This window comes from Lycium ferocissimum, chromosome 9, assembly GCF_029784015.1.
Source record: "Lycium ferocissimum isolate CSIRO_LF1 chromosome 9, AGI_CSIRO_Lferr_CH_V1, whole genome shotgun sequence".
NCBI classification, from domain to species: Eukaryota; Viridiplantae; Streptophyta; class Magnoliopsida; order Solanales; family Solanaceae; genus Lycium; species Lycium ferocissimum.
Window position 1 is genome coordinate 42,536,762 of NC_081350.1, and position 72,089 is coordinate 42,608,850.

At 33.1% G+C, this 72,089-nt stretch overlaps 4 protein-coding genes and 1 non-coding gene across 6 annotated transcripts; 3 read left to right on the plus strand and 2 right to left on the minus strand.

Annotated features, from left to right (window-relative positions):
* Nucleotides 1–2,362: 2,362 nt before the first annotated feature.
* Nucleotides 2,363–7,163, plus strand: LOC132029236 (uncharacterized). The gene is made up of 4 exons (XM_059418552.1): nucleotides 2,363–2,459; nucleotides 2,567–2,673; nucleotides 6,717–6,795; nucleotides 6,871–7,163. Exons 1-4 carry the CDS (start codon nucleotides 2,457–2,459, stop codon nucleotides 6,916–6,918), a joined length of 237 nt encoding a protein of 78 aa, XP_059274535.1. The 5' UTR covers nucleotides 2,363–2,456; the 3' UTR covers nucleotides 6,919–7,163.
* A 1,261-nt stretch (nucleotides 7,164–8,424) lies between these two features.
* LOC132029237 (probable polyamine oxidase 5) lies at nucleotides 8,425–10,191 on the minus strand. Its single transcript, XM_059418553.1, has one exon. The coding sequence runs from the start codon at nucleotides 10,097–10,099 to the stop codon at nucleotides 8,477–8,479; it is 1,623 nt and encodes a 540-aa protein (XP_059274536.1). The 5' UTR covers nucleotides 10,100–10,191; the 3' UTR covers nucleotides 8,425–8,476.
* Nucleotides 10,192–13,339: 3,148 nt separating this feature from the next.
* LOC132030922 (beta-galactosidase-like) lies at nucleotides 13,340–21,381 on the minus strand. Its single transcript, XM_059420718.1, has 19 exons — nucleotides 20,994–21,381; nucleotides 20,294–20,389; nucleotides 20,066–20,178; nucleotides 19,886–19,952; nucleotides 19,148–19,240; nucleotides 18,865–19,008; nucleotides 17,857–17,945; nucleotides 17,500–17,605; nucleotides 17,316–17,403; nucleotides 17,067–17,185; nucleotides 16,806–16,970; nucleotides 16,342–16,517; nucleotides 16,129–16,238; nucleotides 15,649–15,758; nucleotides 15,435–15,545; nucleotides 15,112–15,222; nucleotides 14,608–14,813; nucleotides 14,055–14,176; nucleotides 13,340–13,706 (listed from the first exon to the last, which is right to left on the minus strand). Exons 1-18 carry the CDS (start codon nucleotides 21,156–21,158, stop codon nucleotides 14,068–14,070), a joined length of 2,178 nt encoding a protein of 725 aa, XP_059276701.1. The 5' UTR covers nucleotides 21,159–21,381; the 3' UTR covers nucleotides 13,340–13,706; nucleotides 14,055–14,067.
* Nucleotides 18,579–18,677, plus strand: LOC132032223 (U6 spliceosomal RNA). The gene has a single exon (XR_009408372.1). It is a non-coding gene; the product is annotated as a U6 spliceosomal RNA (small nuclear RNA).
* A 36,287-nt stretch (nucleotides 21,382–57,668) lies between the features above and the next one.
* On the plus strand, nucleotides 57,669–60,361 carry LOC132030923 (GATA transcription factor 21-like). Of its 2 annotated transcripts, none has more exons than XM_059420720.1 (3): nucleotides 57,669–58,073; nucleotides 58,561–58,837; nucleotides 59,579–60,361. In XM_059420720.1, the coding sequence occupies exons 1-3, from the start codon at nucleotides 57,814–57,816 to the stop codon at nucleotides 60,017–60,019; spliced, it is 978 nt and encodes a 325-aa protein (XP_059276703.1). In that variant the 5' UTR covers nucleotides 57,669–57,813; the 3' UTR covers nucleotides 60,020–60,361. The 2 variants fall into 2 exon arrangements, with proteins under 2 accessions (XP_059276703.1, XP_059276702.1); XM_059420719.1 differs by having other exon boundaries at nucleotides 57,671–58,056; nucleotides 58,538–58,837.
* Nucleotides 60,362–72,089: the final 11,728 nt, after the last annotated feature.

Consider the following 72,089-nt stretch of genomic DNA (forward strand, 5'->3'; position numbering starts at 1 on the left):
ATGTGGTATAACGTGGCGATCCACGTCAACTTTGTCGATGAACCAAGCCAAAAAAAAAAAAAAAAATTTGTATAACGTGGATCACCACGTTATACCATTAATGTATATATTTTTCTACCAACGTTTTACAAAATAGTTTGTAAGACGTTGCTCTATTTAAATCATATTCGTACTTGTTTTTTTTTAATTTTTAAAGCATATAGTTAATTTAGGATTAACACAAATAAATATTTTAACACATGCAATAATTAAATTTGTTTGAAAAAACTTAGTGTTTGATGAAGTTATTTTAGTCAACTTTATATGTCGAGAAAATTAGTCCAGATTTATTTTCAAAAATTGAAACCAAATTGACATTCACAACCTACATTACCCGATTTTTACGCCATATCATCATCTTATAAGTAAATACAACGAAAAATTCGTGCCAATTTGGGGGAAAATTGAAATCGAATGGGATAAAAGGTGTTTTTTTAAAATCGGCTTGGCCAAAATCCGCCTCGCTTGCTGCTTGTCCGCATAGATCTCGAAAAAATAACAAGTTCAAAAAAAACGCGTAAAACGGTGATTTTAAAGCTTTGACCACTTTATATTTTTCAGCTTTATTTACTTGATGGATTTCAACGTAAAAATCGTGAAATGTCAATTTCACTGGTTTCAATTTTTGAAAATAAAGTCGACTAATTTTCTCGACATATAAAGTTGACTAAAATAACCTTACACCAAACACTAAGTTTTTTCAAACAAATTTAATTATTACATGTGTTAAAATATTTATTTGATAATCACCGAAATTAACTATATGCTTTAAAAATTAAAAAAAAAATTTATGATTTATATCTTACAAACTATTTTGTAAAACGTAAGAAAAATATATATTAATGGTATAATGGACTCCACGTTATACAAATAATGTATAACGAACACATTTTACAAATATATTTTGTATAACGTAGATCCACGTTATATAAAATTATTTCTATAACGGTGCGTTATACAAATTTTTTTTTTTTTTTTTTTTTGATTCATCCGACAAAGTGAAAGAAAAAGTTTGAGAGCATAACGTGGATTGGTATATATATTTTTTTTACCCCTTTTGGTTTATACCGTGTATTTTTATACCCTTTAGGCTCGGACTCAAGTTTGGCTTGTCTAGATTAAACTTCCGAAATATGAGCTTGAAGTTTGGCTTGCCAGTTGCCAACTGGGGTGATTTTAGACACTATTTTTGGAGCACGTGAAAACATGGTCTCGCAGTAAAACTAGATATTTTATGTATATCTTTTCTAAAATTAGTATAATACTACCTAATGGAACACATACTACAAAAGATTAAAAAAAAAAAAAAAAAAGTTTGTCTTGGGACAGGGGAGGCCAAGTTTGTCTTGTCAAACTTTCGACACACGAGCTTGTCAAGGCCAAACTTTCGACACACGAGCCTGAAGTTTGGCTTGCGAAGGTCAAACTTCCGATATCTGAGCCTGAAGCTTAAACTAACAATTAATGATGCTTCAAACATATATGTTACAAACTCAGAGTAATTCCAATTTTCATCCCAACTAATATTTTCAAGATTTTCCAACAACAATCACTTGATTTAAACTTAATGTTCACGCACAAAATTCAAGACCCACTTTTTCAAGCGGGCAACAATACCGATTTTTCATATTTCCTAGCTTTCTCTACCATAACCACTTGATTTCAGTTTATCTTTTATATTCGAAATTCTAAACCCACTTCTTCAAGCATTATACTTCAATTGGTGTACAATAAAATTGAAACACATTTATTGTACAACAAGTAAGAAAAAGAGAAGGAGGAGGAGGAGGAGGAAGAGCAACAATTTTGTTTGAGGTTTTCTTGTTTTCTGATGATTAGACAGGACATAGACGCTTCAATTTACCGAGGACATGGCCTTAGATCGAGGCTGTGAAGACTCAGACAGGGATAGAAAGGCCGCGCTAATGAGGATCTCGCTTTTTCTTTCGCACTAGTAGTCGTAGTTTTGCTTTATCGTTTATTGCCCTTTAGATTCCTGCTTATATTTTTTGGGTCTTGTCTTTCTAGGCTGTTTTATCATGACTTCTTCGCTCTTCTTATTTCTCATTTTCGCATTGCTTTGATATACTTCTCCTTCCCTAACTCTTTTGCCTTGTTTTCCCTTGTTTTCTTGTGAGCCGAGGTTTTCGATTGTAGACGTACACTTTACCCTCCCCAGACCCCACATTGTGGATCCCACTGGGTATGTTGTTGTTGGTTGGGTTTATATTGGCTACTAATTAAATATTTGAAAACAATTTGACTACAATTTAAATGAGCCTCCAAATCGGCTACGTCATGAAATTTTTGCCCGACTACTTAAACAGATTCACACAGCCGTAGTAGAGACTTCCAAAACAGTTTTTAAGTCCATAAACTAAGATCATCTAATTTGCTCTCAAATTTCTTCAAAAAAAATGGTACACAATTTTTTCTTCCTTGTTTCAATTTATTTTTTAATATATAGTTTCAGTGAATTTTTGTAATAGTTTGATTTTGATTTTGATTTTGTTGTGTGTATTTTTAGGCTCAATCAGCAAAACCAATTTCGAGTCCAGTACCTGATGCGTGGTACCCAACCTTAGCTGTGTTTATGCTTGCAATTGGACTTGTTGTAACTGCTTCTTTCTTTATGTAAGCCCCAGATCTGTTCTTTATGCAATTTGATTTTATTTATTTTTTGCGATTGTTTATGCATTAGAAGGACATGTTATGTACCAATGTTGGAATGGAATTGGCCTGAATAGAGTGATATGGGTGTTTTATTTAGTGGATCCAACTAGTTTGAGATTAAGGGTGTGTTTGGTATGACGGAAAATAAGTGATTTTCCGACTCATTTTCTTGTGTTTGGTACACGAGTTCGAAAATGTTATTTTAAGAGCATTTGCATATATTCAAAGCAAAAAAACACTATGAGGTTTTTAAATTTGGAGTGTCAGGGGCATATCTAGCCTATTAAGTGGGGGTTCAACTGAACCCCTAACTTTCGACACGGAGCATAAATTTATGTGTAAGTAATTATTAAAATTGTAATATATAGTAGATATGAACCCATAACTTTTAAAATATAAAGGGTTCAATACTAAAAATCTTAAGATTGAACCCACAAGATTTAAATCCTGGATCCGCCTATGGCCAGGGTAGGGGTGGTAGGTAGGGGGAGTGGGTGGTAGGAGGGTGGGGGTAGGCAGGTGGGGCGTGGTTGGATAGTGCGTGGTACCCAACTCTAACAGTGTGTATGCTTGCCATTGATCTTGTTGTAACTGCTTCCTTCTTCATGTAAGCCATCGATCTGTTGTTATTTTAAATCTTGGAAATTACTGTGTTTTTATTCAAATGATACTGGATTTCGATGTATTGTGATTGTTTATGCCTTTAAAAGACATGTTATTTACCAGTATCGGAATGAAATTGACCCTGATGGAGAGATATAGAGGATTCATTTAGTCGATCCATCTAGTTTGAGATTAAGCTTTAAAGTACTAAACTTTTATATCCAACCAAAGAAAATGATCTATGAAATAATATTATTGGTAAATATTTCCACTGGGTTTGTTGTTGGTAAATATTTCCACTGTTTCGTGTAAGAAATTGTACTTGGTATCATACCAAATGCAGCCTTTGTTAGTCCTTTACTCCTTTTTTTGATAACCAAGAAATCCTTGAGAGCCAGTGGTACATGGTTTGAAACTCGATGGATTTTGGATCTGTCCCTCTACCCTCTCCATTAAGGTTCGAACTTGTGACGTGTGCCTAACGCGTTGCGCTCTTACCACTAGACCAAATCCCTAGGCTCCTTTGTATGTCCTCTTTCCACGATCCTATTGTTGGAGGGAAAGATTTCTAAATAATGTGATATCTAGTTACATTTGCCCGTCAGGCGCTTTTGATGCCTTTTAGTTCGGAAGAGTGTCTGAAAAGAGACTTATAACTATTCTATAGAAAGTGTTGTATATTAATAGGATTTGTATAGATTAATTATCACTTCTCCGTCATTCTTCAACTGTTAAACATGTTGAGAGTAACTTCGGTTCATATGTGAGATTTACCAAATTCATGTCATTACTGTTTACCCTTCAAGCACTTTACCCTATGATCTTGACTTGTAACGTGAAAAAAGTCAGAGCAACCCATTTATTCCTTTTTTGCGTGACTTGAAAAACTCTTAGAAACTTTGTAATTTAAAAAGGAATGCTTAAGAATCTGAGAGCAACTCATTTATTCCTTTTTTGCGTGACTTGAAAAACTCTTAGAAACTTTGTAATTTAAAAAGGAATGCTTATGTAGTAACGTGTAAGTTGCGAGGAGGTTTACCTTGGGCACCCTTTGGTACTAATGCAAGGGTTAATGTGCTAATATGCCTGCACAACCGTAGAATATGTTTACGTTAGATATTAATGTTTCTCCTGTGCCTTATCATATCCTATAACTATCTTTCAATAATTTGTTATGTTCTATAACATCTTTTGGTTGACGGAGTTAGACTTGAGTTTGGGCTTGGTCAACTTTATTTCCTGTTTACAAATGTCACGCTTATATTAGATGACCTCTTTAACCAGTCAGAGTGAGATATCCTTCTTTCTTTCCTTGAGGTGGAGAGAGGTTGGGAGTACGTATGAATAGATTAATCAAGTTGGAGAATTTATTTTCCCTTTTCCCCTTAAAATTTTTAGGCCCTTTCCGTTTCCTTTTAGCGAAACTCATGGAACTTATTCCAAAGAAAAATTTGAGCTTTCCACTTGAGTTTACCTTGAGAAGTTTTAAGGTGAAAAGTTGTGTCGTAATTACGCCTCAAGGGCTTGTAGTCTTAATTGTATGTTCTCCCAGTGTTATCAAAAGTGAAAAGCGCGAAAAAAGCTCTAAGGTCAGCTGGGGCTTTAAGCACGAAGCGCATATAAAGCGTGAGCTTTAATGAAAAAAAGCGCAATGGTGCAAAAATACAAATATATATATATGTTTAGTCCAAGATTAATAGTAATAAGCATGAATAACAAATATATGGACAAAGAAATTGTAAAAATATTAAGATAAAGTGAAATATCAATCATCTAGTGTCACCTCCTCAAGAGAGAGCTCATTGGCAAGGAAAAGTATGTCTTAGAGCCTTGATGACAACAAAGCGAGGCGAAACGCTCAACATGTTTTGAGCCTCGCTTTTAAGCGCGCCTTTGATAACACTGTGTTCTCCTACATACGGTTTCAATATTTTTCAGTGACGCTGTCTACCTTGTACATAATCACTCATGAGAAGTCCATACAAATTAGAGTTGTAACTCTTAAATATGACCTGTGGGAAAAAGTGGTAAGAGTCATCTTTTTTCCATTACCCTAGAGCAAACTAGCAAACGTTAAGAGCTTGCCCTCGAGCAGTTTGATATTTGGAGACATCTCTTTCAGAAATTATCTGCTTCGTCACTTACTTCTTAGTTTTTACGGAGTACATAGGAGAAAAGTACCAAAATAGTACATTATCTTTGGGTTTGGACCTAAAATCATACATATTCTTTCACATGGAGCACTAATAGTACATTATGTTTGCATAAGTGGTGCACTTTTAGTCAAACTCCCAAATATTTTTTTAGAAATTTAACGGAAAAGAACAAAAATGCCCCTGAACTTTTAGAAAAGGTATAAAAATACCCTTTATTCATCTATTTTGCTAAAACTACCCCTCAATTCAACTTTTTGGCTCATTTATTCCCTTTGACTAATGGACAACACTAATTTTTTTTTTTTAAAAAAAATATTTAAATTACACATGACATTTTATTACTGAAAAATTGATTTATTTTTTTAAAAAGAAATCTGAAAAATCGTTATTTGTAGAATAAGGAAAAATAATTTTTCAAAACCCGTTTTTTTTTAAAACAAATGTAGTAAGCCTTTTATATATATATAAAAACAGAATTGGATTTTCATTAAAACATGTGGAATTTTTTTAAATTTGTAAAACTTTTTTTTAACAGGTGGAAACCCCATTTTTTTTAGAAAATTCAATTTTTAAATCTGAAAAACTGATTGTTTTTTTAAGTAAAATGTGCAAAACTAATACTCCATAATTTTCTTCTTTAAAAAAAGACAGTTTTCTGGTTTTTTTTTTAAAACAAAGTTTTTCCATAAAAAAAATTAATTTTTTCATATTTTTATAAAAATCCAGTTTTTCAGATTTTTGAAAAAAAAAAAAATTAGTGTTGTCCAGCCAAAACGTTGAATTGAGGGGTAGTTTTAACAAAATAGATGAATAAAGAGTATTTTTATATCTTTTCTAAAAGTTCAGGGGCATTTTTGCCCTTTTCCGTTATATTTTAAAAAGATATTTGGGAGTTTGACTAAAAGTGTGACACTTATGCAAACATAATGTACTATTAGTGCTCTATGTGAAAGAACATGTAATTCAAACTCAAAGATAATGTACTATTTTGGTCATTTTCTCGAGTACATAGTCTATATAGTCTCTTATGGAACATGAATATCCAACTTTGCTGAGATATAATTTTCCGAAATTCTCTACTGAGATATAATTCATGAGTCATGGCAATTATAATACTTCATCAGAATTCTTTAAAAAATATTCTGGATTACTCATTAGAGTTGTAGATTACTGGTTTGCTTCATTCCGGATTCTGCAAGTCTTGCTGTCTTTTCTTCTTGTAACAAACCTATGAATGTGTGACAGCTATGAAGCTACTTCTCCAAGGAAATATCGCAGTCTTGCAAAGGAGCTTGCGACTGGGACAGTGGCATCTGTTTTCTTGGTATGTACACTATATTGATTTGATTTCTCGTTTTTGCTAGTTGCTTGCGCTGACTCCTCAATGCACGTCGTGCAGGGTTTTGGATCCTTGTTTTTGCTGCTTGCTTCAGGCGTATATGTTTGATGTATCCCCATGGATAAAGATGAAGTTTTTCACTAGTGTTTCTACATGAACAGTTTTTAGTATCGCAGGTGATTTTATATGATTTATGGTTGAAGACAGTATCTGTAGAACTGATCATTATCACCTAGTGTAGTCTGAGAATTTATAACTGAGTGGCAAGCATTGGAGAAATTATTGAAAATTTCTGAGGTACAAGAAAATATTACTTCTTATGACAGTTTATATTAGTGTTGCCATCAATTACTTTATAGAAAGGATCCCTTTGCTTGGGTTTACATAGCATTTCCGGCAAGTGATTATGTATTCATTAAATGAATACATAATGACATACTTTCGTGAAAATGGTTGGGAAAAAGATGGAGCTATAAGTTGATCTCATGGCGTTGTTTTTGACAAACAGAAAACATATACCGTCAAACCTCTCTATAACGGCGTTATTTGTCTGGATATTTTTTGGTTGCTATAGCGACCGGTTCGCAAAAAAAAAAATTAAAAAAATTGGTACTTGTAACGAAATGTTGTTATAGAGTATGACTCTTATAAAGGGGTTTAACTTGTATTTGATATGATATCCGACTATAGGTAAACTTTATTAGCGTACCAACTGCAACGTAAACTGCTCATGAACAGCACAAGAGCAAGTGCTGGAATAATAGTACATATATTTAATCCTCACAAAGTTGCTTGCGCAAAAGAAGAAGAAACAAAATGATGCTACACGTTTTTACTACATGTTGCGAACCTTTCAAGTAGTATAGACAGATTGAAAACTTTTAATCAGTGACTGTTGAGTATCATCAGTCTTTTTTTGTTCCTTAATTTTGTGACAAAGGGAGAAAGAGAGAAGTTAAAAAAAGTTATAATTAGTTTTAATTTTTTGGTCAGTGGACCTATGTACCCCAGGACCTAACATAATTTCGGATGACTAAGTTATATTCTGGTGGATGTGTAGAGAAGAAAATAATGGAAAAGTAAGAAGAAAAAAGATAAGAATAGTAAAAGGAAATTTTAAAAAGTGAAAAAATGCAGAGAGAAAAAGAAAATTTTAACCTTTTTTTTATTTTTTATCTCATATGTGTAACACACTCTTTCTAAGGGGGTGAATGATGTGTTAGGTAAGTGGGACTATTCAGGGAGATTTTATGTATTTTCCCAAATATATACTTATAGAAAACTTTCAACTATATCCCATTCTTATTGTCATCTGTCAATAAAAAGTTAAATGACGTGTTAGGTAAGTGGGACTATTCCGGGAGATTTTATGTATTTTCCCAAATATATACTTATAGAAAACTTTCAACTATATCCCATTCTTATTGTCATCTGTCAATAAAAAGTTAAGGAGATTAAAAGCAAGAATCATCAAATTAAAAGAAAGGGAAGAAAAGGAACAAGTCCTCATCACCAACAAATTGAAAACAATACAAAATGAAAAGCTTCTTTAATACCCTTTACTTTCTCAAGTTCCCATCAAACATAGAGGCTATAACAAACATATCATCATTCTAAATGAATGTGAAAAACAATAACAAGACAAACAAACAAAAACAATCTTTTTTCAGACATCAACACATTGATAGTGCTCAAGAAGCCTATTTGCTTCTCTAAGACCAGTAAGATATGCACCATGAGTTGTTGAATATTGAGTTCTACTTGTTGCTTCACCTGCAAACAAAACTTGAAGTTGAGGACAATTCTGTGAATTTCCCTTAGGCAATGGCTCAGCCAAAGCATCCAAATCATCTCCACTTGATCCAACAGCTATATAACTATATGATCCCAAAAACAATGGATCAGTACCCCATTTACACTTCAAAATCTTAGTAAACTTAATGCAACTTTCACTTTCATCAGCAAAATTTGACTTCTTGAAATGCTTTGAGTTTGCTAGAAACTGTGAAATTGTTGTCGAAACCCCGTCCATAATCTCTTCATCATCAAGAGTTTCCATTTCAATAGCTTCTTCACCTGCAAACCATGATAATAAAACACTTGACTTTGGATAAATTGGATGTAAAAGTGCAGTCTTCCTTATCCATGAGGGTATTTTCGGTTGACTAACTTTCGCGTCTGGCTTATGGAAAACCAATTGCATATGAGGGAAATTCATCCCATCATAGCCAACATTTTCATCATGATTTGGACTAAGCTGCAAAAACAACTTATCAACAACACCAAAACCAAGCCTTGAAATTGCTTCATTCTTGAATTCAGGAAGTGGAGGACTAAAAAGACCAAAATCGTCGTCGCGAATTCCTTGTTTTAAAACCCCTAATGAAACAGTAACAATAACATGATCAGCATACATAACTGATCCATCACCAAAATGCAATTTCACTGGCTTAGTACTGTCCTCATTTTTCAAATTTAAGCAACTATAACCAGATTGCCATTCAATTTTCGCGACTTTTCGGCCTAGTTGAATCAAACCAGCGGGTAAAACAGAAGCTAAAGATTCAATCACTTTTGAGTACCCTTTGGCTATAACTATTTCATCACCCGGAAAATCACAATACTCACTTTCTGCATTAAAATCCAAAGTACTCAAATCACCAGCTGCTGAATAATGCCTATGTTTATTCTCAAGCATACTAAACACCCCTTCTTCAAGTGATTTTTTACTCCAATTTTCAAAAACTTCAACATTTTCTTGATCTTTTCTTAAATAAAAATCAAGTCCCTCTCTAAGGAAAGAACCAATACTGAGATTTTTTTCAATGCCACCATTTTCAAGATTGAATTTTTCAAGAAAATCTCTACATACCTCATTTTCAAGATTCCTTTCTCCTGAAGCAAAATCTAACATTTTATTGAAAAAATTTGATATGGTGTTAACAAAAGATGAATTTATTTCATGACCATCTTCTGTTATGGTCACTTTTTTATCCATTAATTTACCTTCCATGCATTCCCATGGTTGATCAGATTCAAATGAGTTGGTTTCTTTGGCTATTTTGTAAATTGGATTTCCTTCAATACCATGAATCCAAGTAGCACCTATTTCAATTTTGTCACCACAAAATTCAGAAGTGAAAATTCTTCCACCAATTCTATTTCCACCTTCTACAACACAAAGCTCAAATAATTCATTTGAGTTTTGTGTTGTATAGAGTTTATTAGCTGCTGCTAGACCAGCAATTCCTGCACCAATTATAACAATTTTTGGCTTTTGAGACACCATTATTAGAGGCAAAAAATGAATTAGGACAAGGCAAAAAATAATGAGCAACTTGTGAGAACAAAGGATTTGTTTGTGAGTATGAACTACTTGAACAACAAACAAATATATATAGGTGTGTGTCATAGTGTCCTTTTACATAAGTTAGAAATTTTGGTCCCTCGGTTATTGATAGATTATGATTTTTAATCCTTATAAAGTATGAGACTCATCATATTTAACCTTCAGTTAATTAACATGTGTGATATTGGTGTCTTTTGTTCAATTTTTAGAAATATATTGCCATCAAATATGAAGTAACGGTACAAGCTTAATATAACGTATAGGTAATTAAGTGGTGGAACAACTAATAATTTTGATAAATTTTTGTATATTTACAAGCAAATGGATTAAAGGTGCACATTTCGATTAATTGAAGGTTAGATACGCTTAGTCAGATATCTCAAGGACTAAATTTTGAGGGACTAAAATTGACCCTTAAAATTTAAAGGACTAGACTGAAATAAGATATAAACATGATTTTCTAACCATAATTATGGGATTAGTTTTTGGACAAGTAGTATTCAACTTTGGTAAGATAATGATTGGATTACCTTCAAGATGAAACAAAATCACGTTTAAATTTCTAATTTTAGTAATAATTTTAAGTATACATTTTTGGAAAGAAAATAATTGAAATACTCCATGATAAATTAAAATCTTTTTTTAATTACTAGATTTCAGTAATAAGCCTCCAACTTTTTTAAGAAAATAACTGACCTGCCTACAAAATAAATTTAAATTTATAAATTTCAGTAATAATTTAAGGCTCCAATTTCGGTAAGAAAATAATTGACATACTGTACCTCCACGATAAATTAAAATCTTGTTGTAGATTTCTAAATTTAGGTAATAATTTAAGTCTCCAACTTCAGTAAGAAAATAAATAAAATACCTCTAAGATAAATTAAAATATTTTTTAAATTTCTAAATTGAATAATAATTTAAGTCTCCAACTTTGGTAAGATAATTGAAATACCTCTCCAAAGATAAATTAAGGACTTGTTTAAATTTCTAAATTCCAGTAATAAGTTATGTCCAACTTTGGTAAGAACATAATTGACATACCTCCAAAATAAATTAAATTCTTGTTTAAATTTCTAAATTTCAGTGATAATTTACAACTTTGGTAAGAAATTAATTTGAGCTCTTGCAAATAAAAATATTATTTCCAATATTAAATTTCCTTTTTTTTTTTTTTTGGGTAATGATATTAAATTTCAGTAATAATTTAAGTCAATCATACATTTTAATTTAATTATATTAAAACTATTTAAGCTTGTGATAAACAACAAGACGGTACAAAATTGAACACTCTAAATATCTAATTAGTTTGCAAATACAACAATGTTATCTGAAAACTCATCAACTCACAATTAACAACCCAATGAAGATTAGTTTATTTTAAAAAATTATGGTAAACCTTTTTTCTGGTTACACTTAACATGATTTTATTCCTATTTAACGCATTTTATTATTTTGATTTGGCTTAATAGGGTTTTAGAATGTGAAAGGAGAAATAACCCGAAACAAGTACATTGAATTATCTATATTTTCCATTCTGTTAGGATTTGAAGTTTGTCCATCCTTTAAGATTTGGCATTCTCTATATGCTTGTTATAGTGTATTACTTGCCATTTATTTTAAACTATGAATCAATGCTACTTATTTAATAGATTATTTGTCATTACGTTTTAAATAACCTGATTGTGATAATATCTTTTACATTGTCAGAGCACAGATCTTAAACTTGCAATGAATCGCATATTCCACATTTATGCTATAAAATGTGCACAAAAGTCGGTGTGAACACATTTACATACAAGATGTTTGGATTTATATTTGTACTGTAGTATGCTGCTATTTTAAATACAATATTTGTTATGAATATTATTCAAAATCTGTTAAATTGTATTGTCAAATTGTCATGTAACAGTAAAAAGTCTCATTTTGCTTAACAACCAAATTTTGTGTGGTAGAATTGACGTTATTTTTCTTTTCCATTTTGCCCTTACTATTATTTAACAATCTCATTTTACCACTTACCCTATTTGGCTCTTTAGCTTCACACCTTATATTATTTTGTCTTCATCATATATTTTAAACCACTCATTTCAATAAGTCTTGCTCAACACTCTATAGTTCTCTGCCAGTAGATGTTTCAAGGCTTTTGTTGGAATTTTGATTGTACGTGATTACGTTGTTGTATGAAAAAAATAGTAGCTTGGTCAAATTTTTAAATAAAAATATAAGACATGAATCCTAATTATGTATGGATAATTTGAGATCCGATTAACCATTAATCATCATAACTAGACCCTCTTTATAAATGAGGTCAACCTTTTAACACGTATTTTGTTACTTGATGGGCATGTGGGATAATGTTATAGAATTTCCCATTTCCTAGAGTTTTCTAAGCATTGAAGACGCGATATCACGATGGTTAAAGGTACTCTCAAGTTACCATCAAGGATGTATGCAGGCGTATGAAACAACACTTCTTCCTTTATTAAAATCGCAGCTAGGGAGCGCTTCCCCCCGAATAGGGTCCTACGCTATGCGAATCCGGATATAGCAGGGCTCCAATGCGGGTACCGGACACTGAGTGAGAAATCAAAAAAAAAGTTACTCTCAAGTTTAAATGCCGATTGCTAAGAGTTGTTGCTATGTCATAGAATTGAACATGATGTGTGTGTCAATCTCAATAATGTATGGTGTAAGGTTTTGCATAATCTCTTATCTGAGGACTTAAATTTGATCTTACAGTTGTATCCATGTCAACCAAGTAAACATGGAGCATCGTGGATGTCCTTCAAATTACTAACATAAGTGATATTGATGGGCTACAAATCTAAAATAGAATTCAAAACATTAAATGCAAAAACCAAAAGATGCAAAGCTCTATAGCTATTACTCTTTCCGTTCACTTTTACTTGTTAACTATTCTAAAAATAGATGTCGATTTTTACTTGTCTGGTTTGAAAACCCAAGAGATAATTATCATTTTATACCTGTTATACCCTTTTTATGAAATACTTCAACATTGATGACTTATAATAAATAGCGGTGATATAGTAAAACAACCATTTTATTTATTGTTTCTTAAGGGGTTTAAAACATGGACAAGTAAACATGGACGGAGGGAAAGACAACAAAAGTTAATAGTTGCATCATAACAAAAATTAATAGTTGCATCATTACAAAGAAAAAGTGAAAATTGGCTTCCTTGATATAAACTTGTATTATTATTTTACAACAATGTGATCCACAAATTGTAGTTGTTGTATATATAAATGAAACTTATTTGTATTCTAAATTTCAAAATCATACTTGCCAATGATATTTGGAAGCTGTACAATTTCTTCAATGCCATAATCCAATCAGCAGAGTTCTGTATAACTTCCTAAACCAGAGTTTACAGAGAATCAATAAAATTCTCTGTAAATTATATTCCTCTAATCAAGCATTTCTATATTTCACATGATTTATTTAGCTGCAAATACAGCCTCCATTGTTAGCTTCTTTTATGTATTCGGCCGAATTCAGGCACCATATTTACTGAACAAGCTTACTGCCATAGGAGAAAATAACAAGCAAGTATCAGTAAAACATGGTAACAATTAGTATAATGAAGAATGTATTAAAGATAAATTTATGATTTTAGACGCGAAGTAAAATTGCAGAATTTTGAATCAAGAACAGTGTTGTCAAAATCGAAAAGCGTTAAAAAGCACTCCAGGCCTATCAGGGCTTTAAGCGCAAAACACAATTAAAGTGTAAGCTTTAGTTTAAAAAGGTGGAACAAAGAAAAAAATAAAAATATATATATATAATGCAAGGGAAAAACCTTAAAGAGTTAAATTTTTGGTCTTTGTAAACTCTGACTTGCTAATGTAATGCAAAAAGAATTGTAACATACCTTTTCGACCTCTTTATCTTGATCTTTTGACTAAAGAAATTCCTGTTGGATTACCACCCCATTCTTCAAATACTACCAACAGGTTTCCACTTGGTTTCAGCCACGATCGTGGAACATGGTACCTAATATTAACAATTTCACAAAGTTTGTCAAAACAAGTCGAAGTGAGTGAGTAACATATTTCTTCAAGCTTCTTGCACTACAAAAAACTGGAATTCGCTACGAAATTCATTGCTAATCCATCGCTAAATTGCTTGTAGCTAACAGAATTTTATGATAATCCATCGCTAATCCATCACCAGATAGGATTAGTGATGGATTTTGCTGTTTAGCTATGAAATTTGTCCGTCGCTAATTACTGTTATTTAGTAGTGTTGTGTTTAGTTGATTTGTGTGATCCTATGGAATATGATGTCTCCTGAATCTCTTTGTGGTTTTGCAACTTTTTGCTATAAACAAGTAGGATTAAGGATTGTCATGCTAAATTTTCCACAAAAAGTTGATCTAGTCCACAACTCCGCTAAAGGTTGTAGGAATTATGGAAATCGCTTACCATCTTTGAGAAGGCTGTCCGCAGTTAGTCTGGCATTTCTTCTCGTTGAACGTTCCAGCATAATTGCATTTGCTGCAGTCTCCTTGTGCTCTGTATCCAGGCCAGTGGCGCCCTACGCCTTCACCATTTATCCATATCTGACCTTTTCCCATACTTGCCATATCTAAAGCTAGCGGCTCATTTCCTCCAGGGGCGTTAAATGTAGCCTGGAAAAGGAATTTGTCTATTAACTACACGCTATAACAAGTTATTCAAGATCATAAAATTGATAAAAAAAACATGTCCGCATTTTGATGTCTGCATTAGAACAATACAGATAGCCGTGGTGACAAAGCCAGTAATTTCGCTAAGGTGTTCAGTTTAATATATATGTAAAAAGTAAATTCTGACATAGACAAAGTATAATTTTCTATATACTCAATAGTATAATTATTTTCGATGAAGAATGTTCGACTGAACACGCTTCACTCTATGTGGCTACGCCACCACAAATAGGAACTTTACCTTGTACCAAGTTAGGGGTTGCTTTTGAGCCACTAGTGAACCTTGAACCCATTCAACAGAAGAACTCCCACTTAAGGAGTGAAGACTTAGCGATTCGCCTTTTAGACCAACCTGCAAACAAGCAAATTATAAATTATTCAGGTGCCAGACGCTCTATATATCGTTTTAATGGTTAATCTCACATTTGAGTAGCTCTTGAATGAAAAATAAATGTTTTGGGGCTAGGAGGAGCTGATCATAATAGCTTCATTCGTCTCCTCAACAAAAATATACTATGAAAGATCCAGATTCAGGGAGAGAACAGAAGCAATTAGTGAACAAACCTTATAAGACCATCTCTGTTTTGTCAAGTCTCTTTTTCCCTCATTGAGACCGCTCAACGTGACCGGACCCAAAACTCCTGCATTCCATGTATCATAATGCACGCCAACGTTCTGAAATGGATTTTAAAACCATGGGTTATATAAAATTTTACAATAATGGTTCAGTTACCACTGCTAATCAAAAGAGCGGAGAAACAGGAAATGGAAAACTAACCGGGAGACCAACGGAAACACTGAGCAGAGAAATCTTGTTAATACCAGGTCTTAATTTCACACTGCCACTATATGTAAGTTTTGGATTATCCAATGTCCCATAAACAGTTCCTACCAAAACTCAGGGACACAGAGAAATTAGGATATACGGATAAACTTAAAAAGTAGCATGTTTGGCCAAGCTTTTGGGGAAAAATAAGTGTTTTTTGAGTCTTAGCAAAAGCTGTTTTTCAGAAGCTAAAAAAAATAGATTCCGAGAAGCACTTTTGGAGCATTGATCAAGTACAAAGTACTACTCTAATATCGGCAAAAGTGCTTTTACAATTAATTAGCCAAACAAAAACTGCTGCTCTCCAAAAGGTACTTTTCCGAAAAACACTTCTGACAAAAATCAGATTTTAAGAGCTTTGCCAAACAGGTTAGTAGTTTGTTAGGAAAAAACGCTTTGCCATAATCCCAAGTAGAGTGTTGTTTCCGCTACCTGATAGTTTTCCATTGACAAAAACATGCAAGACATGACCAGCCGACATAACAGTAAGATAAGGATCCTTTCTGTTCTTTAGAAATCCTTCACCAGACGCTATGTTTACACTGGAGAGAGTAACGAAAATATTATCATGATATTAAATCTGACATGTAAAGGTGGAACTAGATAAAATCATTTGAGGAAAGTAAGAAAATGGAAGTTACTCACTCTGTCATGTACCACAAATAGTCTGAGGAATCTCTGGTGACATTTTTCTGTTCCCATAATCCGTTGGCTGCAAGTTTATCGCTGTTATCAGCAGTCGGCGTTTCTTCATTGTATGACTGCCAAGACAATCCACCACCTGTCGGTGTCATCTTTATGCTCGAGCTTCGGGAGCTAACCTGCAGCATTACATAGAGTACATTAAAACCTGGGACAATTACCTTTCTGGACTGTCCAAAAAAATAATAGCCGGAAAATGCATATCCCTTGTATATTAAGTAAACTATACATATAATATACATAAATATACATGTAATATACATTATCAGTGTATATTTTTGTATATTTTGGCTAGCGCCCGTAATTAATTTCAGCTGACGGGCCAAAAATGAAAAAATTCCTTAAAATTCTTCCCCTAAATGTTTTATATGTATTTATTTGAACAGAAAAAGGATCAGTTGTATTACCCTTGCAGTGTTATAAACAGCAGTTTTACAGTCAGGAAGAATGCTGATGGACCAAGGAGGCAGATCATATGGCCTATTCTGAAAGGTGACTTTAACTGAATATTTAGAGTCATAGTTGGACAAGAATGCAGCACAACTTCCAGATTTTGATCTATAGACATGAGCCTATGTTGGTCACAGAAAATGTAAACAGCGTTAAGAACAAAAAAAATCAAGACTATTGATCAAACAGAAACCAACTATTATCTAAATCAGACTAACCTCTTGATTACTTCCAAGCTTAGTCACCGTAGGATACGATGAAACTAAAGCTGGTTCAGATAGCTTAATCGCTTTATGCAAGTCTCTCAAGTGTCCATATTTTGGTTCATTCAGCAACCCTTTTACACCATAAAGCAAAAAAATCAAGACAAGCATGAACAATTTACAGGAAAATTTTCCATTATTTTCATTTTTTTGTTTGTTGTGCAGATGTGTAAATGTGAGAAGATTTCTGGTTATTTTTCGTACCATATTCATCGAGAGGAGCATCATAATCATAGCTAGTAGCAATGAAAAGCCCTGAAGATGTCCGGCCAAAATTTGTTCCCCCATGATACTGAAGCAAAATAGAAGAAAATATATCAATAAAGTAAATGGTTATGTATGCTAAGTAACAGCAAAAACATTAACACGAAATCAAAGGTCAACTTACCATGTAGTAATTGAAGAATGAACCATTGTTCTGAACAAACCTTGCAACTGAAAATGCAACATCTTCTGCTGGCCTTTGAGGAATGGGACCACCAAATTTTGTATACCTGAGCATGGTAGAGTATATAGCAAATGAACATTCAGCAAATGGCGAAGCCAAAAATTTCCCTAAGTGTTCAAGATTGTATATACAAAGTATAATTTTCCAATACAGGGTGTTCAACTGACCTCCCTACAGTCTATGTGGCTTTGCCACTGCATTCAACTAGATAGAGTAGTTGAATTAAACAACTATGGTTCATAAGAACATAAGTTGTTATAAATTATAGTGTCATAAGTTTGCATTCTTGAAACTTACCAGCCAGTCCAAACTTCTGTCCACATTTTGGGTTTGTAAGGCTTATTAGGACGAAACCCTTCGCAGTAGAAGCCATTGCAAGTATCAATCTATAGCAGAATAAAGAAAATATGAGTTCTAGAGAGATATCCAAAAGAATCTTGAAAACAAGTCACAGTAGTTATTTGCTTCAAGAACTAACAAGTTCCTCCTATACCAATCCACACCTAAAAAAAGTTATATACAGTAACAAGTACTGTCATGAAGTCACTAAAACCCAGTCCAACAAAAACTGGAGCCAGATGATGCCACCCGGGGCGGAGCTAGGGGGCCGCAAAGCTCAGTGGCAGAACTAGGATTTTCACTAAAGGAAGTCAAATCGTATAAAAAAGTAGATACAGGAAGAAGTCAAGGGGATTCAACATATAATATATGTACATAACATATAAATTTCACCTATCTACACAAAGTAATTTCCGGCGAAGGGGCGTCACTTGACACTACTTGGACGAATCCTCTTCGCTGCAACATTATAGTCTATATAAAAGGTCAATATTTTTTTTTTTTTTACGTATATAGTAGATGTCGAATCCCTTTTGGCTTCTTCATGTGGTTACTTCTTTATATTTTGAATTTCCTTTGTGAAAATCTTGGCTCCGCTACTTACCACCATACTTTCACCACATATTTAAACAACTTAAAGACGCTCAAATAGTGCTTAGAAAACATCCTGTGCAGGTAGGTCCTTTGGGGATATTGATAAAATCAGAACTATACACAAAAGATTAACATAGTCACTGCGTAAGGATGACACAAAAAAAAAAAAATCAAGAAATAGTCCAAAAAATGTTACGTTGCTCGAACACTTCAAAAATGTCATCAGGTGTGTCTCGGATCCTCCAAAAGTAGTGCATTTTTGGAGGATCCGACACAGGTGCAACAACATTGTTGTAGAGTCCCCGCAACATAGCAAAAATGAAATATTCTATGCAGTAATTGGAAACTTGGAGGAGATTGAAAATTGCTTACCACTGGATCAGGAGCATCCTCTTGTTTACACATAATCCATGGGACACCAGTTTTTAGACCCACAGCCATTTGAGCTGTCCATTTTGTATAAGCTTTACCAGGAGCACCAATTTCCCACTCTACTGGTCCATACTCATTTTCTATCTGCAGCATTTAATTACCAAAGTATACTTAACATAATCAAGAATTAGGGGGGACAAAACAACAATTAAGGGGAGACAAAAACATCCCAAATTTCATTTCTATAAATAGTGTAAAGACAAGGCATGAGCATAATCCGGACCTGGGACATTATTATTGGTCCTCCTTGAGGTTCAAACAATTTTTCTGACTTCATCATGTTGACTATTTTCTGAACAAATCCTTGCATAGCCACCTGCATCATAGTCAACCAAATACAGGATCCGAACAAATACATAGGGGTTCCTGGGAACCCCCATATACTAAGCTAAATCCGCCCCTGACCAGAAAACATGACAGTTCAGACATAATATTAATAGAAATGTGGTTTTCTCTAATAATTTAAATTTTAAACATGATATCACACATTTCAACATGATATCAAGAGAATTAATTAGAAGTGTGTTCAAACATAATATTAAATGAAAGTGTATTTTATTTAACATTTTGAAATTTTAGATAAGATGGTCAAACGTTTCAACATAAAGACAAATGGACCCAGGCAAAACTATCACAGCCCCTCGAAAATTCAAAAACATTTTAGTGTTTTTTTTAAAAAAAAAAAATTAAGCCCGCACGTTGAAGATCGTTGAGACATGATATAATTACGATAGTAATTGAAAAGAGTGTTTTATTTACAATAGTTTAAGATTTTAGATGTAATTGTTACACGTTTCAATATGGTATAAAATCATACAAGTGGTCGCAAGTAAACTTCTCACTGTCACTCGAAAAACAAAAAATATTTCCACGTGTTTAGCTCATAAAAAATAATTAAGCCCACACGTGAAAAGACGTAGCCACTCAAGCTTTAAAATGATTGGAAAGTAAAAAAACAGACCTTGAAAGGCTGATTGTCTGTTCTGAATTCCATACCAGGCACATATTTTAGCCAAACAGGGAATCCCCTGCATACAAATAAAACATAAAAACAGAGTATAAAACAGGGGAAGCTGCTTAAAAAAAAAAAAAAGAAGAAGCAAAGTTCTTCATGTATCTAACATATTTTGCGTATATTTACCCAAAGTTCCATTCAGCACAGACGTAAGGGCCAATACGTAGATTGACATAAAGTCCTGCTCTTTGTACCAATTTGATGAACTTAACCAGATCATATCTCCCTTCAAAATTGTACTGAAAATTGAAAAAAATAAAATGAAAAGCTTAAATTTTTATCAGTTTTGGATATTAATTACAGAATCAAGATTTATAATAATAAAAGTAAATTAAGTTGAGTTAAAGCGATTACTTTTCCAGGAGAAGGTTCGTGCGCATTCCAAAAAACATAAGTCTCAATAACATCCAAGCCTCCATCTTTAGCCTTTTGTATAAGATCAGGCCACATCTAAAATCACCAATACAAAAAAAAAAAAAAAAAAAAAAAAAAGTGACATTATTGCAGAAGAAAAAATGAATAATATTAGAGGCAATATACACAAGGGAATAAAAATTACAGAAGAACAAGACTGACCCATTTTTCAGAAGCCATAATAAAGTGTCAAGAAATGATTTTAGAACAAAAACTATAGAAAAACAAGACATACCCACTTTTCAGAATTACAGAAATACAAAACATACCCATTTTTCATCAGCCACAAAAATTTGTAAAGTTGAGATTTTTAGAACCAAAAAACACAAAAGAACCAAAAATTACAGAAGAACAAGACAGACCCATTTTTCATAAGCTATAAAAATGTGTAAAGTTAAGATTTTCTCAGCAAAAAAATAAAAAAATAAAAAATTTAGAACCATAATGCTTAAGGGGACAATAATTACAGAATTACAAAACAGACCAATTTCAAAGAAGCCATAAAAACATATAAAGAAAAGATTTTAGAACCAAATACCATTAAAAAAACAAAAAAAAAAACCAAAGTACAAGTCATATCCATTTATCAAAAAAACAAGAAAATAATTAAATGATGCAATTAAATTGGTTTATAATTTACCTGTGGAGTACTTCTTGGATAATGAATAGAACCAGAAATAAGAATTTTTCTTTTCCCATTAATGATTATAGCTCTATCATCATAAGTAACACTAGCTTTCACTGAAGAAAAAAACAATGAACAAATGACTAACAACACAACCAGCAACACATTAATCCTCATCATTTTTTTTTTCTCACATTCAAAAAAAAAAAAGGGTTCTTGATTTTATTTCTTTCAACAAAAAAAGTGAAGAAAGAAACAAAAGCAGCGTTAAAACCAACAAAGATAGAGAAAAATGACACTTTTGTCTTGTCTCTAACTCTCTATTCTTTTCTTCTCTTTTGATTCTTTTGAGAATGAAATATGTAAAGATATTTATACAAATATTTTCACTGTGTGTGTGTGTGTGTGTGTGTTTTAACAGTCTGTGCATGTTTTTAAGGTGTTTTGGTTACGAGGGAGAAGCTACAACTGCTATTATACAGTGCTTACGTGGGGGTCACAATTTGACTCAGCACTTAGATTATCTGATTTACGGATTATCTTTAATGCTTTAATTTCTTTTTAAAATTTTGAAGTAAAATAATGGCAGGGCAAAGTTAGAAAGTTATATGCGGGTTCAATCGAACTCAGAAATTTGATTTCAACTTTGTATTTTTATTGACTAGTTCAAAAGGGTCAGGAAAGATGAGTTCGCTTTTTTTCTAATAAATTCACTAAATATAAAGAATAATTTTAAAATCTAATTATTTTTAAAATGTAATTATTAACACCTAATATTCCATCATTATTCTAAAATTTAGATACTATAAAGTTCAAATTCTGACTTGTCTTTAATCAATAGTGTTATCTATTTATTTGGAACGACTTTGTCTTTGAAAGAAAATACTTCACTTGGGATAACGGGAAGGCACTTTCTCTCTTCTTCTTTTTTGAGTGGGCATGCTTTGATTCTCTTTGTACCAAAAAAAAAAAAAAAAAAAAAATCCTTTTTCATAATAAAGAAAAGAAAAGTATAGAATTTATAGAGGAAAAAGATAAGAAAATTGTTTCTTTATTAAAAGAAAGGGATAGTCCTAATAGTCAGGGGGGATTTATTAGATGAAGGGGCACTGAGATAAATATTTCTCATGTTTAAACATATGATATTCAGATGCGGAGTTAGGATTTTGAGGTTATGCATTTATTGCGTTTTAAATTTTGAGGTGATGCATTTATTGCGTTTTAAATAATTAGTTATACATATTAAGTAAAAATTTAATATAAATATATGATATGGACCAAAGTTATTAAAGTATGCCAAACACTTAAACAAATATAGCTCTCTTGCTGGAAAATATTACTCCTGTAACCAATTGCAAAACTTTTGGGCTAAAGTTGAAATGCTATTGTAGATATAGCAACAGCAGGTAGTTAATCTGTTGAAATTTACGCCTTTTTTTCCTCCAAACTGAAATCTGATCAAGTGTCACGTACTGAACTAATTGTATTTTTGAACGTTTTATTGATTATTCAACAATACATGGCATGGAAAGTGGTATTAATTTTACAAAGACAACAATTTATCACAGGATATCGAAGCATACACCTCCAAAGGATGTAGTACAACGGATGAGGCTGCTCCTCCTTTAATTAGAGTGCTTGGGTTTGAATCTTGGGTAGGGGTGTACAAAGTAAACCGACAAACCGCACTTTAAACCGAGTCAAACCGCAGAAAAAACCCGTGGTTTGGTTTGACTTGTTTTGGTATTGAAAAAAAACCCGATCATAATTGGTTTGGTTTGGTTTTAACTAAAAAAAGTCAAAGAACCAAACCAACCCGACATTACATGTATTCAATTTTTAAAATATTTTATACATAAAAATATTTATTTGTAATGGAATTTATAGATATTTCTTTTATTTTTTCATAGTTTTTTTTTTATCTATTATCATATTATTCAAGCTTGAACTTAGAATTTTGAATGTCAATAAGTTTTACATCCTATGGATATTTGTAACTCAAATAAAGTTCAAACAAAACCAATTTCCAACACTAACCGTATCCACTGAGGAAAAAATATCTATTCTTTAGTTTTGCATAATTAGAAAAATACATAACTTAAGTTTTTTTCTTTTCATGTAACTAATACTTGCATTTTAGCAATATATTTTTAGATTATGGTCATTTTCTTTATGGCTTGTTAATTAGCAATATTTATTTTAACCGATTTTATTAGTTTTTGTTGAATATTTTAATACAATGTTATCACTCTTCTCACATTTTGTGTTATTTTTTTAAAGAAACATCTTAATTATATAGTTGTATCTTACTGTGAATAATTATATGTAATATTACCAAAATCCGAGAAAACCGATTAACAATTATTTGAAAAACCGAATTTTATTGGTTTGGTTTGGTGTATAAATATAAAAACCATGCATTATGTAAAAAATCTTGTACCCCTAATCTTGTTAAAAATATTTAATAATAGTATAATTCTAACAATATTCCATGTGGAAAAAAAGAAAGGAAAAAAAAAAACGTATCTTTTCAATATATATGCATGTTTGATTAAATAATTAAAACATGCAATTTTGCTTGTGAATATTCACAAGTACCATGATAACAATTATATATGCATTATGTAAAACTTGTACTGTTAATCATATTTAATAATAGTATAATTCTAACAATATTTCAAAATATAATATCTTTTCAACATATAAGGATTAATAACATAAATTTTAAATAATTAAAAATTATATATGCTTCTTCGAATATGACAACAACAACATCCTGCGGTGTGTTATCTTTCTACGCAGACCTTACCTTTACCTTGGAAGGTAGAGAGGCTGTCGAATATGAGAAGGATTAAAAGCATGATTTACTACTAATAAAGGGACCAAACGTACTACTATCCCTTTTAAAAGTTGTTAGGTATAACATAACTTGGAAGAAACAAAGAGTAACGCCATTCCAATTATTTCACCATGCCTTTTCTACCTTCCTCTCTTATCTTTTTTATTTTTTTCCTCCTCCTTTGTTCTTTCCTTTTAGGTCCATTCCTATAAGCTCTCTAGAAACAAAAAAGCAAAAGAAGAAAGAACAAGCAAACATAATGGTCCTTATCTGAATCTTTAAGAATGTAAGACGTACAAGGGATGAAATTTATCATTTTAATCTACATAAAAAGCCACCACTAGGGATCGTGGTACCTTTGACGCACGTTTTAAGTTCAAATCCGATCAAAATAGAAAATGAAGGAATTTTCGATAAAACGAAGTTCACTTTTAATTAACTCAGCACAATGTGAATTTAGATTAATCATACATTTATTCTAAAACTGAATAAGTAAATAAATTATCACGAAAACCAAAAACAAACTCAAGAACTTGAATTAATGAGTGTGAAACACCATTACGCTATTATTATACAAAAAAATCTTAATTATATATATATGCTTCAAGCAGAAAATAACTTTTATCCCAGGAATCATGCATAGACTAAATAGCCACTGTGTGAAAGAAGATACATAAAACTAAAAGGATAAATAAATCAACCCGATAAACTATCGAGCTATAGATTCTATGATACAAGAGCGGAATTCTCTAAAAAAAGTCAATGTTGTGGGTGGCCAAGAGAGGAGATGTGATTGTACTTATAGTAATAAACAAGGTACGACGTGCATCAATTTCTCCACGAACTAGGGATACAATATTAGGTAGTGATTCGAACCTTTTACTTAGACCCTAGCTATATTTATATTAGAAAATTTATTAAATATGTATAAACATTTAATTAATTATGAACCCAATAATCAAAGGAGCTATGCGTTGGGTAGTAAACTCAAATTCCATAAACTTTAGTTCTGGATTTGCCTCTAATTTTCCCGTGCAACGCCCTACCATCCATTATCCAAAGGTAGCTCAAACAAGCAAATTGAAGAAGAAAGAGAGAAAAGAAGAAAAAAAATCCAATGAAAAGTTTTGTTTTTTTGTTTTTTTGTTTTTTTTTTTTTATAAAGGAAGAAGACAACTCCAACAAGCAAAGCAATGGTCTTTTTGTCAACAGTGTGAGTCATTATTCAAAACAAGTCCATCAACGATATCCACCTTATTAATTTTTCAAGTTGAATACTGTACCTACCTTTCAATTTATGTATTGTTTTCGTTATTCGTCCACCATGCTTATAGCATAGTTATTTTTTTTTCTTTTTTTAGTTGGACCACATTGCGTAATTTCTAACTAATATTGAAAGTTGAATTGAATACTTTTCAAAATAGGTAAACACTGAAGAAGCATTAATGGCTTATATACACTAAAATATTGTAAATGTAAATTTTACACTATCTGCATTTTGAGTCTGTGACTTCCTCTTCTCTAGATTACAAATTTCAAATTATTACTTGTATTAATCTTTTATAATGTGATTTGATATTGTAAAATTCTTTTTTACAAATGTCAATGTATAAAAAAGTTAACTTTAATAAAGTACTTTTTGTGTTTAAATTCAAGGAAGCTGACAGTGATAGGCAATTTATTTAGCTGGCTCAAAGTGGAAAATAAAAATTATTGCAAGGCGGCCAACAAGCTAACAACATTTAACCACTTGTTTACCCTATCCTAGTATTTGTTTCTTGTCCCATTCACTTAGACCCATAACCAAAAAAAATTCCTATCATCTTTATAGAAAGTCTTTCCTCACGCGTAGCTCTTAAAAAAAATAATTAATTTTGTGCTTGATTCATACAATGCTAAATGATTTTCAACCCTAGACAAAGGACTGCTCTTGCATTTTTGTCAACAAGGTATTAATTTTCTTCTTTTATTAATCTATTTTATTTAAAAACATGGTCTATGTAAAGGCTATATGTGTAGGTGTCAATATCTCCATCCACTTGCTTTCACATTACTATAGTAAGAGTATTAAGTGTCTGATAATGCTGAAAGATATAATACGTGATAGATATTCTTATCCTCCGGCAAGAGATAATAATTGAAGCGCAAACTATAGTTTTAGTGAGAGCAATCCATATTATTTTGATAATATAATTAAACCTGCTTTCATTTTTCTGTTGAATAATATTACAATCTCTACTTTGAGGATTAGGCAAATTACGAATATTTTCTTTTCGTTAAACTTGGTATAGGCGCTGCATACTCACTTGCACAATGCTCTAAATATGAAAAAATTGTTGTTCCATCCTACTCCAAAGTTAAATCACGAACAACATCTCGAAAATTAAAATACGATATGAAAAAACTTGCTATGACACTCTATTAAGTGTACAATATCACTCATGTAAATTATATAGAAAATTCAGATAACATTATGTAACACGTTAAACATGTGCATTTCTTATATAGGTGGGGATAAATGATTATGTCCACCTCCTTCATATATTAATGTACAAGGTAGAAGTCTATATCATTTATGTAAGATTAAACACATAAAAAGATCAAGATGACCATATGTAAGGCTTTAAACATGTGCTAGTCTCATTTGGGTTGATATAAATGATTATGTCCTCCTCTTTTCATGTATTAATATACAAGGTCGAAGTCAACGTCAAACTCCCATCACCACAAATTCGATATGTATTTAAAATAATAAATCAACTCCAATCACTCCAACTTCTTTTTTGTTTTTCCCTTTCTTTTGGGACTTAACTCTTAAAAAATAAATCATCTAAAGATGAACTCAATAAAAAAAAATCTAATTTTTGGTTTTATCATTAATGACTAAAAGCAGATTCGTGGCTTTATAAAGTGTCATTAGCACAAATATAAATTATTATCATTATAATCTTCCTATGAAAGTGACTCTCTCAATAATGCTAAACCTGATTAGCTTTCCTTGGGAAAATCAAATAGGCAAAATCAATATACTATATGCCACGTAATTTGCTTTCATGCAACGTAACCTTAACAGATATTTTTCTTCCCATATTAATGATTATAGTATCATTTTCATCCCTTCATTCAAAACATTGTGGGGTGTGTTTGGAAAGTTGCATGGCCAAATTTTCTTGTTATGGATTAGAATGCCACATATTAAACATGGATCTTCAATTGGTTCCAACTTATCCATATTGTTGGTTTGGGGCCCATTAAATAGGCCCACTTTCATGGTGAGGGCTTCTTTTAAGGAGATCTTATAATAATATATTTATGGCATAATTAAAAGGAGAATAAAGAATATCTAATAGAACACAATAAAGTCCGAACTCGCTATACTGCTAACTTTATTGTGATTTAATGGAAGGAAAATGGCTGAAAATATCAATCAGATTTTTTATGAAATTGCTCAAATTATCATGTGTTAATACTTTGGATCAATTCATATTCACGCCTTTAGTAAATTATCTTGTTTTTACCCTTGATTTTTAACGAAGCTCCAACTTGAATCTAGACTCTTTTTAGAAGTATCTAATTTTGATATGTGGAGTCCAACCAATCCCTGCGGGAGCTCCATTAAGTAATAGTAAGAACAAATACGAAATAATTGGCGACAACAAAGGCATGACTAAATCCAAAGTACAACGAAAAGAAGTAAATTTAAACCTTTTCCTTCTACTAAATACGGAGTTGCTTTGATAATTTTTTTAAAAAAAAATTGCTTAACAAGTGATTAGACACCATAATGTAACCCTTAAGCAAGGAATTAAAGAAATGATGACAACTAATATTGTGTAATTTGTCAATACAACTCATCATAATAACACTTTGTTTCTTTCCAAACACTTCAATGCGTAAAATCCATCGTCTTTCCTTAACTTTTCAATATTCAGTTGGAACATCACGTTATAATCATAACCAAACATTCAATCAATCATTTTCCGGATTTAATTGCTTCTTTCAAATAATAATCAGAAAAAACATGTAACGGTTTATCTATAATTGAAAATTTATTTAAGAATATTGTATTACTTATACAATAGACATTATGATTATAAAAATTGAGTGGATATTATCAAATTGTCTATTCAAGGGGTCGATTACCACGTTTCAACGTTTTGTCAGTCTCAAAGTCCAAATGACGTCAGATTTGAAGACAAAAGGATGTCAACTTTGGTATATCATTCAGCAAGTTAACAATCTCATCTATGTGATCCTTTAAGACTCAATTTCCTGATCTACACCTCCCCAACTCTTGGCGAGAAAAATGTGATAATGGTGGAGAAGCTGAAATCAGTCGTTCGGTCTTGTGCAATTTTTTAATTTAAAGCTTCTCAGTACTGGTGAAACTCAATGTGGATAGTTACAGTAAGGGCAATTCAGGATTAGCAGGTGGTGGTGGTATAATCAGGGATCACTTAGGATCTATGATTCAGGCCTTTGCATACTTTATAGGCAGTATAGTAACAACATTGTTGAAGCCAAGGCAATGTTGAAAGGTGTGAACATGTGATTGGATGTTGGCTTACTTAATGTGATAGTTGAGTCTGATTTTCTTCTGGTTATCAATATTCTCAATGAGAAGCTCCCACCCTGGCAAATCAAACAGATCGAGATATTTAATGTGGCTAGAGCTGAAAATTTTATTTTTAAACACATTTTTAGAGAAGGCAACTGTACTACTGACCTCCTTGCCAACATGGAGAGAAGAATGCAAAACTTTTTCTATCTTTACTGAAGCTACTTTCCTACCTCTAAAGGTTAGAGCGTCATCGAATCTTGAATTTGATGGAATCCCAAAATTTCAGATTGAAGAAGATGAAGAGCAAATTCATTTATGATGATGGCTGACTGCTTTGATCCTTTTTGGGTGTTAAGTAATATGTATTTTGTATTTTGCTGAGGAGAGTTAACTTTAGGGATCATAGCAATGCAGGTGTGAGTTAGTCATTTAGGTAAACTAGCACCACAAAAAAATGCATGTAATGCTCTGGTGATATCAGTACCAATGATATCCCAGCAAACCTGGAAGAACTTAGCTGTGAATCCATCTGGCCCAGGGGCACTTTTAGGATCCATTGTCATTAGATTGCACCTAATTTCCTCTTCTGCAGGAAATTCAATCAAGGATTTGTTGGTGTCGTCAGATATTATATTGTCTATGCTGCTCAAATCTGAGAAGTTATTATACTCAGAAATCTGACTGAAAATTCCTTTGAAATATCTCACTCCTGCCTCTGCCACTTCATTATTTCCTTCTACCCACTGTTGATTCTCATCCATGATTTTGTTAATGCATATTCATCTCCTTCTGTCTTTGATCACCTTGTGGAAGTATGTTGTATTTGCATCTCCATCCTCCAACCATCTTACTCTAGCTTTTTGTCTCAAAATAGCTTCTTGAATCTTGAGGTAATGAACGTATTCAGCATGAGCCTTAGCCAGGCTTTCCCTGTTATTTGGAGTATAATCATCCAGGAGCATTTTTTTCCAAAATGATGATATCCTTTTCTAAATCTCTTAGGTTCATTATAAATGTCCTCATATGTTTCCTTAGACCATTTGCTTAAGTGAGAAGCAGTCTTCTTCAGTTTTTAGTGAAGTACCCACATGGGATTCCCTGTAACTTCTTCTTCCCATACCGTCTTATCGACCTCTTGAAATTGAGGATGGTCAGTCCGGATGTTCAGAAATTTGAAGTATTTGATATATTCCTCCTCTCTGTTAGAAAACTGCACAAATAAAACAGGGGAAAATTGAGCAAGTCTATGTAATGTTGTTAGTAAAATCTTTTCTAAAGTATTGAACTCCAGATTGAGCAAAATTTTGCCATCTCTTATCAGTCGTAACCAAAGTGGTTTCATAAAAGGCAGATCTATCACTGAAAATGTTCTTTTAGCATAAGAAATCATCCAAGACATAGGAAAACCAAATGTGGAAGGCAATGTTGTCCTTAAGTTAGACATGGCCAAAGCATATGATAGGGTATCCTGGTCTTATTTATGTATACTGATGCGAAGGTTGGGATTTTGTGAAATTTGGATAGACATGATCTATAGGCATATTTCAAGTAATTGGTACTCTCTCCTTGTTAATGGTAATAGACATGATTTCTTTAAATCTGAAAGAGGCCTGAGACAAGGAGATCCCATTTCTCCTTCTTTATTTGTCATCTGTGGTGAATTCCTTTCTATGAAACTAAACTCTTCAAACACCAAACCTGAATTCACTGGTTTTAGTATGAATAAAAAAAGGTCCTAATATCAATCACTTAGCTTTTGCTGATGATATAATATTATTTTCCAGTGGATACAGGAAATCAATTACTATGTTGATGGAGACACTCAATACTTATGAAAAAGTCTCAGGACAGATGGTGAATAAGCACAAATACAGTGTATCTTTGTCTAATAAGGAGCAACATCAAGCTATAATAAGGATTAAGAAGATTACAGGGATAGTGCACAAGAATTTTCCTATCAAATACCTTGGTTGTCCACTTTATGAGGGAAAAAAAATCTACTGCCATTTTCTCAGATATGATGAGTAAAATACTAAGCAGAATATGGGGATGGCAATCAAAATTTCTATCAGTAGGAGGGAGAGCAGTGTTGATCAGACATGTCTTACTTTCAACGCCTGTACACATGCTTGCAGCAATCTAACGTTCAGTAGGAGTTTTAAATCAGTTGGAGAAAACGTTAAACAAATTCTTGTGGGGAAGAACAGATGAAGTAAAGAAGCGTCACTGGGCTTCTTGGGAAAACTTATGCTATCCATATGATAAAAGAGGAGCAGCTTTTAGAAGACTTAAAGATACTTGTGCTTCTTTCACTGTGAAGCAATGGTGGAACATAAGGACTAATAGATCTTTATGGAGTGAGTTTGTGTTGGCAAAATATTGTCAAAGAATCCACCCCATGAAAAAGAGATGGTATTCTGGGAACTCTCACTCTTGGAATGCCATGTACAAAGTTAAAAATTTAATGGATCATCATATCCAGTGGAAGATTGGCAAAGGAGAGCTTTCCCTATGGTATGACAACTGGACAAGCATTGGGGCTCTGTGGAACTTTCTACCAGAAGATAAAATTCCAAGGGATGTCAAGTTATCAGAGGTGCTGATTAATGGACAATGGCATTGGGGGTTGGGATGTTCATTTACCTAACCATATAATGAGTCACATTTATGCAAAGAAAATAATTCTTCAATTTGACAAGGATGATAGGGCTATTTGGTCACCTGAACAGAGAGGTCAATTCTCAGTAGCCTCTGCCTGGCATCTATTGAGATAGAAAAGACTCAAATGTTGGGTTGACACTATGACTTGGAACAAGAAGGTACCTTTTAAAATGAATTTCATTTTGTGGAGAGCTATAAGGGACAAAATCCCTACGGATGCTAGGCTTGCCAGGATGAGAATTTATGCACCTTCTAGATGCTGCTGCTGCAAGAATCCAAAGGAAGAAGATATTGAACACCTGATGTGTTCTGGAGATTTTGCCAAGAATATATGGGCAGTTCTATGTGGTCCAGTTGGTATACCTTATTGCAACATACCACTGAGGCTATTACTTAAATATTGGTGGACTTGGAAAACTAAAAATCCTGTCTTAGCATTCCTTATGAAATGTTTACCAACTGTGGCAGTGTGGGAGTTATGGAAAGCAAGATGTGGAGCAAGTATGGAAAAGAATCTCATAACATCAGAAGGTGTATTAGTCACATTGCCGAGACATTAACTCACCTAGTTGGGACTCAATTTGTCAATGTTAAATTGAATCCCTAAGCGGGAGAATATTGTCCGACTTATGGGAAGCAACATCATCAGTAAGAGAAATATAATGGTTAGGAGGCTCAAACCATCCATTAGTTTTGTGAAGATCAACTCAGATGGTAGCTGTAAAAATGATATATGTGGAGGAGGAGAGGTGATAAGGGACAATGAAGGCCAACTAATCTTTGCTTATTCACTAAGCCTAGGAGCTGGTACCAGTAATTGGGCAGAGGCTAAAGCTTTGTTGTATGGGAACAAATGTTGCATAACTAATGGCTATGAGATGATACTTGCCGAAAGTGACTCCAAAATTCTTGTGGACTGTGTGAATGACCTAAATCATACACTATGGAAAATCTAGGATGAGGTGGAAGAACTGAAAAAGCATATGGAATCCACTGGTTTTATCTTGCAATACGTATAGGGAAGCAAATAAAGTAGCGGAGACAAGCTTGCCTCACTCGAACTCTAGACTCTCGAGAACAAGGTTTTTGAGGTTTTTGTTGATCTTCCTTGAAGTTAAGGGGCTTATGACAATGGACGGATGGAATCTAGCCTCGCTTTAGAACAATCACAAAGAAGAAGAAGGAGATAACTTGGGATCCACCTTGATAGATAGGATCATAATTGTCTATATATAGGAGTAGACATAGTTAGTAATCTTGATACTTGGTTTCATGTATGTATGACCAAGTACTCAAGCTCTTCTTTTGCATTTACATCACCTCAAAGTAGGAGGTTAACCTCAAGGTGAAAAGGGAGGAGTAAATCACTTTTTGTAAGCTCCCTCAGATCATTGTGTAATTTGCTGGAAGATGAATAAAATGCAGAAAACTTATATAAAAAAAAAAAAAATTGTATTATGCTAGTTGATAAGTTTCATTCCATCGACAGCAGCGATACTTAGCAGCTAGCTTTCCATTATTTTGTACAAATGTCTCCTATGGTGGATATATCCAACCTTCACAGTGTTTATGAGGTAAGGTCTATGTCCTCCTCCGTCTACTTATAATTTTTAATGAATATATTGGTTAGAGTTCATGCCTAAATTCCTCCATCGTATGGATGGACCTTCTGGAAAAAAGTCCAAATTATGTATTTTTGAAACAAATTCCATGTGGTGCCTGCTTTTGGGGTCTGATCAATCCAAATTTATGCCAGAATTTTCATTTTGGAAGTAAAACACTATCTATCAAAGACGACTTCATCTTCCGAGCTCGAATCTGAGATCTCTAGTTAAGAATGAAGAAATACTTAATACTTCACCACAACCTATAATGATAAATGTCATATTCAAAGTTACCACACTTTATTCCATGCCTTATCGTAAAGTTGATACTGCAAATTTTGAATTTCTTCATATTTTGAAAGAAATGGAATTGTTAATTTTCAATCATGTTAAGTTCCACACCTTCCAAGCCTTATCTTAAATGTCACACTGCAAATTTTGATTCTTTTTTTTCCTTCAAAGAAACGTTATTAAATGAACTTTTATCAACAACTTATCTATAATTCTGGCTTGCTTAATTAAGATACCCATTAGTCTCTTTCAAGAAGTTAATCAAGTTGGCTTGCTTAATTAAGATACTCATTAGTCTCTTTCAAGCAGTTAATCAAGTTGCCACCTATCAAGTCACAAAAAATAATGCTGCGGTTGGATAATATAATTTGCATCTGGTTGGATAATATAATTTGCATCAATAATTGGTTGTGATGTTTAGGTTTGTTACATAAATCAAACTCATTAATTGAAAATGACGTACGTGTTCTTCTTAACTCTAATAAATATAGTTTTAGGTCTAACAAATCTAAGCTCAACAAAAATTAATTGCTTAGCAAGCAAATTATAATAAAGGGCTAATAATATTTTTGGTCCCTTAGCTATTGGTAAATTATGTTTTTAGTCCTTTTGATATAATGAGATAGCACAATTAATCTTCAATTAATTGAAATATACATTTTTGATTCCTTTGTTTGTAAATATTAACCATAATTACTAACTGTTCCACCACTTACTTTCCCATGCAATATGTTACACTTGTACTTTTAATCCATATTTGACGGTAATATAGTTACAAACGTGGTTAAAAATATAACACATTTCTATATTGAAGAATACATTTTTGATTCCTTTATTTGTAAATATTAACCATAGTTACTAACTGCTCCACCACTTACTTTCCCATGCAATATGTTACACTTGTACTTTTAATTCATATTTGACGGTAATATAGTTATAAACGTGGTTAAAATATAACACATTTCTATGTAAAGGAATAAAAGATACATATATTTTAATTAATTGAGAGTTAAATGTATTATATATATATATACGTGGTTAAAAATATAACACATTTCTATATTGAAGAATACATTTTTGATTCCTTTATTTGTAAATATTAACCATAGTTACTAACTGTTCACCACTTACTTTCCCATGCAATATGTTACACTTGTACTTTTAATTCATATTTGACGGTAACATAGTTATAAATGTAGTTAAAATATAACACATTTCTATGTAAAGGAATAAAAGATACATATATTTTAATTAATTGAAAGTTAAATGTATTATATATATATCCCAAGACTAAAATCAGAATTTACCTACATATATATCCCAAGACTAAAATCAGAATTTACCTATAATTGATCGACAACCAGCAGTGCTATTATCCTTATTTAAAAAGGAAAAATTAATAAAGAAGAAAAAAACTAAAGGAGTGGTCTATATGTATGTGGTGTAGCTAAACTTATACATATCTTGGTGGGGATTTATAGTACATAATTAAAAGGTAATTATTAGGCATCTTGATCGATCAGTATTTGTTCAACCACTACCAACTCTTTGAATTTTGCCTTTTGTTTTGAAGTTTCACACAGATTTTCTTCATATTTGTCAACTGCGTTTTATTATATTTCTCTCTTAACTAACTCATTTTGTGTCACCAGAATTTGAGATTTCTTAAGGGAGAAGTTGGCCAGAACTAACAACCCCACAGACCTGTTCATTACGATGTTGGCCAAGCCCATATTCTAGTTAAACTAGATGATGAAAGCCCGTGCCAACACAAAAAATAGTACCACACTTTTTTTTTTATTCTGTCTTAAAAAAATGATATATTTTTATGCTTAGAAATCATTTAACTTGAAACTTCCCCTTTTACTTTTAATGAAATGATTTAAATCTACACAAATATTTATGACTTGTTTTAGACCGCAAGTTTCGAAAATCTTTCCTTTCTTGTTTAAATTTTGTGCCTAGTCAAACTATGTCACATAAATTAGGACAGAGAGAGTACCTTTTAATAATATAATTATGAAATTTTTATTATAGAAAGTATTATAATTTAATTAATTGAAAATATCAATAAATTATTTTACTTAGTCCGCTTCTCCCATATATGACTTTCCTGGTTTGGTTCTCCAATTGAAAGATTTGAAATATACCTTCTCCTACCGAGTTTCATTCCATCACCTCTTTCTACTCAACAACACTGAAAAGCGCTTTCATGTGTTAACATCTGTTGTAGTCTTAAATTTTTAAGTATAGACCAACTTCATCATTTTTAGGAAATATGTGTATAAATTCTTGACCGTTTATATTTCGTCTTCTTGATGTTATTCCTCATTATTTGTGTGAGATGTATGTGTCTAAACTTATACTCAAAGGTATAAGTTTCTTTTGGTTTTATGACTTCTTTAGCGGTTTTTTGTGTTCAATTTAAATCGTTATTTCTTTTTTCATGAATTTCTCTTTTTTAAAATTTCTCCAAGCGAACCTTTACCATTTTCCGAAGTTATTATCATTATTTAAATGTCCTTTTTTTTTTTTTGCAATTGTCTCCTACTTCTTCACGTGGACCCCACCTTAATATATATATATTTTTTTAATTTCTGCTATTGTAGAAGAGTGGATGGACAACGATCCAACCCACTCTTCTAATATAGTAGAAATTTAAGTTAATATACATCGTTAGTCTTAGAATTTTTTTGTGTTATCAGGTCATAAATAAGCTTACTTAAAATGTGAAATTTATAATCTTAAAAATAAGACATGTTACATGCTCAACAAGTAAGATAACTTATTAGGTTAAAAAAAAAAAAAAATTCATAGACAACCGATATATACAAGACAACTACAAAGAAACAATCAAACATTATCGCAAAGAATGGCAAGAATAAAAATGGATCTGTTACATAAACAACAAACTACTAGTGGGTAATTATATTTAGTAGTTGTAGTTTAGATTAATTATGTAACACCTCGTAGCTTCTCAAGGTTTGACTCATAAGATGATAATATAATGGAACCAATATGAGGGTTAGAAGTGTTTTGAAAAACTAATCAAGTCATAAGAAATTTCTTTGGGCAAAGCAAAGTTGGAAGCCACTCTACACGGGCATGTTTTGCCAGAGTTTGTAGAAGGTCTTACTTCCAATGACCATAACCCCTTTATTAATTAGGAATTTAGGAAAACTTCCTAAATGAAAGTTGTAGCCCTTTAAAATACCTTTTCAACGGTATATTATGGGGGTCAAGGGGACATCTGTACGAAAATTTATGGCCATTTTACTGAAGGATTACAATGCAGTCCGTTCACTGATCATGTTTTACGAACTTGTTATACGGCCCATATAATTTTATACGGACCGTATAACTCGTCCGTACTTCATGAATCTTCAAATCGACGTTCGTTTTCAACAGATAAAATATGGTCATATTATACGGACCGTATAACTTTATACGGACCGTATAATATGTCCATATAACTTCCGCATCACTTTTGTATAAATTCAAGCCTTGAGTTCTTTTATTTCATTATTCACAATTCCAAGCTCTAGCAACAATCCAAAACATCAAGGTAAGTCAATCCAAACCCTTCCAACTCAATTTTAACATATACTCTAATAATCTAAGCAAGAAATCATTGTTCATAAACTAAGGTTCAAGAATTCAAGATTTTGGAAATCTTCTTCAAAGTTAAAATCTTTAATTCAAGGTTGGAGCATTACCAGGTATGTAGAGTTACTATCTACGTGTGGGAACATCATTGTTCTTCCCCACGCCTCAAAATCCATAAATTATGATTCTCTACTACCATGCTCATGATAACCCTAGGCCCATGTCCATGATTATATTATGTATGAATTGCTATTATTCTATCATTGTGTTCTTAATAACTCCATATGATTATTGAGAATCAGTCCGTAATCCATGAAAACCCATATCTTGTATTCCATGGGTTCTTACGCATGTTTTTAGCTAAAATGATTATTTCATGATATCCCAAGCATGTTCATAAGTTTTCATGCAACTATATTATATAATTACTTTCATGCTATGATACAAGATACATAAATGCTAAATACAAGTTATTTCATGAAACCACGTTTACAAGTTATTTTATGATATCCATGTACAAGGTTATATTCACGAAAACCATAGGCGACGAAGTGCCCCTTATTTTACATGTTCATGTTTTTGGGAGTTGCATTAATTACCAAGAAGGCTTCAAATGTACTCGAAACTACGTAGCCACCGTAGGATGAGGATTGCTCCACCAATGCTTAGGACGATCTCTCATAATGACTGGATCCTTTCATAATATTATTAAATCTCATGTCCCAGGCAAGGTATGAGTGTTTTGCTGGTAGGACGCAAGTACCAGACCATGTTGTCGGTTATACTTACTACTCTCCCTACTCATAATACTTTACACATGTTATACATGTATATGTACTCATGTTCATGATCATTTTTCAGCTCAGTCTTTATTATGTTATATTCATGTCCCATGTTAATTCTTTCAGTTGCTTTACATACCAAAGACATTGATAACGTGTCGACGTCCCCTTTCATCGCCGGGGAACGCATTTCACGACGCGAGTACGGATGACAGACGACGCCTCGCTCATTAGGATCCGTACGTACCGCCTTATTGCAGCCCTATCTCATTCGGATTTAGGCATCAGTTTCTTTCTTATTTAGTTTTGCATCTAAAGGTATGATGGGGCCTTGTCCCAGGAAGTATGTTACGTGTTTCAGACTCATGTTAGAGGTTTCATTGACAAGACAAGTGTCATGTTAGACTTCCAGAGTTGGTTAGCCGATTTGGCTCATTTATGATATTGTCGGCATTCATGACTTAATCAAGTACTTATGTTTAATATTATTACTTACTATGTTTTTATAAAAGCTCATCATGCACTTCACGTTATATTTCCGCTCATGTATGCTCCACATGATTGCCAGTTTTTACGTGATTCACTCGGTCACATGCGCAATGTGCACCGAGTGCCGTGTTACGCCCAGGCCATGGTTCGGGGCGTGACAAATTACATCCTATAGCTAAAAGTAATATGTTAAATACAATTAATAGCTACCTATATTGTTAAAGTAGAATACCCATCCTCACATTATTCACTTCCAACCCAACCCTCCTATCTCTCTCTCTCTCCCCTCTTCCCCTACTGCTCCGGCGAGGAGCTCTAGCTCCGGTGAACCGGAGCAGCCGTGCCCCTTCACCACCACACCACCGCCACTACCAGCCCCTTCCCATTTTCCCTTTATTCTCCCTCATCGTCACCACTGCTTCTTTTGTGTTCCTTCCAAGTATTCTCATCAGTAATAGCAGCACTAACCCATGTATTCTCATAAGTAAATTGCTTCCAAAATGATGCAATTTCTTCTTGGATATGATCACTGTACTTGCATCATTTTATTCACAACAAAAAGAAAACAACGGTGACAGCGGCTTTCTCTTTCCCGTAGCCGCTCCGCCTCCCTGCGTTGTACACATTCCGGTCAAATCTGGCCGGAAACAGTCAGATCTGGCCGGAAGCGGTTTTTTTTTTCAATACAATCTAGTGTTGATGATGATGACAGCCGACGACGGTCGGATATCCGGGATGAAACAAATTGATCGTATCCGATCGGAATTTGACCTAATTTTATTTCTTGTATTATGTATTTGAGTGTATTTGTTAATTTTATTTCTTATATACAAATGAATACATTGAATTTTGAAGTGTATACAAATGAATAGAGTGAATTTTATTTCTTTGTATTCAGTTTTTGAGTGTATTCGTTAACTTTTTAGTGCAAAATTCTGTTTTGTATACAACCGATTAAATATAATAAAGTGAATACAATGTAAAAGTAGCTACAATGAATACACTTGAGTTGAATACATTTAAATTGAATACAAAATTCAGAAAATTTTAATGACTGTATTCATGAATACAGCGACGCGAATACAATAAGAAACAAGTGTTGAGTTTTGCTATATGTTTGTTACGTGATGTAAATAGGTAAAATGTAACTAAGAAGCAAAAATACGACTTCCAAGTTAGTCATTTATGAAATTTTCCTATAAAAAATTTCTTATAAGGTGATTCAAAAGATTACTAGAATGTCACACTTGAAGATTCAAACCTACAACCTAATAAAGCAATTTTAGGTAATCTATGTCATTACACGAGAAACTTCTCTAATGTAATGAAACTCAACAATTTACCTATATAAACAAAAATTTGCTACCTATATGTTTAATATAATTTTTCGATGTGAAATTGGACCTCGTCGAACGATGTAAAAATGTCCAATTGCTTATTAGAGTCATGCTTTAGGAAAATTCAATGGCTTTTTCTCTCTCTTCTTTTTTTTTTTTTTTTTCCTAAAATGGAAAATTCAATGTTAGCAAGACTTGAAATTTCCCAAAAAAAAATAAAAAAATCGAAGAACGTGTAGAAAAGAAAAACATAAATCCAAATAGGCCCAAACTAAATAGATGAAATTAAAGTTTAAAGGGAATTTGGCACCGTATGATAACTTGGCATAAAATAACCCTACTTTAAGAAATTGGCGACGTGTAGCCAATCCTCATTTTTTAGGCTATAAATTTTTGTATTTAATAACCAAAAAGACTTCCCCTAAAATAGGTTAAATTACCTTTTCTCTCTTAAAGATTTTTTCCAATTACTTTCCCCAAATCTCCAAATCTTTTCCAAAAAACTCTCTATCATTAAAGCCCTCTCTTTCTTTGAGTACTTCCGTTCCTGGGTTGGAACTTGGACTACATCAACCAAAGACAAATAAACAATCTAGCCAGTTCCTAAATAAACAAAAGCTCCTTATCTTGAATGCAAAAACGTGCTTCATCTCCAATTTCCGACAATCACGAATAATGGAGTCCTTTCTCGTTTCTTCTGTTTTGCTCTTTATTTTTCTACTAGGTTGACCATGCACGGGCCAACAAGATCAGTGCGAATTACTATAGAAAAAATTATATGAAAATTATCTTTAGAATCCTCAATGAATAGCGGTACATTTGTGATTTCGCACTCATGAAGTTATTAGTAGTCATAAGCAATGTTGTATACATATCATTCTATTCCTAGACAGTAGACCAGTAGTACTAATAATATGTATATATATTATTCTAGAATGATATGTATACATATTATTAGTATACATACTGGTCTAAAACCTCCGCGAATTGCAACTATATAAAATGTATATAGTTATACAGTAGACCAGTATGTATACTAATAATATGTATACATATCATTCTAGTTATACAATATACAATTATGTATACTAATAACATGTTTAAATATCATTCTAGCTATATATACTAATAATAATATTGGAATAATATTATTAATATACATATTGATCTACTGTATCATTGGAATAATATGTATACATATTATTAGTATACATACTGAATATGTATACATACAATGTATTATACATACTGCTTGGGAACCATAGCAGGTATATCAACAGGCATACCATGTTATACATGGTGAATTCGTTTTTGAATATGTTACTGGTAGGTTAGTATATTTTATGTAGTTACTAAACTTTTTCTAGTTGTGCAAAAGTCTTTTCCAACCTATATATAATGTAATAAAAGAACACGGATATGGCACAGTACAAATATTTTGAAAACCAAATTACCAAAGTTAAGAAAAGAATGCCCATGATGTTTTCCATTGTAAATGTGGGGAAATGGGAAATGAATTGTGAATGTAAAAAGAAAAAAAGAAAAAGAAAAAAAAGACAAGCGAGTAAACATCTCGTGGTGCAGAAATGATAAATTATGAGCGAAGATCAAGTGACTAGTTGGCTACCTAGAATTCCGTATGCATGTTGTGCTAAATAAGGGGAAAAGAATTTTGGATCCCTAGAATTGTGCAGGCTTAATACATATTTGGCTACCTAGTGCCATTATTTTTAGGCCTGTGTTTGCTAAATACAATTTGGGTAAAAAAGATGCAATTTTATTTAACACTTGTATATACATGTCAATTCCCCAAGTTTAAACGGAAAAGGGCCAAAACTTAACTTATTAGAATGACTCAAAAATGCCCTCGTTCGACCTATCGAATAAAATATGTCTTTTCATCCACCTATTTGGATAAAAAATGCATTAACGTTAAATTTAAGTTTAGAATTGTCCCTCCTTTTAAAAAAAGATGGCGTGGAATATATGAATTTTTTAATTAAATATGTGACATTATTTTTATGGGAAACCTACGTATATATATATATGTTAAGGAGAAATATTTACGAAACGTGACGATAGTTTTTCTTATTTACAAAACATAACGATATTTTATGAAACACGACGGATTTTCATATATTTTTATTTTATTTTTAGAAAATAATTTTTAAAAAAAAATATTATTTAAAAAAACAATTTTATATATTATTTTTTTTGCTCGAAGGCTTAAAAATTTACCTCAATTTTTTGTGTGTGAAAAATGTATGAAATGTGTATGTGTAAGCGAAATTTTTAATATAGTTTTTCATACACAAAATGTGAATGAAATTCTAAGTCTTGAGCGAGATATACACAAATACTATACCATTCTCATACATAAAATTTTGAGCGTAATGTTTAAGCCTTGATCGAGATATACACATTTCATACGTTTTTCATACACAAAATTTGAGCGAATTTTTTAAGCCTTGAGCAAGATATACACATTTCATACACAAAAATTTAAGCGATTATTTTAAGTCTTGAATGTTGTATCAAAGTTGTATAAAATGTTGTTGTAGTTGTATTAATTTTAGAGAAATCTAACATGAACTTTATACACGAAAATGTGAGCGAAATTCTAAGCCTTGAGCGAGATACAAATTTCATACCGTTTTCATACATACAATTTTGAGGTGATTTTTTAAGTCGAACGATATACACATTTCATACAGTTTTCATACACTAAATTTCGAGCGAACTTTTGAGCCTTGAGCGAGATATACACATTTCATACAACTTTCATACATAAATTTTTGAGCAAAAAAAAAAATATATATATATATATATATATATATATATATATATATTTTTTTTAAAAAGTATGTTTGTTATAGGGTTTGTAATGTTATGTTTTGTAAATAGAAAACTATCGTTACGTTTCGTAAATATTTCTCCTTAATATGTCTATATATATATATATATATATGTAATTCACTCTATATTAGTCCACATGTAATTAGACCCAAATCTATTCACAATCCAACTCATTAACCCAAACTCATTTTTAAAAAACCAACACTTCATCCTCTTCCTCCAACATATTAAACCACTGTATGGAAAGTCTCGTACATAATTTATCCTCAAGGGACAGAAATTTAAGCATATGGAAAAAGTCACCTTCAGCCAATTCATATTTCCAATATTACTATAATGTGTCACAACAAACTCCAGCTGAGAGCAGACGAAAGAATAAGACATAACCTGGTTTTGCTGTTGGAAGTAGTCCATGGTTGAGTGAAATATAAATATTTGTGCTGCAAGTGATTTCTGTACATTTGTATTTTCTCGATCCTGAAATTCACTGCAAGAAAGTATAGAAATCGCAATAACTCTTTTTAAGAACAAAAATAATATACTGGCAAAAGTAATATTTAATGACATACGTAGCTTTTATCGTTAAGATATATGATTTAATCTTTTAAAAATGAACTTTTTTTTGTTGCCAAAATTTTTTGTTGCCGTATAATATTGACTATTATTACAAAAAGTACTTTTGGTAACGAAAAAAAGTTGTTGCACGTCGTTCAAATAACAGCCATTGGGAAAATTTTATGCAACAATAAAAAAAATATTGTTGACAAAAATACTTTTTGCTACAATAACCTATCTATGGCAACAAAAAAAAATATTGCCAAATATCTTCTTTTTGGTAGTGATTGTTAAAATTTGGTTGTCGACCTCCATTAATTGGTTGAAGCAAGTGTTGATATATTCTTTGCTAAAGGCAAATCCTTTTCAGCCAGGATTGTGCCAGTGACATTGGCCGTTGAATAGTTTTTGCATAAGTTTTTTTATGGCAACAATTACAGGGATGCCATCTAATCAAACGCGATAAATCAAGAACGACAAATAAGATTATTTTGCATAAAATTACAATTATAACTAACGCGATATCAATGATTTACAACAATTATAGGGACAAACGGTGGTTTAATATGTTGGATGAAGGAGAAGAAGTGTTGGGTCTTTTAAAAATGGGTTTGGGCTAATGGGTTAGATTATGAATGGATTTGGGTCTAATTACACGTGGACCAATAAAAATAATGCCACATATTTAATTAAAAAATACATATATTTTATGTCATCTTCTGTTAAAAGTAAATATAATTTTAGATTTTAATTTAACGTTAAGGATATTTTCTGAAGTTTAAATGTTTTGTAGGGAAAGTATAGCTGTTGAATGTCGATATGACAACTCAGAAGATGGTTTAGAAGTGATAGAGCTTTGATTATCATAAAAAAAATTCTCTCCATATAATTGAACTCATATTAGTTGCTTGAAAAGGTTATAAACTCTATTGACTATAAGTATATAACTATGCCAATTAAAAATATTCGATTAATAATAACATATTGATAAGACCGGTTATTACTTTACTTATTGAATATAAAAATCTCTAAAATTGGTCATAAGTTAAATGAATCTGGTTATAAACATATTCAATTAATAATATGATAATATTGTGCCTGTCAACATCTTTCTCATTTCACGTTCCCAAAAGATCAATGAAAGTTGTGCATAGTCATCAAAAATTAAACTTTAGCCACATTTTTAGGATAAGAAATTCCAAAAAGCAGTTCTATAATTTTGTAACCATGACGTTGCAAAATATGAGTCGCTAAATTGGGATTAATAGTTCTCTGTGTAACAAAGCCAAAAACTACAGCCTTCTCAAAATTTATTAATAAGATTTGATATAATAATTGTAAAGAGAAAATGACATTTTGTTTTTCATTCTTCAATTATTTGCATGGCCTTCCCCGAAAAACCAGAAAAGCCTATCCAAAAACCTATGTTTTTCATTCTTCAATTATTTTTCATTATCCTTTTCAACAGTTGCGTCAACCTTTACATGTCTTTTTCTATCTAATTAATGCCGTGCATCAAACTAAATCGAAAGTTTAATTCGAAAAACTATATGCTAATGACTTTCATGGAAAACATTTTACTAGAAATAACTTACCATTATACCAGACATACCCTAATGAATACAAATATACTGTTCATTAACTTGTGCCTACGCGTAAATATGCATGGTGCGTGTCATATGCGTGTATTAATATACATACACATGTTGGATTTTGACAGTAAAAATTTAGTCGTACTCAATGTTTTTTCCAAAATCAGCTAACATGACAGGTATTTTTCGCTTACTCTTCTATTACCTACTAATTAATGTGAATTTTCAACTCATTCATTATTTAATCATGGTAAAGTACGTTGATTTGGTATAAACACTGGGTGAACGTAAATTTTTACCGGACTTTGGACATTATGTGTGCTTGACCCTGTAATTCTAAGAGAAATTTTCATAAATAGCTATAGTTTAGAGCGTAATTATCAAATGTAGCTACAGTTTGTGTATTTACGAAACGTAGTTATAGTTGTTGTATCAGGCGGATATCAGTTGTATCAGGCGAATATCAGCTGTCTCACCGCATACTGTATCAACTCTTCCTAAATACAATAGCTACGTGACATAATTTTTTAAAACTATAACTACGTTTCGTAAATACAATCTAAATGTTTTCTACGTCGCGTTATTTTTCCTAATTCTAAATAATATGGGCTTTCATCCCGCCTTCTACATGAGCCCAACTTTTTGATAGGCTGAGAGTTGCTCTCCTACAAGGACATGGGCCACAATGAACCAATCCATCAGTCTTGCATAACGAAGGCCCAATTCTTCTTTTTTTAGCCTAATGCAACATTGGGCATTGATCATGTATCATGTGCACTTTTGTCCCTGTTTTGTGCTGGTCTTTAAGTTTTGCTCTTCAGATAGGCTGGTCTTTAATTCTTTCCCTTTAAAATCGAACATATACCTACACGGGTATAAGTTAAGCATCATAATATCGGTTCATTTGCACGATTGACCTTCAAAGGCATTGGTCTTTAATTTTGGTCTCTCAAATTGTTGGTCTTTAATTTTTGTCATTCGCCTAATACCCGAGGTTCTGGGTTCGAACCTCGGCTCAGTCAAAAAAAAAAAAATCGCAACGTAGAGGTTTGTAGCAAAATTAGGCCTATTAATGAAGAGGTTTGCCTTAAGGCAAATAGGCCTAACTTTGCCCGAATAGGGCTAATTTTGCCTGAAGAGGCCTAATTTTCTACAAACCTCTGCCTTGCGATTTTTTTTTTTTTAAATATTTGACTGAGCGGGAATTCGAACCTGGAACCCTTGGATTTTTAGGTGAAGGACAAAAATTAAAGATTTCAAATTTGAGGGCCAAAAATTAAAGACCAGTGCCTTTGAAGGCCATTCCGCACAAAAAACGCATAATATCTATAAGTTATGCATGCACCCTTAAGGAACTTAAGCCCCACTAGGCATAACTGCATAAGTTCGATTTTGAAGAGCAAACATTAAAGACCAGCCCATTTGAAGAACAAAAAATTAAAGACCAGTCCATTTGAAGGGTAAACCGATCAATCACTTCTCATCCCAACCCAGTTGTACTTCTTTTCGGGTCATTCGCACAAATGCCCTATTTCGAGGGTGGTCTTTAATTTTTGGCCTTTGGCATTTTAAGTGGCTGAAAATATCCTCGAAATTCTGGGTTCGAACCGCAGCAGAGTATAAAAAAATAATTCGCAAGGCAGAATTTCATAACAAATTATGTCTATTCGGGCAGAAGTTAGGCCTTGGCCTTAAGGCCTAACTTCTATAGAAACCCAGCGGAGTAAAAAAAAAAAAAAAATCATAAGGCAAGGTTTCATAACAAACTTTGTCTATTCGGGGTAAAGTTATGACTTAAGGAATAGTTCTATAGAAATTAAGTTATCCTACAGAACTATGCCTTAAGGCATAGTTTCTATATAGAAGTTACGTCTTAAGACATAACTTTACCCCCAAACTTTGTCTATTCGGGGTAAAGTTATGACTTAAGGAATAGTTCTATAGAAATTAAGTTATCCTACAGAACTATGCCTTAAGGCATAGTTTCTATATAGAAGTTACGTCTTAAGACATAACTTTACCCCTTGTCTGGCATAGTTCTGTAGGATTCTACAGAAGTTAAGTCTTAAGGCATAACTTTTGCCCCAGATAGACATAATTTACTACGAAAGTCTGCCTTGCGATATTGGTTTTTTTTTTTTTTTTTCTCTGCTGGGTTTCAAACCCGAATTTCTGATTTCATAGACCAGCGAATAAGGATACTTTGGTCCACAAATTTTCATTAAATGAGAAGTTGGGTAAAAAAATTAAAGACCACCTATTTGAGGGACAAAAATTAAAGACCAGTCCACATGAAGGACAATCCGCACAATTTTTTTCTTCTTTTCCAGTGTTCATATTGGACTACTATTTTGCTTCTATTTAGGACATTGAACAATTATTCAAAATGACTTATGTCAGTTCAAATAAACTATTATTAATTTTGGCCCAGTTGTACACAATAATAAGTGCGAAAAACAATACCTTCCTAACCATTCCTCTATCACGTAGTAGTACCACCACCTCAACACCACCATTAACACTATTGTCGCCTTCAATCACTGAAACACCATCACAAATTCATTGAAATCGCCAAATTTAGAAGAAGGCTTTGAAACCCACCATCGTTGACGTTGGGCTTGAAACTCTCATATATTTAAAAATCGAAATCAGAAAAATGTCGTAATTGGGTGCTCAAAAATCTTGTTGATAACATAATGAAGCTTATATTAAGTTTTGAGCTCATTTGGAATTAATTTACTATAGACACTACATGCATATTGTAGTAGATCAGTTTTATGTGATAATAAAAAAGATGTTAAAAAATTGTACGCACTTAATGCATACAACATTGACCCTATACCTCCCTACTTATATATATTCACCGTGACACATTACAAACACGTACAAATATGGTATTATCTTATCTCATATTTTGTTGAATTTTTTATTCTGGGATTAGCAATTCTAAGATTAGTTATAGCACGATTGTGATATTATTTTTATACCATCTCTAATGCGGAGCAGTAATACTGGAATTTTTAGTTCCGGAATAAAATAGCAAAATGACCAAGTTATTCTTCTCCAAGGCTTTTCTTTCAAAGTCCTTTAAATATCTAAGGTAGAAACTGGAAATAAAAGTTTATCCTAATCTATCTGGTGTTAACATATAGTTTAGATTATACCTTGTTATTTTAATCTAATGAACCAAATATCTATCTATAAAAGTATATCTAATACTAAATAAATTTTCTTCCACTATTTAATCGACTCAATTATAATTCTATTGTTATAATTTTGTATAATTTGTTCACCCACCAAATGTGCCTTTACTTTCTCATACTTTGGATGCATTTGGGAAAAAATAGCCTAAAATAGAAGGAACAAAACGGATATATATAGATATATACACACACAAGATCCAATATCTAATGATTAGATGATTCCTAGGGGGTGTGTGCCATATAAAATTATATACAAAGATCATGTTTTGTTCATATAAAAAACTATTCATAAGAAAAGAAAAAGCTGCCCCATACCAATTCCAATATTTTCTGCTACAATTATCCTCTTAAGAGCCCATGAATTGGATACCCTGCCACTGTCACCATATAGCTTATCGATCAGAAAGGCTGAGTACGTACTGAGGTTGCACTTGCCGCCTTCCCCATGGGGTTGGAAGGATGACTATACATTCGGAATTTAAACTTGATCGGTTTAATCTTTAAAAAATTTAGTATAAAACTCATTACGCTAATAAAATTAAGAGTTCAAAATTACTATTTTTCATTAAAGATATGTCAAAAATTGGCATGGTTTACTTGAACTTGCTGAACCATGCAATAGCGGCATAGGTTCGATTTCTACTTCGTCGAAAAACTTGTACTATGTGCAAGGAGAGTGTATATATGTTAAATCCACTAAAATAAGGTTATCTTATAATTAATGTAGTTGAAAACAGAAAGGTTGATTCAAGATTTTAATTTGATTGATTTTCTACCTTGAAGATTCTTAATTTTTTTTGCATTTTATCAGTGTTTTGTGACATCGTTTCTCCACAATGCATCTGCCTTTGCCGCTATTGGTAATAAAAAAGGTTCGAAATTACTTTAAATCACAAGTTCAAAATCCCTAATTAATAACCTTTTAAAAAGATTTTTCCCGCATCGGAACAAGACCCACTATACTAGATTTAGCCAATTTTACGTCCTTAACATTAATCTTATTCTCTTATTAGAATCTCCGGCTAAGCTATAATCGTACCGAATCCATGCTTCATATATTTGTGTGGGGATACAAGAAAACAGGACCTTTATGATAAGAGAGTTACTCAAATTTACTTTAAATCACAAAAGTTCAGATCCTCGATTAGTATTACGTTTTTGCATCAATATTAAATTTTCTGACTCAGTTATGATTTTACCGAATCCGAACTCCATATATAAGCTTGGGGATACAAGAAAACAAGACCTTTCTTATAAGAGTTATTTAAAATTACTTTAAATCACAAAAGTTCAGATCCCCAATTAATATTATGTTAATTGCATCAATATTAAATTTTTTTATTAGAATTTTTGAGTCAGCTGTGATCGCACTAAATCCATACTACATGTATCATGCGGGATACACGAAAACATTGCATTTTATTTTTATTTTTTATAAAGGAGATATTCAAAATTACTTTAAATCACAAGTTCAATTCCTCAATTAGTATTACATTTTTACATTAATATTAAATTCTCTTATTAGAATACCTGACTCAGCTATGATCGTACTGAATGCATACTCCATATATTTGCGTGGGCATACAAGAAAACGGGACCTTTTTGACATTGGACATAATGTCATGTAGCAAAAATTGCCCATGGCCCCTAAGATTTGAAGCACCAATATGAAAACTACCCCTATTTGGACATATCTTGTATTACTGACAACCATTACATTATTAATTCTTTACCCATAATGTCTCTATCTCTGTCTCCTCCTCCCAACAGCCTGTGATTCATAATCCTCTTACGTAGCCTCTTTTCTCATCGTATAAAATATAATTTTTCTATCATAAAAATCCTTATCTTTTATTTTTCCCTGATCTCTTGACTAATCTCTGTCTTTTTTAATCAAATTTTATTTATTTTAGAATTTTTCTCAAATAAATTATATATTTTCTAAGATATTATTAAGTCAAAAAACGCAGCCTAGTGCACAAGAATCCACATTAGCGGGTTCGGGAAAGGGCCGCAGCCCAAGGGGTGATGCAAACAACCTGTTCTAATACAGGTATTAGCGATCGTTTCGTTGGACCGATCCGTGACGCTTATAGATCGCGTGAGCACAACTTTACCATTGCCAAAGGCTCCCCTATTAAGAATCAGATGAAAACTTACAACAAATTGCCAAAACATAGGATTCTTTATTTAATTTTTTTGTTTTCAAAATTTTTGTTCACATTTTAGATCTATAAATTGACTCATCTTCGTAAAGGAGCCGAATGAAACCAAAGTTTCATGTTCGATTTTGAATTACATACGTTAAAATTAATGAATCAATGCTTAATCACATTAAATATTTGACAATACATTTTGTATCTTGTTATACATAGATTTGAACTTGTTTTAGATATTTATGTAGTTAATAAATCATTTCATTTAGAGTAAAACAAAAAAATAAAGTTTAATTATTTTTAGATATAAAAAGATACTCCCTCCAGATCAAAAAGAGTATCCACTTAGCCATTTTCACACCCATAAAGAAAATATTTATTTCTAGGCAAAAATAAGTAATTTAACTAAATTATTTCTAATCAAATAGGCATTGAGATTTGGTCACTTAACACTTAACAAGGGCAAATCTGAAGAAAAATAAAATTAAAGCACATTTTTTCTTGATTTGGTAAGTGACACTCTTTTCGAACAAAAAAATAAAAGTTAAGCGGACACTCTTTTCGAAGCGGAGGAATATATTTTTTAAAACCATTTTTACTAACACAAGAAAAGGTGAATCACATCAATTAGAATAGAAGATGTACTAATCATCAATGAGATATTATTATCTTGCAAGGTAAAGACAAAAAGTTCATTAGATATGTTTAGTTATGGCTGTGGATATCTTTCTGTCTTCTGTTAATGCCGTTATTCGTGCATTTAATATGTTCAATTCTATGCATTGAAAGTAATTTTTGTACTATTTGGTCACATATAAGAACTTGAATATTCTTATCCGGAGATTATATTATGCAATAAAATAATATATTACGCAATAAAATAATATATTACATGTTTCGCTTTTTACATTTTTAAAATCTATTTATTAGAATTCTGGCTTTCGTATTACTATTAAGTTATTTAAAAGATAACTACATGTAATCATCCACAAAATGAAATCATTACTATAGAAAATAAGGTAGGCTACGTACTAATTTTCCTTGCTCCTTAACTAGCATAATAACTTTAAAATTTGTTGAGGCTAATCACTTGACACTAAACATGACATATTAATATCAAATAACTAATTATCTTAGTTAGAAAGAAAGTAGGAGAGAACACATTAGTATTGTAAAAATGTTTTATACTATCAAAGTACATAATTTATTTAACTTCAAACACGAGTCATTACTTTTTGCAAAATAAGTATGTAGAAGGGGGGCTTGACCTACCTTCTTGTACAAATTGAATTTGAAACGTATATAAAATTAGTTCCTTTAATATTTTATGAGTTTAAATCATCTGCACGGATAACGTATAGAATATTATATATCTTACAATAATAGATAACTCTTCATGTATAACCAATTAAATTAAACTTATGATCCGCTTTTTTTTACACTGCTAATATATACTCCGTATAACTTAAATTCATATTCTATGAATAACGATAATGACATTTCTTCATCTTTCACTCCATTGGCAGTGCAGGATATGAACCCAAGTTCAGAGAATTTAGAGTAAATATCAAAGGTATCAACGGTGTACTTGTGATAATTTGAAGGTAAATGTATTTTATATATACATACTCCTACTAATTTTGGTAGGAAAAGAACAAGAATGGAAAAAATGATGTAAGAGTACAAAAAAATTCTGAGATATCCTTCTCTTTATGGCAGTAACAGTAACAGATAAATGCAAGAGGTGCCCAGTGGGCCTAAAATTCTCAGATCTATGTGAAGATATTTACTACTGTCATTATAATTTTTTTTTAAATTTTCGCAAGGCATATTATTCATTAAATTAATTAATTTAAAGTGTTTAAGTTATATACATCTTTGGTGTAAGGATTATTACATCATTAGGTCCTCAAAGGATATCTACAAATAAATTTCCTTCAAAATCTGAGTATCGTAATATTAAAAATAAGATAAATTATCTACTACAATAGATAAATGTCACATGATGTTGTAAAGTTCTTTATGCTAACGATTTTTAGTAGTTTGTAACTTAAACTCTTAATTAAGAGGTTCCCTAATGTATTCTTCCCTATTCCTTAAAGTTCCCTATTGTAGCTGATCGATTTTTTAATGTTATCAATTAATGTTTATCTCATAGACATTTATTTGTGCTTACCGTATATTGAGATGGAGTTATTAATTAATTAAAAGTGTTATCTCAGTTTAAGCTCTTAAATTGAATGGTCACATTTACACTTCAACATGACATCAAAATTGATAGAGATTTTGCATTCAAATCTCACTGCCACAAGAAAAAGCACAAATTAAATAAATAAGTGCTACATATGAGGTTCGTAATTAACTAATTAAAATGTATTCATTAGATGAAATGGTCACGCACTACAGTAACCTGATCTTATAAAAAAATTACACTATCTACTCAAAATTATTAAACTCTTTAATTTATTTCTTTTAGCAGGTTCTGCTGGTGAGGGGGTGGGGGTGGGGTGGGGTGGGGTGTTTGTGTATTATGCGGAGAAGAGTTAGAGAGAGTGGATTTCGAGGTATTTTGAAAGGAAAAGATCATCGCTTCTTCATGTGAGCTACTTGCCCATAAATATAAAACGTAGCTTTCACTATTTTCAGTGGCCTAAATTAGCCGTTTTGCCTTTTTTTATTTTTTGGTGTTATGCTGAATTAAGGCATCCGTGGCTTTAACGAAATCAATGTTTGACTAATTTAAGTTACATATATACTGACAATTTTCTTCTTTTTAATCAATTTTTATCAGATTATCAATTAATGTTTATTAATGAATTTTATTATATGTAGTTACTTAATAATTGTTTTACACAATTATATTGCATATATAGTAACTTCAAATTTGGCAGAAATGGTAGAAAGTATGTTTGCGGTGTCCGTAGCGATATATGTGCTAGTACTCCAATTTCTTTGATTTAAATTGGATGAAATCGAGCTTCTATATATAGAGTGATAGAACAATCTAGCCATGAGTCAAGAATTGAAATGCAAACACAATTCTTACTAGCACTCCGTCAAATTAATTTGGGAATACATTAAAAATATACAAGAACAAATGACTTTTATTGAAAACATTCCTCTAGTTAATGAATTGTGGAAACTCTTATATAATAAATGGACTATATAGAATTGTGATCCAACTCATATTTGACATGTGAAGGGAGGGGGTCAGGGAAATTGATACTGTCCTTGCCTGCATAGCATTGAATGCAAATTTTGGCACTACTAAGGTGGCAATGAAATTATTGCCATGCAAATCTGTCTTTTAGACCACTTGACATGCACCTGATCTTTTTTAACCGGTGTGAGATATTTAAAGAAATGAATAAATTAAGGTAACAAAATCATATCATAATGATAATATTCAACTCAAGTACATTAATATACACAACAAGAAAAATAATAATAACCGAAGGATCCATCACAATCTGTCACAAATTTGAGTGTCTAGCAAAAATTCTGTAACCGAAAATAAAATCGCAAAGAATTGACGCTTTCTGTTATAAAACCATCTCAAATTGTGATGGACTTGTCCGTCACAAGTTTGTAATTTTGCTTGTAGTAAAAATTGTTTTCGACAAGTTTTTCAAATTAAAATTCTAGTTCTCACTGTCCAAATTTTGCTAAATTGGTACTTTGGTAATTGTCCAAAATCTTATCTGCCCGTGTTTAAGACAATTTCTGCCTTTTCGGTTAGACAAATGGAAAAATGCAAGTACAAGAATTAGATATGAAAGCCAATTGTTTAGTATGGTAAATTGTAGTACATTGCTAGAGGGAAGAAGGATGGTATAGTTAGTTAATTAATTCCCTACTCCCCTTCATTCTTTTTGAAGGTCCTGAAAGTACAGGGGGGTGAATTGTAAGCCTGTAATAAAAAGAAATCTAGTCGACTACTGTTTGGTGTCAGTCTACTGATAGCGAGACAGCCTGCACAAAATTACTAGTCCTTCGATTTGTACAAGTATAAAGCACAACAAATAGTAAGGGTGCATAATATAATATGAGAGCACTAAAATAATGACACCAGGAATTTTTATACTGGTTCAGAACCAATGTGGTAGCCTAATCCAGTCCCCTTGGGTTGCAAAGAGGTTATCTCTTTAAGCTCTTTGTAGTTTGAGTTGAGTATAGCCTTTGTGGTTTTCCCTACTCCCCTTCATTCTTTTTGAAGGTCCTGAAAGTACAAAGGGGGGGGCGGGGGGGGGGGGGGGTGAATTGTAAGCGTTAAAAAAAAAAATCTAGTCGACTATTGTTTGGTGTCAGTCTACTGATAGCGAGACAGCCTGCACAAAATTAATAGTCCTTCGATTTGCACAAGTATAAACCACAACAAATAGTAAGGGTGCATAATATAATATGAGAGCAATAAAATAAATGACACCGAGAAATTTTTATCTTGGTTCGGAACCAATGTGGTATCCTAATCCGGTCCCGTTTGGGTTGCTTGGAGGTTATCTCTTTAAGCTCTTTGTAGTTTGAGTTGAGTACAGCCTTTGTAGGTTTCCTCGTTCACCACCAACGTTTACAAGAATGGTTTTCACTCGCTCACCAACAACGAACAAGGGTTGGTTTTGACACGCTCACCAATAACGCACAAAGCTGGTTTTTCACTCGCTCACTAACAATGACTCTTTGGTTTTCACTCGATCACCAAAGCAACGAACAATGACACAACCTCTCAATACAAAGCCTCACCAACTATACTATATCTCTCCTCTCTTTTTTGTTTACACAGTAAGTCACTCAGGATTACAATGCTTATGAAAAGTAGAGAAAAGAACTTGAGAAGGTTGAGACGAAAGTATAAGTGACTGCATACTTTGAATGTTGTAGCGTCTTCTCCTTTTATACTTGGTCTTCAATATTCTAGCCGTTGAACTTTCTTCTAATTTTGGAAAAGAATTTCCTTTGCTGTTGACTTCTTCTCCAACGTTCCTTTGAATGCTCCCCTTGATTCACGCTTCCACATTTGGTATTGATGGAGAAGGAATCCCCATTCCATGTATAATCTGTTCTTGTAGAATAGAAGATTTCTTTCCTTCTATTTTGTCTTCTTTGAATCAAGGCTTCTAATTGTATTTCCTTCTTAGTAGACCCTCTCCCATAATTGTTGGCATTATCCAAAATTAGCTTTTCCTTGCATCTTTCCTTCATCAACTTAATACTAGATCACATGTCACGTAGCACCTATCTATCTTTGACCATTCTAGCACTTTCCTTTAATTCCTTAATGATGGATCTTTTAATCAAACTTGCAAATATCTTTGCAGATTACATCGTCCGGCCTATAATAATCCTCGTTTATTTCTTTTCTATTTGAGCACCCAAAATATATTTTCCAGCATCTCATATTTTCATATTGTAGTGTAAATCCAACACCTTCCTTTCAAAGTTGCAGCAAGTGTATTCAAATTTGAATATCTTTTCACTTCCATATAATATCTTTTTTCCAAAATAATTAATAATATTCTCCCCAATAGTATCTCTGCACTCTTTTTCTGGCTTGTACAAGTATGAGCTCTTATTTAAGCAACCCAAGAGAATTTCAAGATCCACTTCTTTTCACCTAGGATCTTGAGTTATATTAATTTGAATGTAATCACATTCATCTTCTTGAATTTTGAACTTTGATCACTCCGAATGTGGACTCTTTTGTAAACTTGATACTTCTAGCATATCTTGATACTCCATAGATTTTGGACCTTCCTTAAGTAACAAGTCAATCTTGATCTTTTCCTTTATCTTTTCCTTCTGAAAAATATTTTCCTTCCATAGGATCGTAATAAATATTTTTTCCATGATTCTTGTATCTTGATTTGGGCAAATCTTTTCTTCCATATTCATCTCATAGTATCTTCTCCTCCACATTTGCTTGGATCTTCACTAAGTCTTCTTCATCAAATAACCTGTACCAAAAACAAATTTACCACAAATAAATATTCTTTTATTAATAATTATGTTAGTTTGTTATAATCAAAATTAATAGGTGAAACCTTGGACCTAACATGTCAACTTGATGAACCTTGTGTGTCGTAGCATAGAGGTAATTAAGGGCATATTCTGCTTCAGGAACGGAGCTACAACTTCGCTTATAAGTACGTCAGAATTCAATACTTTGCTTCAATATTTATGCTTGTGTTTAAAAATCTACTTAATATGTATAATAATTTATCAAGAGTATTAAGTTGTGCTTTCTGAATCCAGAACTAATAAATTCAAAATTTTGGTTTTACCTTTGTCCCCCACTAGTATGTCAGTTCCCATGATATATAACAAATCCCATAAAATTTAGATATATTTAATGGCGTGCGACTCTTGATCTCATCGTCCGTTCTCCCATCTAAATGGTAAAATTTGATAAATGGATATTTATGTAATGAAAACTTTAAAGTGCTTGCGGTTGGTGTGCCACATGGATACTTTCCAGAGCTCGAAGGTTGCGACAAGGGTTCTAGCCAACCTGGGTATTTGCCTGAAAGAAAGAAAAGACAATTCCTAGCCAAGATCTAATATGAAAAAAAAAAAAAAAAGAAAAGAAGGATCATGTATACATATATCTGATAATTCTAAAGAGTTTTTCTTGTTGAGGTGTCGCCAAAATTTCTCTACCATATTATTCCTGATCGGTAAACATGAATGGCCAAACACATCGACAAACAACATGTATCGTCACTCCTTTCACTTGAAAAAGACCTTTCAAAGTGGCCCTTGTTCCATTTAGACAACTTGGTATTCTATTCCACTTAGACACTTTTTACACGCTATCGGAGCAAAACCAACACCAGTCATCTCCTACGTGGATTAAGTCGCCAATTAAATTGTCTTGAAACTCATTTAAATTGTGCCAACTCAATTAAATTGTGCCAACTCATTTTAATTGTAACTTCACTAATTTGTAAATTCGTGGAGTTTTGACCATTAAAAATTGGGGCTTTTGGGGTTGGATGTGCAATGAGGTGGCGCCCCCTTTGGTGTTGGTTTTGCTCCGATAACGGTGCAAAAAGTGTCTAAGTGGAATAGGAATGACCCACCTGAAGTGTCTAAATGGAACAAGGGCCACTTTAGGTGCTCAAGTGAAAGAAGTGGACGACCAAAGGTGTCTGTCGATGGGTTTGGCCAACATGAATTTGTATTTTACATGCACATCACCTCCAAGTGAACCACCAAATGATGGATCACTACTAAAAAATAAGAATTAGCCACGGATAAATTTTGTTAATCTATTTAGTGACAATTTATAAAATAAAAAATAATAAAAAACTGATAGCTACGAGCTATTTAGTGACGAGTTTGTAGCAAATTTCAATTTTTTATTTTATTTTATTTTTATGTAGTGAATGAATGGATCCTTTACCTTTAACTAAAGGTCTCGGCTTTGAGCCCTGTGAATAGATAAATCCCTGGTAAGGTTTGTCACAACCTAACTCATGGAACGTATTGTCCGCTTTGTCCCATAAACCTCATAGATTTATCCCTTATTAGGCTAAGACATAATTGAGCCCAAAGCGTACCATGTGATGAACTTGTGTTATGCCTTGTAAAAATCTTCAATATTTTCTCCCATTCCGATGTGGGATTCACCTAAGGTATCATGTGCATCCCTCATTCAGAAACTTGCATGATCAAGAAGTCTGTCAGTACTCCTTCTCTTGAATCGCCCTCGTCGGCTCGCTATGACAAATGCTTTCCCTTTTAATGGACTCTACTTGGCGGAAATCTGAATTAGTCGGGCTAATGAACTTCGGATATTAAATGGTTATAACAAAAAGAAAAAAAAAAACTACTGGTGGACATCTAATCAAGAAGTGAAATAGAAAATTTACTAGCAGAGGAGGTGCTGGTAGATGATCAGTTGATGATTGAGGACACATGAGAATGCTATCTGTGGTTGACATAGCCTTTGTCCAAACACCTAAATTGTTGTTTATTCATAAAAAAATATTTTCCAATTAATTTTGACTTTGGGAAATTATTATTAATTAATTAATTTGAAGGATGATTCATGAAACTTTTGAAGATAGGGTTCTGTCCATTTGGTCTTGTGGTAGCATACTGCTCTTCTCCTTTTTTCGTTTGTCCCTTTTAACTCTTTGTTTGTTTGGCTGTCATCAAGTCACGTGAATGTCTATAGCCCCTCTCTTTGTCCCCCTTTGATTTTGCTCTTTAAAATAGTTTTACAACATTCTTCAATTACATTTTCTTTGATCAATTCTCACAAGAAGAAAATTTTCTCTCCTCCTATTTTCCACTTAATTCCCATGATTCCCACTTACACAAATTCTTTTTCTTCTTCGCCTTCATTTCCTTTTGAGCTTAATAATGAAGTTCATGATCTAACTCATCATATTCCTCATGTTAGCCCTTATAATAATTATCAAGTTGCTTCATCATCTTCAAACTCATCTTGTCAAACTTTCTTCAATATCTCAACTACTAATAATCAAGATCAAACAGGATATAATTATCATTCTCAATTTCACCAGCCACAACACCAACACGAGGTAAATACAAGAAAAGGGTTCTTTTTCTTTGATTCCAGTGTTGGATCGCGATTTTTTTAATAATTAAACCACTCGGTTAGATACTATGTGGACTTTAGTAATCTAATTGAGTGTCGACACCTAGTTGTGCGTCAGTAAGAAGGTAGTCGATGCCTTTCAAAGCAATTTCTATCTTTAGTTAGCGTTGTTTTATTAATTGCAGCTAGCGCGCTTGATCACTAGTAAGATAGAAAACACCTTTCTCACTTGTTTAGTAAAGACAAATTTTCTTATAATATCTCAAAAAGGAAAAGTACAATTAATTAAGGACGTCCGGACATTACATAAGTGGAGGAGTGCTTGATCGCGATTCTTTTTCTATTTTTTTTTTGCTTTTGAAGGTCATATTATTTTTCTTACCATTACTTGGATCATGTTCTTTTATATGCAAATTAAGTGGTTTTTTTTCTTGCCTTTAATTGTTCTTTGTGGATCATTATAGGTTGATAATTTTGCTTCGGGAAGTGGATCACATGATCATGTAGAGAAGAAAAACAAGGGCCTCAAATTAACCTTGTGGAAAAAAGGAGTGAAGAAAATGAAGAATTCAGATGGTGCAAGCATGGAAGTGGCAAATACTACTAATCATACAAATATCAAATTGAAATTGGAAGATCAAAAGCAGCATATGGAAACTGATTACAGCAGCAACAGCTCTTCCAACAATATCCCAATTAGGGTTTGTTCTGATTGCAACACTACTAAGACCCCTCTTTGGAGAAGTGGTCCTAAAGGCCCTAAGGTAATTAATCTTTTCTTATTTAAGCAATAATTACACAAGCCAGATGAAGCATTCCTAGCTTTTCAATTTTCTATTCTTGAGTTTAGCTTATATACACTGATCAATTGCGGAGCTAGCAGTTCTAACATAAGAGGAATGAAAAAACACCAATTTTAATTAAACGCATGAGATTTAAATTATGACCTAATTAAAATAATTTTCGAACCATCTTTGTCACTATTACTAAGAGTCTTCCTTGTGTTAAGTACATACAGTAAATTGCTTTTAGCCTAATTATACAGTATAATTTACCGATGAAAGCGATTCAATTGACGAATCCATTCACTGAATGTAGCTTCACCCCTATAACTGACAATTTACGTAAAAAAAACCCAGTTAAAACATGTGATTTGTTGTATTTTAATCGGTTAAAATCTATGTTGCTCGAACTCTCCAAGAATGTTGTCGCACACGTGTCAAATCATCTAAAAGTTGCATTAGTTTTGGAGGATCCGGCCCGTACATGTCAGCAATTTTAAAGAGTCCGATCGAACAACATAGATACGTTAAAACATGTGATATACTACAAGTTTTGAATTACCAAATAAGATTGCTATAGTCAGTTACCTATTGTGCAGGTCATTTTAAACCACATGGTATAGACAAAAGACTACACTATTAGTACACAAAAATTAGACTCACTTAATATGTACTTTTGGGAAAAATCTAACCTTTTTTTTTTTTTTTTTTTTTTTGGTACAGTCGCTGTGTAACGCATGTGGAATTCGACAAAGGAAAGCGAGACGAGCAATGGCAGCAGCGGCAGCAGCAGCAAATGGGACGAATTTCACAAGTACTGAAACATCAACAACAACTACAATGAAGACAAAGGTACAACAACAGAAACAAAAGATAACAAAAGTGAATACCAATCATGTTGTACCCTTCAAGAAAAGGTGCAAATTCTTAAGTAATAGTAATACTACTACTACTACTACTCCAGCTCCTGCTCCTGCTCCTCGTGTTGAATCATCATCATCATCTTATAATAACAACAACGCGCAACAAAAGAAGAAGCTTTGTTTCGAGGATTTCTTCGTGAATTTGAGCAATAATTTGGCGATCCATCGCGTTTTCCCACAGGATGAGAAGGAAGCTGCAATCTTGCTAATGGCATTATCTAGTGGCCTTGTTCATGGTTGAGCACTCTCTTAATTAATTAAATTAATTAGAGTGTCATTATAAAATTTTCTTGAGTTTCATTATAAGTTAAGTTTAATTAGATGGAGTAGCACCAAATTAGTAGTGTGAAATTGAGCTAGATGAATACTAGTGAGAGTGAGAGGCTGTTATAAGTCAAGCTACAAAAATTTTAATAAGTACTTTAGCTAGGAGTAATAAGTTTGATGTGTGTGGTGATGATCTTTGTAAGCTCATAAATGAGAGTTTTTGAACAAGGTGACAACAAGAACATTATATTGGTCGCTTGTTCAGCTATTGCCTTGTGATGATTTGAAATTTATTGAGCAATATTCTCCCCAAAAATGTTTTAAAAGTTTAAGTTGTTAGACAAATAAAATTTTACTTATTTGTACTCTTTCCCTCTTATTTCATGTGATAGTGTTTGCCTTAGCAAGGAATTTAAGAAAGAAAAAAATGTAATATTTTTGCACCTCAGTTATTGTTAAATTCTTATTTTGGTCATTGTGATATTTGATTTAACATGTTTGACCGTCAATTAACAAATGTGTATTTTTGGTTCCTTTATGTAGGAAATATGTTATATCTAGACTATTTTTAGAATATATTATCCTCAAATATTGAGTAAAAATGCTATCTTTATATTAAACATGGGTAACTAAGAGATATAACATACGATAATTCGGTAACTTTGTGACGAGTCGCAAGCAAAAGGATTAAAAGTGCATCACTTCAATTAATTGAAGGTTCAATGTACTTAATCAGATTTAACAAGAATCAAAATTATAATTTACCAATAATCGAAGGACCTAAAATCCTGTTATAAGGCTTTCGAGAATTCATGATCTAAAACAAGCCATAAACATTTGAATATTGGAGTATATTTTTATGTTGTCCTCTTAATTACGTGTGAAACAGATTTTTCTAGGGCCAAGCATATTGAAATTGTCCCTAAACGAAAAGTGCATCATGTAAATTGTGGCAAATGGAGTATATGTTTATGACGTCCCCTTAATTACGTGCAGCCCGGATTTTTCTAGGGCCAAGCATATTATTGAAATTCTTTTTCATAATGAGTGGAGTAAGATTTGAACCCAGAATCTCTATCTGAAACCAGAATCTCTATCTACTCCGATATCATATTGCAGAGTAAAATAGTTTCTTATTTGAGTAAAAAAATCAGTCACTACAATGATCAACTTGACAAAAATATGTGGATGTTTAGGTTGGCTGTATATGCAAAGAGGTATTAGGTTTTGGGACCAGCTTCACAAAAGAAAACAAATTATGCTTTTAACAAAAAAATAAAGTGACACTTACATTGTGCACGGCTGGCATGAATATCTCTCATCCATGAATTATCATTCTGATGTTTCATTATTAAACAGTAGCTTTTGGGGTTTGCAGAAGTCGTATTGCAATAGAAAGTTAGTACGTACTTATGTATGAAAAATAAGAGAAAACGAAATTAAGAGAGAAAGAAAAGTAGTATTCCGTCAGTTTTAATTTATATGGAAACATTTGAGAAGACGCAAAATTAAAAAAATGATTTTGTTATAAAAAAAAAATTGGTTGAAGACATTTCATAACATTCGGGTGGTTACAGACTTTTGAAATTGTATAATTGTATATGCAGCAGTGAAATCCAAACATTTAGTGAAATTATTGTTAAATTTTGATTTTGGTCATTGTGATATTTGATTTAACATATTTGATTGTCAATTAACAAATGCGTAATTTTGGTTCCTTTATGAAATATGTTATATTTCTTATTTGTCAATTGTGATTTCACCAGAAGACTTTGGACGCGACTGCTACACTGGCTTCAAAGGAGTCCTGGGCAGAGTAACAACTGGCAAAACCTTCAGGAATTCATCATTAGTGCATCCAAAGGAAGAGCTCATAGAGCTACACTCTTCAAGATGGTGTTAACTGAATTTGTGTATGCCATATGGAATGAAAGGAATCATAGGATATTTGAACATGAAGAGAAGACTTGGGAGAGGCTTGCTAAGGATATTGTTTATACTTGTCATGTGAGATCACCTACAGGCATTAGAACTTTGCTTCAGTCGTTACCTTTTTAGTATGTATAGCCAATAGTAGGTAGAGTTACTGGAGTTTATTTTCTGTTTTGAGATAGCTGAGTGAGATGTTCAGCTATGGTTTTGTAATTATCTCGCTTGGTGATTAATAATACAAGTTAGTTACCAAAAAATAAATGTTATATCTAGATTATTTTTAGAACTATATTATCCTCAAATATTGAGTAAAAAGGCTATCTTTATATTAAAGATGGGTAATTAATGATTATGATAATTCGGTAATTTTTTGACGAGTCGCAAGAAAAAGGATTAAAAGTGCATCGCTTCAATTAATTGAACGCTTAATGTACTTAGGCCTCATTTGTTTGCACTTATTGGAGGTCTGAATCTGAATGGTTCAGACCTTAAGCAATTAAGTGCATTTGTTTGCATTAAGATCTAAGCACTTATTGAGTCTGAATAGGTCTTAATCATTAAGATCTTGAACCAAGTCTTAATATTATTAAGAGGTATTTTTGTATGAAACTTTTTTATCATCAGCTCCAACCCCAACCCTCCACCCCAACCCCACCCATCCACCTCAACCCCACTCCACCACCCACCCACCCTCCACTCCCCACCACTAACCCCAATCCCACCCACCCCCACTCCCCACAACCAACCCCTACCCCACACCACCCACTACCCCCACCTCCCACCACTAACCGCACCCCCACCCCCACTACCTCCCACCCCTCACCCCAACCACCCACCACCCACCACCCACTCACCCCTCCACCCCCACTCACCACCCACCTCGACAACAAAACATCTCCACCATTACTAGTGAACATAAATGTTTCATTTTTTTTATCAAATAATATTTTATTTTATTAAATTTGTATTTATTTTTTACTATTTAGTTACTTTTTAATTTGAATTGTATATTTATTATATTTAAATAAATACATTATGAACATTCAGATATTGAAAAACAAACAGTCTTAATCATTCAGTGTTCAGACCTAAAGATAAGACCTTCATCATTCAGATGTGCATTCAGATTCATACGTCTTAATCTTAATAAAAACAAATGAGGCCTTAGCCAGATATAACAAAAATCAAAATTATAATTTACCAATAATCGGAGGACCAAAAATGCTATTATAAGACTTTCGAAAATTCCTGATTTGAAACAAGCCATAAACATTTGGATATTGGAGTATGTTTTAATGATGTCCCCTTAATTAACTTAGGGCCCAGATTTTCTAGGGCCAAGCATATTGAAATTCTAAATGAAAAGTGCATCACATAAACTGTGGCAGATGGTATATATTCTTATGACGTCCAAGCATATTGATTTTTTTTTAATTATGAGTGGAGTGAGATTTGAAGCCAGAATTTCTATATACAGTCAAACCTCTCTATAACAACATCGTTGGGTTCGAAATTTTTAGGTTGTTATAGAGAATTACTGTTATATACCTATAACAGCATTAACATTTAAATAATTTTCGCTGTTATAGGCAAAAAAAGATGCATAAATTCTAATTTTTCATTTTTAATCGCCAAATTCTAAGCTAAATCACACTCGGTATAACGAAAGGAAAAAATTTCATGATGAAAGTATATATATTCATATGATATTTTTTGTCATAAATAGTGTATTAAAGAATTAAATATTTGGTCAAAATATCTACACTTATTATTGGTAATCATATATATTCTATTTTTATAAAGATGGTTAATTATTATATTACCCAAAAAAGAAGATAGCTGTTATATGGAGGTAATTTTACAAAGAGCGTACTGATATGAAGTTGGTTGTTGCTAGCTGTTATAGGTGAAATGTTGTTATAGAGAAGTAAAATATAACATAAAAAATCGGTTTCAGAAAAACATTGTTGTTATATGCGGATGCCCGTTATAGAGAGATCTGACTGTATCTACTCTTATACCATATTGTAGAGTAATATAGTTTCTTATTTGAGTAAAAAAGACCGATTACTAAGTACTAAACAACCGGGTCATTAGACGGTTCAAATCGACTGGTAATCGGATCAAATGGGACCGGTGGACCGGTTTACGGGTTCATGGTCTACCAGTGATTTTTTATCGGGCCGGTTTTCAATTTTTGGGACCGGTTAATCGGTAAACCGGAACCGGCCGGTTAAAACCGGTTAACCAATCAATTTTTTTTTAAATAGATCCGTTGGCTGATTGGGCTGGACCGTTGGGCAACGGTCCATTCTGCAAAAATGGTCGTTGCCAACGGCTCCAAACGCCCCTTTTGGCCCCCCCCCCCCCCCCCCCCCCCCCCCCAAACTTTTTTTTTTACACTTTAACCCATCCCCCACCCCTATATAAACTCCTCTCCATTTCCAATTTTAATCCACACCAATTCACTCTTCTCTTTCTCTCAATTAATTATAGCTACTTTGCAATAATTAGCCACTTTAAATTTCTCTCAATTAAATATTATAAAGTTTTATTCTAGTTTCAATTATTAATTTTGCAATTATAAAAAAAAAAATTGTTGGTGGAGTTGGTGATTTTGCAACAATCCGAAATAGCTCCAAAGCTTTAGTGGATTTGCAAGTCTAGCCGCCTTCACTTTGGTGGAAATTATTCCGGCAATTTGATACCTTCGTTCCAACTCTCTCTTTATTTTCCGCTATTTAATTTACGCAATTTATTTTCTTGTGATTTATTTGAGTGTGATTTAAATTAATTCTATTTAATAATGTCGAAGAGATTCAGACGTGGTGCTGATAGTAGTGGTATTGTTAGGGGTGGGTTTAATGAGGAAACATTTTTTAACGAAACACCTAATTTAGGTATTGATATTGGTGGACTTAATCCACTTTTAGATCAAGAGGTAATGCAACAACACTTTATCGGCACTTTTAATGAAATTGATGATGATGATGATGAAACAAAAGGCCCCGAAAATCCCATAGGAGATACAGGTCCTGCACAATCACATACATAAGATAAACCACCAAGAACTCGTAATCCAACCGCTAAAATTTGGAAATTTATGACTAAAGATAAGGAAAGAGAAATAGCTACATGTAATTTAGGTAGACAAGTATTTGTTTTTAGGCAACAAACTAGTAAGGATGTGGAACGGGTTCACTAACGGGTTATGTGAGAGGTAAACATAAGGAAATTTGGAGAGAGAAAACGGGTTCAAATGTAGGGGTTATTCAAATGACAATAGACCTACGAACCAAGAATTTTTTAGCTATGACAAGAAAAAAGAGCGTGTAGAAATAGCTAAAATGGTTGCTTTTGATGCTCTACCATTTTCCTTTCCTTCGGGTTTGGGGTTTATTACTTGTATTCAAGGTTGTTATAATCCGTTATTTGAGAGTATTCCTAGAAGTACTTGTACAGCGGATATTATAGATTTGTATAAAAAAATATAGATTTTATTTACGCCATGTATTTAATTATTTAAATTGTAGTGTTTCTCTTGCCCCCGATTTGGGTCTTAGTCTTAACAAGTTAGATTTTTTTGCTATTACATGTCATTGAGTTGATGATAATTGGGTGATGCAAAAAAGAATTATAGCTTTTTTATACGATGAAGGAAAAGGTAGTCATGATGGAAAATTTTTAGCGGATTCAATGTCAACTATTATGAAATTTTTTAATATTTATAGAAAAACACTTTGTATTACTTTAGATAATGCTTCTAATAATACAAAGGGGTTGGTTTTTTAAAAAGGGAATTAAACCCTCCGCTAAAAAATATTTTTCATGTGAGATGTAGTTGTCATATTTTAAACTTGATTGTTAGAGATGGTCTTGACTATTTTGAAGATTCTATTCAAAAAGTTAGAAATACGGTTGCTTTTCTTTTTTTGTAATGCTAATAGACAAAAAATGAGAGATTTTAAGAATTCTTGTGTGGAAAAAGGCCTTAGACCTAGGAAAATTCAAGTAGAAGTTGACACTAGGTGGAGCTACACTTACATTATGTTACAATAAGCGTATGATTATAGGATTCCCATACAACAAGTTGACAACCATTTTAATACGGATAGTGATGATTATTTAAATATTACCGATTGGGAAGATGTTAAGGAGTGTATTGAACTTTTACAAAAAATTTATAATGCAACTCTTGCTTTTTCTAGACAATTCTATCCCACGGTAACCGGAATTTTAGCCTACTTAGCGGAAATAACTAGTGTTTTACATGAGTATAAAGATAAATCCGGTTATTAAGCGGATATTTTTAAGATGACAACAAAATTTAAGAAGCCTTTTTTTCTCATCCCAACTTTATTTATATTGGGTTCTCTTTTAAATCCTTGTTTTTTTTTTTTTGGTCAAACAGTAACAATTTTATTCAACCAAATAGACATTTACAACTGCTAGTTCTTTGTACTCTAGAACTAGACCTCATCATCATTCTATATTGTTTTCTTTACAAGTATCAGAAGTGCAACTAATTTAATTTGGATAGTTGTTCAGCTGTGCTAACATTTGCTTCCACTTTGGCTGCTGGTTCCCTTTCAAATGCAGCTGCCTCACAATCTCCCTTAGCCTGTCCTGGCTTGATCTCATATTTCCTTGAAATCGCCTAGCATTTCGTTCACTCCATATATGGTAAACTGCTACAAAGGCAAATAGAAATTTCGTACCTCGCCGAGCTCCTGCCCTTCACTCTTTGTGCGACCCAGCTCACTTCTTGGATCCAACTTTGGACTTGTCTATTTTCACCTATCCAGCCTAATAGTTTCTCCCAAATGTGTCGGGAATACACGCAGTTGAAGAGTAGATGTGGCAAGTCTTCTTCATCTCCTGAATCACATAGAACACAGTCTTTGGACACATGAATGCCCCATCTATCCAACCTGTCAACAGTGGCGAGTTTCTGGTACAGAGCTAGCCATGTTTGGAACTGATATCTTGGTAAGGATCCAGCCCCAAGAACAATGCTCTTCTAGCTGACTCTGATATTCCGAGGGGCCATGGCTGAGTATGCCTTCTTGATACTAAATTTGCCACCTCTACAATAGCTCAGTAACTCTGCTTGGATATTCCTGCTACCAAACCACTTTCTAGTGTCAAATATTTTCCTGATAAGCCAACTAGCTTGTTTAGGAGTATCTATTTCGACTACCAGCTGCCTTTTTATATAAAAGTTGTGCACCCATTGAATCCAAAGGGTGTCATTCTTTTTAGAGAGTGCCCATAACAATTTACAAAGGGCTGCTTTGTTCCACTTATAGACATCAATAATGTTTAGTCCACCTGCAGCTCTAGGACAACATAATGTATCCCAGGCAACTAATGCTCTCTTTGATGGTTCAAAGACTTCCAGTCCATAAGAATGTTCTACATAGGCTTGTTATTAGTTTTATAATCTTCTTAGGGAGCAAGAAGACCTGAGTCCAATATGTCTGCATTTCAAAGAGAACACTCTTTATAAGTTGGAGCCTACCACTGTATGACAGAAACTTCGTGGTCCAACACTTAATCTTAGTTGTCATCCTTTCCACCAAAGGCATACATTGTTGAATACTAAGTTTCTTAGATGATAATGGGACCCCCAGATATCTAAATGGCATCTCACCTAAGGATAAGTGCATCTCTATCAGAATTCCTTCTTTAAATGTGTTATCCACCCCAGCCAGGTATATGGAACTCTTTTCTAGGTTGGCATGTAAACCTGATACTTCGGAGAAATGGGTTGTTATACCTCGCATTTTGTACATTTGGATATTCCGAGTTACTGGCTGAAAGTAGGGACAAGGTTATAATTTTCTAGAATGCATAAGTTGCGTAATCATTTTATTGGTATGGAGTATTAAGGGTAAATTTGGGATAAAGAGAAATTGGAGGCTAAAAGTTGGAAAAATGATTTCATGAAATGGCCAAAAAAAAGGTGGCCGTGGGCCCCACCCATATGTTGGCCAATATTTTCATGCCATGGAATGGCACATGTGTTTATTTCACATTTGTAAGGGCCAAATATATATATTATGGATGACCAAGTCAAATTATTCATCTTTCATGGTTTAAAGAAATTTCTAGAAAATTGAAGAAAATTGGAGAAAAGAAAAAACAAAAAGGGGGGCCGGTCATGTGCATGGCCATGTGCCTATGCTTGTATATATATATGTGTGTATGAGTCATGAAAGGCAATTCATCTTGCCATAATTAGAAAGTTCAAGAAAGAAGGAGAAAAAGAAAGAAGAGAGAGAGAGTTCGGCCATGGCCATGGAAGGTGTTCATGAAAAATTATTTTCTCTTTGTCTCTCTACCAATTGGAAGGCCCTCTTTAACATAGAATAGTTGTTGGAACAAGCAAAGTGATCGTTCTTGAAAACAAGCCTAGCCGAGTGAAGATGTTGAATGGAAAAAGGTAAGGTTCAACCCTCTTTTCATATGTTATGGATGTTTGTGTGTGTTGTGGAATGTGGAGATGGATGAAGTTCATGAAATTGTGGTGTGTGTGAGTGTGGCCGTGTGTGTGTGAGCTTGTGTAGGAGTAAGGAACTAATGTATTTAGCATGTTTGGATTGTGTATTATGGATAGTTGTGCGTGTGGTAGAATGTGTAGAAATGAATGAACTTCATGGATTATGTATGTTGAAATTGGGTCGTGTAGGGGCTGTTTTGGTGGAACATGATGAGCTAATTTTGTGTAGTATTTTGGTTGTTGTTTGTTGTGGATTATGTGATGAAAATGAAGGTTTGATGACTCGAATGGAAATCGTAATCGTTGTGGGCTGATTTGGGACTTGTTGTGATTTTAATGTGGATTCTTGTATTAATGAAAATAATGTTGTAAACGTATGGAATTGTTGATATAGTTTAAGAATTTGGAAGAAGAAAATGTGTTATCGATGCCCCTAATGTTGTTGGAAGGTTTCGGGTGGAATGACCTATTGTTTGGGTTGTTTTGAATATTGTATGGGTTGCTTGGAATGTTCTTAAATCGTGTTTGAATGGTCTCGGATTAACACTTGAACGTATGATCAATGATGTTGGTTTGAATGCACGTAGCTTATTGAATATAAATGAAATGTTGTCGAATTGGGTAGAAAGGAATTATTAATGTTAGAACGCGTTTTGAATCACTTATGGATATTGTTAGTATGGTTGTTGGTTTGGTTGTTGTTGATTTGGCCGAGTTGAATTCTCGGGGATGTTGAAGTTACAGGGGAAATCTTTGCCGAAATTTTTGTAGAAAAATGTTAATTTGGAATTGGATTCTCAAGTGTTATGGCTAATGTTTGATAACTTAATGACATTATGGTAGATCGTGAGAAGTCGAGACGTAAGTTCGGATTAGCTTAGGAAGCGGCTAAGGTATGTAAAACTCACCCCTTCTTTCTTTGGCATGTCTTAGTTGAAAATAAGTTATGACACGAATTACGAGGTAACTCTATTCTGGTGATCCGAGCATGTTTATGAATCTTATTGGCTTCTTGATATCCGTATTCTTAATATGGTCAAATCATGGTCCGTATGTCACTCGTATAATTAAATTTCAAAAATTGCACAAAGGTTTTGTTTTCGAAAGAGTTTTGCTCCTAAACGGTTCCGAAACTACGAACGTCCGTAACTTTCACAGAAAGGCTCGGATCGCTTCGATTTGTTCGTAGAAAGTTCTGAAGTGAATAATGTTCGTAACTTTCCGAGGCGGACTCGGATTGATTTGATGTATGGCTATGATCTCTACGACACTTTGATATGCTCATGACATATGATATGTTTCCGAGTAATGTCCGAAAGCCATTTGATATAACCATTGTCCGGACTTTCAAAATGATGCTTCGATTTGATTACTTCATTGAGTCCATGGAATGATTTATGTGCATATGGTTTCTCACTACTCTGCTCGTGCAAGCTCAACATGTCATTCACCGAGTCCCGGCCGGGTAGGTATTCGTGCACATACCTTTGCATTGCTCACCGAGTCCCTCACTGTAGGCCGGTACGACCGAGTCCCGAAAGGGCCGGGTACGGTATATGATGATATGATTATTCACCGAGTCCCGAAAGGGCCGGGTACGATATATGATGCTATGATTATTTACCGAGTCCCTTGCTAGCGGGGCCGGGACACGCTATTCACCGAGTCCCTCACTAGAGGGCGGCACGGTATGTATATATATGTATATAGACATGCATACATGATTATGATATGATTTTGCTCACCGAGTCCCTCGCTAGTAGGCCGTACGGTATATATGTACGATGATACGATGATATGATTATGATATGATTTTACCTACCGAGTCCCTCACTGTAGGGCGGGACACGCTATATGTATATATGATGACTATATGATTTTGATATGCATGATAAATGTTTTCGAAGACAAGTCTTATGATCTTCTCGTACTTTTACTTCGATGATCCCGCTTACTACATTTCATGCTTTACATACTCGCACATATTCCGTGCGACCCCTTTCTTCGGGTCGCGTTTCATGCCGCGCGTACACCTGTGTGGGTGAAGATATTAGTAGAAGATGTTCCGGAAGGGATTGGCGAGCTCCATTTTCTCCGAGGCCGCCGAGTCGATTATTATGTTATGGTTTCATGTTCCGTGTTAGAGACTTTGCAGACGTTGTCGTGGGTATAAGATGTCGGTTATATAAGCGCTATGTAAGCCGATATATTATTACGCATTGTATTATAAGTGTTATATGTTATAGATTTTATTTGATTTGAAAAAGATGAAAAGCATGTTTGATTTTCCGAAAAACTTTCATTAAGCATTTGTGTCATGATTGGAGGGCCAGTATGATTATGAATGTCACAAGAGTCAGCGAGTTCGCTCGGCCCTAGGTAAGGGTTGGGTGCCCATCACACCCTATCGGATTAAGGGTGTGACATGGGTAAAAGCCTTTATCATCAGCTAGATTGAATCCTTGTCAGCCCTACAACACATCAAGAGGTCATCGGCAAAGCAGATATGGACTAGCTTCATCTTCTCACACCTTGGGTGATAATTGAAGTCAGGAATGTGGCTCAATTGTTTCAGTGACCTATTCAGATAGTCCACAGTTAGGACAAAGAGATATGGTGACATAGGGTCACCGTGTCTCAATCCCTTCTTAGCTTGAAATTTAGGAGTAACACCACCATTTATCAGTATAAAGATACTAGACTGTAGTCACACACTCCATAATCAAATTCATAAACTTCACAGGAAATCCGAATTCCAATAGTACCATCTTCAAAAATCCCCACTCCAAAGAGTCATATGCTTTCCTTATATCCACCTTTATAATGCACCTTGGGGATACACCTGCTCTAGAATACCCTTTGACTAGCTCGTGGGCTATTAGAACATTATCTAAGATACTTCTGCCTTCTATGAACGCGGACTCGGAAGGCCCTACCACATAGTCAACCACTTGTTTTAGTTTAGCTGTAAGAATTTTGGCAATAAGCTTGTATAAGGTTGTATAACAAGCTATTGGCCGAAATTCTTTTACAAATGTGGGATTGGAAGCTTTTGGAACTAAAGTCACTGTTGTGCAATTTATCTCTTTGAGCAGCTTGCCATTCTCAAAAAACTGCAATAGTGCTTGCACCACGTCCTCTCCAATAACCTCCCAAAACTGTTTAAAGAACTCTGCAGTAAAGCCATCAATACCTGGACTCTTGTCTGGGGGTAGAGATTTGAGGGCTGAGACTACTTCCTCCTTAGTAACTGCTTCAACTAGTTGCCTTTGATGGACAGTTGTGAGACAAGGCCCATCCCTAGCAATGGTAATATCAAGACTTGGGAGTTCAGCTGCACTTGTGCCCAATAGATTCTTAAAGAATCCCAAAAATTCTTGATGTGCCCGATCTTCTGTTAGAACTACTCCCATATCATTGCATATATTGGAGATTCTATTCCTTGCCTGTCTTGCTTTTAAAAAAGCATGAAAAAACTTGGAATTTGAGTCCCCATGGGAGATCCAAATTGTTGCCTTAGAACCTGTTCTTGCATTTTAAATCCTTATTTTAAAATGTCTTATACTAGAGCATTGGTTCGTCAAATTTACAACTATTTAGAAATTGACAA

Coding starts and splice junctions, on each gene's coding strand:
- LOC132029237 (XM_059418553.1), bottom strand. CDS start 10,099: ATGGTGTCTCAAAAGCCAAAAATTGTTATAATTGGTGCAGGAATTGCT.
- LOC132029236 (XM_059418552.1), top strand. Junction 2,674..6,716: donor GTAACTGCTTCTTTCTTTAT/GTAAGCCCCAGA, acceptor AATGTGTGACAG/CTATGAAGCTACTTCTCCAA. Junction 6,796..6,870: donor CAGTGGCATCTGTTTTCTTG/GTATGTACACTA, acceptor CACGTCGTGCAG/GGTTTTGGATCCTTGTTTTT.
- LOC132030923 (XM_059420719.1), top strand. CDS start 57,814: ATGATTCCCACTTACACAAATTCTTTTTCTTCTTCGCCTTCATTTCCT. Junction 58,057..58,537: donor AGCCACAACACCAACACGAG/GTAAATACAAGA, acceptor GGATCATTATAG/GTTGATAATTTTGCTTCGGG. Junction 58,838..59,578: donor GTGGTCCTAAAGGCCCTAAG/GTAATTAATCTT, acceptor TTTTTGGTACAG/TCGCTGTGTAACGCATGTGG.
- LOC132030922 (XM_059420718.1), bottom strand. CDS start 21,158: ATGATGAGGATTAATGTGTTGCTGGTTGTGTTGTTAGTCATTTGTTCA. Junction 19,953..20,065: donor TGTGCTGAATGGAACTTTGG/GTAAATATACGC, acceptor ATTTGTATGCAG/GGGATTCCCTGTTTGGCTAA. Junction 14,177..14,607: donor GGACAGCCTTCTCAAAGATG/GTAAGCGATTTC, acceptor TGTTAATATTAG/GTACCATGTTCCACGATCGT.